This window comes from Squalius cephalus (genome assembly GCF_949319135.1).
Source record: "Squalius cephalus genome assembly, chromosome: 1".
Classification (NCBI taxonomy): domain Eukaryota; kingdom Metazoa; phylum Chordata; class Actinopteri; order Cypriniformes; family Leuciscidae; genus Squalius; species Squalius cephalus.
The window spans coordinates 68,680,181-68,752,269 of record NC_137122.1 but is presented as its reverse complement, the minus strand read 5'-3'; the positions used below and the strand labels follow the sequence as shown (position 1 = coordinate 68,752,269).

The window sequence follows — 72,089 nt, the reverse complement described above, 5'->3', positions numbered from 1 at the left end:
GAGGCGGCAATCCCCGAACCCGGTGGTGGACACCGGAAGTAAGGGATGCCGTCAAGCTGAAGAAGGAGTCCTATCGGGCCTGGTTGGCTTGCGGGACTCCTGAGGCAGCTGACGGGTACCGGCAGGCCAAGCGAACTGCAGCCCGGGTGGTTGTGGAGGCAAAAACTCAGGCCTGGGAGGAGTTCGGTGAGGCCATGGAGAAAGACTATCGGCTGGCCTCGAAGAGATTCTGGCAAACCGTCCGGCGCCTCAGGAGAGGGAAGCAGTGCCCTACCAACGCTGTTTACAGTAGAGGTGGGGAGCTGTTGACCTCAACTGGGGATGTCGTTGGACGGTGGAAGGAATACTTCGAGGATCTCCTCAATCCCGCCGTCACGTCTTCCATTGAGGAAGCAGAGGCTGAGGGCTCAGAGGTGGACTCGTCCATCACCTGGACTGAAGTCACCGAGGTAGTCAAGAAACTCCTCGGTGGCAAGGCACCGGGGGTGGATGAGATCCGCCCTGAGTACCTCAAGTCTCTGGATGTTGTGGGGCTGTCTTGGCTGACACGTCTCTGCAGCATCGCGTGGCGGTCGGGGACAGTGCCCCTGGGATGGCAGACCGGGGTGGTGGTCCCTCTTTTTAACCCTCTGGGGTCTGAGGGGTTTTTGGGGTCCTTGAGATGTTCTGACATGCCCTGACATTTGTGCTTTTTTCAGTTGCTTATAAACATATTAATGGCAAAAGTGTAAATTCACTCTATTTAGCACAAACAGGGCTACCATAATATGTGAACAACTTGCATGTACATGTTTGTATTTTTGATAGAATAATGTTTATGCATGTTTTTTTTCAAAAACAGAAAACTAAAGTTTCTGAAATAAGGCCATAAAACACATTCTAAATATATGTAAATAAGACTTTTGACTAATGGATGACGTTGCCTAGAATTTTTTCTTCAAAATTATGTGAAAATCATCCTGCCTAATCATTCACATAACACAATACATTGATTTAAATCTTGTAAAACACTTTTTGTTTGGAAAGGCCATATGCGGGTGGGCGTGATTCACACCTGCAGAGACAATGGGGCCCGCATAATGAGGCTGCATACGTAATGAGCCTTTCATTCAGGTGTGTGACTGAGCCACAAGAATGCAAGGACAATATATAACTGGTTTGTTGTTTTTTCCCACAAATTTTGCTTGCAAATTGTACAATATCCAAGGTAAACATTTCTAGTAATTGTGCAGTTAATTGTTCTCATACTGTATTTTCAGATTTGGAATATATTCTCTTCCCAAATGTGTCACTAATAAAGCATAATAAAATTATTTAAAGAGAAGGCTTATAATGACCTTTTAAGATTTTGTTTACATCTATCCTTATATATATATATTTTAAGGTTATACAATTACAACAACATTTAAAATTGTAACAATATTTCCAGTGTAATCTTTCTTTGTATTCGCGATTCATATTAAAACAGTATTTTTGCCAGCTGTAGTAGCTCCACAACAGCGCGCATCTGTGCGTTCATTCATTCATAGAAACGCGATTCATATTTAAACAGTATTTTTGCCAGCTGTAGTAGCTCCACAACAGCACGCATCTGTGCGTTCGTTCGTTCATTCATTCATACACAGAAATGCAATTCATATTTAAACAGTATTTTTGCCAGCTGTAGTAGCTCCACAACAGCGCGCATCTGTGCGTTCATTCATACACAGAAACGTGATTCATATTTAAACAGTATTTTTGCCAGCTGTAGTAGCTCCACAACAGCACGCATCTTTGCGTTCATTCATTCCGATTAGAACAAAGCAAACAGAACTGACCTAATTCCTCAGCGGGATCCGTTTGCTCCTCGAAATGATACTTCCAGAACTTCTGAGGTAAATTTTTGCAGGATTATTATCAAGATAGTATTATTCCTCACAGCATCGTAAAGTACATAAGTCTGAAAGTGAACTCGCGGTGTGTGTTATCCAGCTGATGTGGGCGTTTCACAGGTTTGTTTGGATCGCCTCACATTTGAATAGCGCGCGCTCTCCGTGGGCGGAGCACATTAAAACTTAATTAGCTGAGATGAGAATGACTGACATCTCTCTCTTTGCATACATATTACATAAACTATGAATATTTGTTTTTTATAAAAATTACTTCATTTAAAAGAAGAGAATTCAAGCTTCATGCCTGTGTGACTGTATGCCTGTTTGACTGAGTATTCGCTGAGTTACAGTTCATTTTCGGACGCGTTTCAGAATTTACTTCACTGACGGAGAGTAGGCAGAACTCGCATCATGTTTATTTTTCTTTATTTGGCGAAAAGCACAACACTTTGTTTTTATTATGAGCTTACACAAAAAAAATACACACTAAACAGGATCGATTGATGTATAACACAAGCATATAAGATAAAAATTTATATATATATATTTTTTTTTTGCACTCATACGGAAAAAAACGAGCCTATCGCGCCGGCGCGATAGCCGACCTCAGGGGGTTAAGAAGGGGGACTGGAGGGTGTGTTCCAACTATAGGGGGATCACACTTTTCAGCCTCCCTGGGAAAGTCTATGCCAGGGTACTGGAGAGGAGAATACGGCCGATAGTAGAACCTCGGATTCAGGAGGAACAGTGTGGTTTTCGTCCGGGCCGTGGAACACTGGACCAGCTTTATACCCTCTACAGGGTGCTGGAGGGTTCATGGGAGTTTGCCCAACCAGTCCACATGTGTTTTGTGGATTTGGAGAAGGCATTCGACTGTGTCCCTCGCGGCGGCCTGTGGAGGGTGCTCCGGGAGTATGGGGTCCGGGGTCCTTTGCTAAGGGCTGTCCGGTCCCTGTACGACCGAAGCAGGAGCTTGGTTCGCATTGCCGGCAGTAAGTCAGACTTCTTCCCGGTGCATGTTGGACTCCGGCAGGGCTGCCCTTTGTCGCCGGTTCTGTTCATAATTTTTATGGACAGAATTTCTAGGCGCAGCCAGGGGCCGGAGGGTGTCAGGTTTGGTGACAACACGATTTCATCTCTGCTTTTTGCGGATGATGTTGTCGTGTTGGCCTCATCAAATCAGGACCTTCAGAATGCACTGGGACGGCTTGCAGCTGAGTGTGAAGCGGCTGGGATGAGAATCAGCACCTCCAAATCCGAGACCATGGTCCTCAGTCGGAAAAGGGTGGCTTGCTCACTTCAGGTTGGTGGAGAGTTCCTGCCTCAAGTGGAGGAGTTTAAGTATCTTGGGGTTTTGTTCACGAGTGAGGGAAGGATGGAACGGGAGATTGACAGACGGATCGGTGCAGCTTCTGCAGTAATGCGGTCGATGTACCGGTCTGTCGTGGTGAAGAAAGAGCTGAGCCGCAAGGCGAAGCTCTCGATTTACCGGTCAATCTACGTTCCTACTCTCACCTATGGTCATGAGCTTTGGGTCATGACCGAAAGGACAAGATCCCGGATACAGGCGGCCGAAATTAGCTTTCTCCGCAGGGTGGCTGGGCGATCCCTTAGAGATAGGGTGAGAAGCTCGGTCACTCGGGAGGAGCTCAGAGTAGAGCCGCTGCTCCTCCACATCGAGAGGGGTCAGCTGAGGTGGCTCGGGCATCTGTTTCGGATGCCTCCTGGACGCCTTCCCGGGAAGGTGTTCCGGGCGCGTCCCACTGAGAGGAGACCCCGGGGAAGACCTAGGTCACGCTGGAGAGACTATGTCTCCCGGCTGGCCTGGGAACGCCTCGGTGTCCCCCCGGAAGAGCTGGAGGAAGTGTCCGGGGAGAGGGAAGTCTGGGCATCTCTGCTTAGACTGCTGCCCCCGCGACCCGGCCCCGGATAAGCGGAGGAAGATGGATGGATGGAGTTTGGAAGAAGCCCCAACAGCATTTGAGAGGATAAAAAGCAGGAGAGAGAGGCGGTTGTGGTTGGTCTTTTCTCCCCCGTGAGAAGTTGTTTTATTGGGCGGTTGCAGTTATTTGAGTACTGGTGAATGAAGAGGAGAGTGTTGGCTTGATGAGAGACTTGAGGACAACAGAGGGAGAGTAAAATACCCCGTTTGCATTGGAGAAGAGCTAAGTAACTGAGAACTGAGTCTCGTAATTGCATGTATTTGACACTGAATTGGATGTGGCTGGGAGTGTTTGGATCACGTTTATAAATATCACTGAGTGGATTGTATTGATTCATTACCGATCTCTTATCTCTCCCTCCATTAAAAATGGTGATGCGAACTCTGCCTGTGTATGTGAAGAAAAACATCCCAAAACATCCTCAGCAGTATTGATGATCATGGCCCCCTCGCACAGAGACCCAAGGGTGAGTGTTGGCTTTAAATTGCACTTCGTGAAGTGAGTTTACAGTGCCTAGGATTGACGTTTCCCCCACATTATATGCTTGAAGTGGAATTGCCGTGTGTGTGGAAGATACATTCCCTTTTGCCGTGCACTCTCCATGTGCTATGCTGGTCGACTGCCAATAGTGAGAGTTCTGTGACATTGATCTGTTCTAACTGTCTGGATGTTGAGGAATTATCATCTGGGATTTGAATTAACCCCTCTGTTTGCGCTAATAGGAGAGGAGATGCCCTGTTGCAATGTTCACTGTCTGTCTCAGTAAAAGCCTCGTGCAGCCTGTCAACTTCGAGTCTGCTGCATCCTTGTAGCCCACCTGTGCTGGGAGAAGTGACTGTCCCTCTGCCCCGAATGTGAGGTTGGCACGCTCTGTCTGAAATATTCATTTTTTTCTGTGTTAGAAGAAGCTCTGTTTGGCCTGTCGACTTCGAGTCTGCTGTATCCCTGCAACTTAACTATACTGTGGGAAGTGTTCGCTCCTTTCAACGCATGTGAAACTGTATACTTTGTCTGAAGCATCCATTCTGTCTGTCTCAGTAGAAGCCCTGTGCAGCCTGTCGACTTCGAGTCTGCTGTATCCTTGTGGCCCACCTGTGCTGGGAGAAGTGACTGTCCCTCTGTCACGAACGTGAGGCTGGCACGCTCTGTCTGAAATATCCACTCTGTCTATGTCAGAAGAAGCCCCGTTCAGCCCGTCGACTTCGAGTCTGCTGTATTCCTGCAACTCATCTGTATTGTGAGAAGTGTTCGCTGCTTTCAACGCATGTGAACTGCTTTGTCTGAAGTAGCCATTCTGTCTGTCTCAGTAGAAGCCCTGTGCAGCCTGTCGACTTCGAGTCTGCTGTATCCTTGTGGCCCACCTGTGCTGGGAGAAGTGACTGTCCCTCTGTCACGAACGAAAGGCTGGCACGCTCTGTCTGAAATATCCACTCTGTCGATGTCAGAAGAAGCCCTGTTCGGCCCGTCGACTTTGAGTCTGCTGTATTCCTGCAACTCATCTGTATTGTGAGAAGTGTTCGCTCCTTTCAACGCATGTGAACTGTATACTTTGTCTGAAACATCCATTTTGTCTGTCTCAGTAGAAGCCCTGTGCAGCCTGTCGACTTCGAGTCTGCTGTATCCTTGTGGCCCACCTGTGCTGGGAGAAGTGACTGTCCCTCTGTCACGAACGTAAGGCTGGCACGCTCTGTCTGAAATATCCACTCTGTCTTTGTCAGAAGAAGCCCCGTTCAGCCCGTCGACTTCGAGTCTGCTGTATTCCTGCAACTCATCTGTATTGTGAGAAGTGTTCGTTCCTTTCAACGCATGTGAACTGTATACTTGTCTGAAGCATCCATTCTGTCTGTCTCAGTAGGAGCCCCGTGCAGCCTGTCGACTTCGAGTCTGCTGCATCCTTATAGTCACCTGTGCTGGGAGAAGTGGCTGTCCCTCTGTCACGAATGTGAGGCTGGCACGCTCTGTCTGAAATATCCACTCTGTCTGTGTCAGGAGAAGCCTCGTTCAGCCCGTCGACTTCGAGTCTGCTGTATCCCTGCAACTCATCTGCATTGTGAGAAGTGTTCGTTCCTTTTAGCGCATGTGAACTGTATACTTGTCTGCAGCATCCATTCTGTCTGTCTCAGTAGGAGCCCCGTGCAGCCTGTCGACTTCGAGTCTGCTGCATCCTTATAGTCACCTGTGCTGGGAGAAGTGGCTGTCCCTCTGTCACGAACGTGAGGCTGGCACGCTCTGTCTGAAATATCCACTCTGTCGGTGTCAGAAGAAGCCCCGTTCAGCAGTCGACGTGGAGTTCGTTACCACTTTGTAACCCCCTTGCACTGGAGAAGTGCCCGCTCCCGCTGCGAGCAAGCGTGGGAACAGTGTGCCCCCTACCTAGTTACTCACCGGCTTGCCGTGTACCTGCTGAAGGCCCTGCTCTGGTGCTGCAAAGAAACTAGAAGAGCCCGATCACACCTTACCCAAGGAAGACTCCCCTAGCCACCCCACCATAAGACCGTGTACCTGCCGTATACATATCTGACTGATAGTCATCTGCCCCAAATTCCGTACCTGTGAAAGGAGGAAGGAAGGTTGGAATTATCTAATTACCCAAGGAAGACTCCCCTAGCCACCCCATCATAAGACCGTGTACCTGCCGTATACGTACCTGACTGATATCCATCTGCCCCAAATTCCGTACCTGTGAAAGAAGGAAGGTTGGAATTATCTACTTACCCAAGGAAGACTCCCCTAGCCACCCCACCATAAGACCGTGTACCTGCCGTATACGTACCTGACTGATATCCATCTGCCCCAAATTCCGCACCTGTGAAAGAAGGAAGGAAGGTTGGAATTACCTACGTACCAGAGGAGACTTATCGGACCGCTCACTTGCCAACCGCATCCCCACCTGTGAAAGACCTACTTGACCATCCACCTGTTCGCTGGCCATCTGCTGCAGGGTCTGCACTGAGGAAGAGGGCGGGAGAGTCCCCAGTCGCTGCACCGTTCACCCTCGATCTCTGAGGGCAACAAGGAAGAAGATTTTAGATTAGGATTTCCAATTTGCTTTTACTTCGAAATAAAACTTGTTAAATTTATTCTCTGTCTCTGACTCTTCCCTCTGACACGCTCCTCGAGGTGGTCCTGGTTCAGGGGTGGGTGCAGTCTAGCTTGGCCCACCCGACCTGTGACAATACATTGCACTGTATTCTTAAGAAACTGATGTAGGAAAGTAAATGCTTGTCAAGTCATGCCACATGCTCAAAAAGAAAATTGTTCAACTGTGCAAATTAACAAAAGAAAGGCAAGCATATTTAAAATGTAATAAAAAAAAAAACTTACGCATTTACTCTGTCAGTTATTTTTTGCCAAGCCAAATGTCTTTCCCTTGCATATGCAGCTGTCTTGCTTTTTTTCATTATAATGGGCTTGAACTCCTCATAAGCCAACATTAAAACTTCTAACTCCGCTTCGGAGAAGTACGCAGTACGTAACTTTTCACCCTTAGTTTCCATGGTGACTCCTGAATTCGGCGTTCCATTGAAAATGCCTTTATATGTTCGCCATGTTCATAAAAAAGTTCATAAAAAATATAGCAGTAATGACTTTATGAACTTTTTACTTACAAGATTGATAATATAAGACAGAGAATTATAACTATGCAACCGTCTACAACAGCATCACATCAAACAGTGCATTGTAGTCCTGAGAAAAAAAATCTATTTATTTATTGCAATAGGAGAGGAAGAATGGTCTAAACTCGTTAAATCATCTAAATCAACAACATGTATGTTAGACTCTATACCGACTAAGCTACTGAAAGAGATGCTTCCAGAGGTCATAGATCCTCTCCTTAATATCATTAATTCTTCTTTGTCACCAGGATATGTACTGAAAACTTTTAAGATGGCTATTAAAGGTGGGATTAGTAGTTTTTGAAAATGCTGTTGGTCAATGTTGATGTTTGAAATCAACCCAAACAGACAAGTCAAGTCAAGTCAAGTCATCTTCATTTATATAGCGCTTTTAACAATGTAGATTGGTTCAAAGCAGCTTTACAGAGATAAATGTATAATTTAACGTAAGATTGTTTTGGCTTTATAGCGGTTATTTAATAAAGTTATTTTCCAGCTAAAGTTAGTTTTGATTGATTCGCTTCCGTCGCAACGATCATTTGTTTTTAAATTAGGGCCGCCAAAACGACACCATTCTCTCTACACAGACTTTAAACGCGATCCTGTGAGAAACGCTGATGGCGTTTCAGATGCGCATTAAGAATTGGTTATATAGTTATGTGCGTTTGAATATATGTGTGCAGGTTTGGAATTCCCTAAAAACCAAGCCTAAACAAATTACTGGTGTTTCCTTATAGTTTTGATTCAGAATTTTATTTTATTTTATCAATTCGGGGTAGATACGCAAATTGAGTTTTCCCGACGACGCTTTATCTGTAGAGTGGTAAAGGGATCCTCCATAGGGAGAGACTAGTTGGCACTTCAGCACTGCGTTGACATCGGGTCCAGGCGAAGGTCCTTCATCAGATCTGGAAACGGCCTGGATCCGGCAGGCTGCGGGTAGACCTCGGGATAAACAAAGACACTAAAATTAGCGTAGATGCCATTCTTCTCATGATGTAACAAGTACATCAGGATTTATGGGAAGTGTTTCCGGCTCCAGCTGACCTAATCTATGCAGCCTAATATTGAATTATAGAAGTCTATAATGTATTATGTGAACGCTATGTCAAAGAGATGTGTCTTTAATCTAGATTTAAACTGACAGAGTGTATCTGCTTCCCGGACAATGGTAGGAAGGCTGTTCCAAAGTTTTGGCGCTAAATAGGAAAAGGATCTACCGCCAGCAGTCGATTTTGATATTCTAGGTATTATCAACTGGCCGGAATTTTGAGATCGCAATAGACGTGAAGGAGTATAATGCGTTAAGAGCTCGCTCAAGTACTGCGGAGCTAAACCATTTAGTGCTTTGTAAGTAATCAGCAATTTTTTTTAAATTGATGCGATGTTTAATAGGGAGCCAGTGCAGTGTTGACAGAACCGGGCTAATATGGTCATACTTCCTGGTTCTGGTAAGAACTCGAGCTGCTGCGTTTTGAACCAGCTGTAGTTTGTTTATTAAGCGTGCATGGCAACCACCCAGTAGAGCATTACAATAATCTAGCCTTGATGTCATGAACACATTAACTAATTGTTCCGCATTTGTCAATGAGAGCATATGACATAATTTAGATATATTTTTAAGATGGAAAAATGCGGTTTTACAGATACTAGACATGTGACTTTCAAATGAAAGATTGGTATCAAAGAGCACACCCAGGTTCCTAACCGACGACGAAGACTTAACAGAGCAGCCATCAAGTGTTAGACAGTATTCTAGGTTATTACGTGAGGAAGTTTTTTGTCCAATAATTAGAATCTCTGTTTTTTCAGAATTTAGAAGTAGGAAATTACGAGTCATCCAATTTTTTATATCAGCTATGCATTCTGTTAATTTAGTGAATTGGTAAGTTTCATTAGGTTTTGAAGAAATATAGAGTTGAGTATCGTCGGCATAACATTGGAAGCTAATTCCATGTTTCCTAATGATATCTCCTAATGGTAGCATGTACAGAGTGAACAGCAGCGGTCCTAGTACTGAGCCTTGTGGTACGCCAAACTGAACTTGTGATTGATAAGACATCTCTTCATTTACTGCTACAAACTGATAACGGTCAGATAAGTATGATTTAAACAATGCTAGTGCAATTCCACTAATTCCAACATAGTTTTCTAGTCTATTTAAAAGAATGTTGTGGTCAATGGTGTCAAACGCAGCACTAAGATCGAGTAACACTAATAGAGAGACACAACCACGATCGGATGATAAGAGCAAATCATTTGTTACTCTAACGAGAGCAGTCTCAGTACTATGGTATGGTCTAAATCCGGACTGAAAATCCTCACAGATATCATTTCTTTCTAGAAAGGAACATAGTTGTGAAGATACTGCCTTTTCTAGTATCTTTGACAGAAAAGGTAGATTCGAGATCGGCCTGTAATTGACTAATTCTGAAGGATCAAGTTGCATTTTTTTAACAAGCGGTTTAATCATAGCCAGCTTAAAGTTTTTTGGTACGTATCCTAGAGACAAAGACGAATTAATGATATTAAGAAGAGAATCTATGACCTCTGGAAGCATCTCTTTCAGTAGTTTAGTCGGTATAGGGTCTAACATACATGTTGTAGATTTAGATGATTTAACGAGTTTAGTAAATTCTTCCTCTCCTATAGCAACGAATGAATCAAATTTTTCCTCAGGGAGACTACAATGCACTGCCTGATGCAATAATGTAGTAGACGGTTGCATAGTTATAATTTTATCCCTGATATTATCAATCTTATAAGTGAAGAAGTTCATAAAGTCATTACTGCTGTGTTGCTTGGAAACTTCTGGGCTTGAAGCTTTCTTTTTCGTTAGTTTAGCCACTGTTTCAAATAAATACCTAGGATTATGTTTATTTTCTTCTAATAGGTTTGAAAAATAAGCAGATCTAGCAGCTTTTAAAGCCTCTCTGTAAGCAATCAAGCTCTCTTTCCATGAAATGCGAAATACCTCTAGTTTTGTTTTCTACCAGTTGCGCTCCATTTTTCTGGCTGCTCTCTTAAGGGCCTGAGTGTGCTCGTTGTACCACGGCGTTGGACTATTTTCTTTAATCTTCTTTAAGCGCAACGGAACAACTGTGTCTAAAGTGCTGGAAAAGAGAGAGTTAAAAGTTTCTGTTGCAATATCAAGTTTTTCTAAGCTATCCGGGATGCTAAAATGATGAAACTGATCAGGAAGATTCAAGGCCGTAACCAGGGTTTGAAAATTAGTGAGGTCCGGTCCGGGGTGAGGTGCAGGGCCGGATTAAGAATTCAGAGGCCCCTGGGCACAATCAATGTCTTGTAGGCCCCCCTTAGGCAGGCCAAATGTATAGTTTGTCCAAGGACATTTTAATTTTGCATTAAGAGTTTTAGTTTACTGACTTTGTTGTACTATGCTGGAGTAAAGTTCATAAATGATCGATCTTTCCCATAGGATTTTGTTAAACTATGGGTAAACCTCTGTCCCTCTAGGGGGGTTCGGGGGCATGCTCCCGCGCAAGAAAATTTTGTACATTTTAAGGTTAAATGCATAAATCTGGTGCTCTTTGAGAGCTCAAATTTAAGAGCTTCAATGGGCTTCAACCCATGAACTGTGCACAAAGAAAAAACATTGACTTGTACCTGGACATTAAAGAGGGCTCAAACATATTTTTTAGTTATGATATGGAGTTTCAGTCTACATTACATTATAACTGGTGTTTTAGTATGCCAAACAATTAGTATAATAATAATATAATAATGATTTATATAATTATTCCTATGACATAAAATCCATATAGCCTAACAAATGAAAATGAATATTTCAAAAGTATATTTTACATTACACTATAGGAAAATTACAATACTTTTGTCCTAATGTCTTCACTTGCAAGAAATAAACCCTTTGATCGCATAAGCAAAGTGCGCACTTTTCTTTAAATCACGCAGCACAAACATAATGCCTATATAGGATACTTAAAGTCTTGTGCTGTTTTATAAAGCACAAAACCATATCACGGTTTCGATATTAGTTCGTTGGCAAAATATAACGCTAGAGACCTTTATGTTAGGCTATACATTTTACATCTCATGTGTATTGGGAAAAGGGAGAAGAGCGAGTTCGGCAAAAGGCGGATTCGAACTCGAGTCGAACGCGTCAAAAGCTACTTAGTTTCAAACACCTCACGCATGCCCAACGACCTATGCCACTGTAGCTATTTAGTCGTGTGTGTCTTTTCTTGCTAAAAAGACAGGCACTTAGTGCAAATTATACGCTCCATTATCGGAAATGTAAAAGAAAAAAAAGTTTATTGGCACTTTTTGGTCATTTCATGACGTACAAATTGACATCAACTACGATGTTGTTGCATCATGCTTGTAGTTTCTTTTGCGCTTTATTTATAAATTATAATAAAGTGACATAAAGCGCTCTGCCGCATTTTTTACAGTCTATGCTCACAACACACTCTCAAGCCCCGTTCACTGATCTACCTTCTCGCAGCGACATAAATTGCAAACACACATATGACGCGGTTTAAACGGCTAATTAATCATTCAGAGAGCTTGAAATTTTATTTTTGAATATAAAAAAATGACCGAGGTCCGGACCTCGGTGACCTCATAGCTGGCTACGGCCATGGGAAGATTATTAATAAAGCAATCTTTAGTGGCAGAAGTGATAGGTCTAACATATTTGTAACACGGAGTCGGCTTTGCAGCCTTGGCTAAATGTAATTTACACACCCCTTCTTCATTGTTCCGCCTCCAAAATTCACTCCTAATTATGTTGGCATATATGACCGTTATCAGGTTGTAGCAGTAAATGAAGAGATGTCTTATTGATCACAAGTTCAGTATGGTGTACCACAAGGCTCAGTACTTGGACCGCTGCTGTTCACTCTGTAAATGCTACCCTCACACACACACACACACACACACACACACACACACTCTGTGCATGCTACCCTTGGGAGATATTATTAGGAAGCATGACATTAGTTTTCACTGTTATGCCGATGATACTCAGCTCTATATCTATTTGCGCCCAGACAAAACTTAAATTCACAATTCACAAAATTAACAGTGTAGCGTGGCCACGTAAAGGGGATATTTATAAGACAGCTTATTAAACTAATTAAAGAGGTATATATTTCAAATGTTCTTATATTAAAGAATCCCTGGGTTTTTGTTGCCCCTGTCGAGTGTTGGTCTTACTGTTTTTTCTGAGCGAGAGTCTTGATCGTAACACTTGGGAATCCCTGTGACGTCATACTTCAGCTGATCAACTTCACTTCCGTTAAAGGGAGCCGGCTTACCGGCATTCGGGAGCAACTTTACTATTGCTCTTGTGGATTAACGATCGATCGCACGACACGGCTTGGCTGTCATTGTCTATTTTCCGTAATCTCTCTGTGAAAGGGACTTTAGAATCTCAAAGTTCTGGCCAGTTGATTATCAAAACTGACTGCTGATGGTAGATCCTTTTTTTATTTAGCACCTAAACTCTGGAACAGTCTTCCTAATATTGTCCTGGAAGCTGAAACACTCTCTCAGTTTAAATCTAGACTAAAAACACATCTCTTTAACCTGGCATACACATATAGCATTATACATAACTATTATTCAAATCAGTTAAATGATTGTTAGGCTGCATATATAATGGCCGGAACTGGGAGCACTTCTTATAACACCTGATGTACTTGTTACATCATATGAAGAATGGCATCTACACTTATGTTAGTCTTTTTGTTTATTCCGAGGTTTACTGTAATCAGCTGGTTCTGGGCCTTATCCAGATCAGATGGAGGACCTGCGCATAGACACGACCACAACGCATGATGAAGTCAGCCGGATCTGGGCCATATCCAGATCAGATGGAGGACCTGCGCATAGACACGACCACAACGCATCCCTGAAGTGTCAGCAGAGATTGTGTCAACTAGACTCTCCCCTGTGAAGGCCTCATTGACACGACAGCCATCGGCACTGATCATCAACAAACCCGTCTCCATACGTGCGTGATGACTCCAGATGGAACTGGATAATATTCTGAATGTCCAGATCCAATCTGACCTCTGACCTGTAATGCTCCTGGATCATAATCATACACTGTTCGCTTGTTGGCCAGAGGAGAACTGAGCGACTGAGTCTGGGTTCTCCCAAGGTTTTTTTCTCCATTCTGTCACCTGATGGAGTTTGGGTTCTTTGCCACTGTTGCCTTTGTCGTCATTGGCTTTTGGCTTACTTAGTTGGCAACATTTTATTTAATATTCAACAATATAATTGCTCTGCCTGCATTGACACTATTTTATGAGAACCTAACTGAGCTGGATGATCACTGTTTTCTCCAGAGCGGCTATACAGTGAGGAAAATAAGTATTTGAACACCCTGCTATTTTGCAAGTTCTCCCACTTGGAAATCATGGAGGGGTCTGAAATTGTCATCGTAGGTGCATGTCCACTGTGAGAGACATAATCTAAAAAAAATAAAAATCCAGAAATCACAATATATGATTTTTTAACTATTTATTTGTATGATACAGCTGCAAATAAGTATTTGAACACCTGTGTATCAGCTAGAATTCTGACCCTCAAAGATCTGTTAGACTGCCTTTAAAATGTCCACCTCCACTCCATTTATTATCCTAAATTAGATGCTTTGAGGTCGTTAGCTGCATAAAGACACCTGTCCACCCCATACAATCAGTAAGAATCCAACTACTAACATGGCCAAGACCAAAGAGCTGTCCAAAGACACTAGAGACAAAATTGTACACCTCCACAAGGCTGGAAAGGGCTACAGGGAAATTGCCAAGCAGCTTGGTGAAAAAAGGTCCACTGTTGGAGCAATCATTAGAAAATGGAAGAAGCTAAACATGACTGTCAATCTCCCTCGGACTGGGGATCCATGCAAGATCTCACCTCGTGGGCTCTCAATGATCCTAAGAAAGGTGAGAAATCAGCCCAGAACTACACGGGAGGAGCTGGTCAATGACCTGAAAAGAGCTGGGACCACCGTTTCCAAGGTTACTGTTGGTAATACACTAAGACGTCATGGTTTGAAATCATACATGGCACGGAAGGTTCCCCTGCTTAAACCAGCACATGTCAAGGCCCGTCTTAAGTTTGCCAATGACCATTTGGATGATCCAGAGGAGTCATGGGAGAAAGTCATGTGGTCAGATGAGACCAAAATAGAACTTTTTGGTCATAATTCCACTAAACGTGTTTGGAGGAAGAAGAATGATGAGTACCATCCCAAGAACACCATCCCTACTGTGAAGCATGGGGGTGGTAGCATCATGCTTTGGGGGTGTTTTTCTGCACATGGGACAGGGCGACTGCACTGTATTAAGGAAAGGATGACCGGGGCCATGTATTGCGAGATTTTGGGGAACAACCTCCTTCCCTCAGTTAGAGCATTGAAGATGGGTCGAGGCTGGGTCTTCCAACATGACAATGACCCGAAGCACACAGCCACGATAACCAAGGAGTGGCTCTGTAAGAAGCATATCAAGGTTCTGGCGTGGCCTAGCCAGTCTCCAGACCTCAACCCAATAGAGAATCTTTGGAGGGAGCTCAAACTCCGTGTTTCTCAGCGACAGCCCAGAAACCTGACTGATCTAGAGAAGATCTGTGTGGAGGAGTGGGCCAAAATCCCTCCTGCAGTGTGTGTAAACCTGGTGAAAAACTACAGGAAACGTTTGACCTCTGTAATTGCAAACAAAGGCTACTGTACCAAATATTAACATTGGTTTTCTCAGGTGTTCAAATACTTATTTGCAGCTGTATCATACAAATAAATAGTTAAAAATTCATGCATTGTGATTTCTGGATTTTTTTTTTTGGTATCACTTTATTTTGATAGTCCGTTTGTTGAGATTAGTAGCCATTCAGTAGCTTGTCAACAGTGCATCAATTGACCATCAACAACACTGTCTCAACTGACAAGTAACATACGTTCAACTGACTGCCTATAGACTATAAGGTACAATTCAAGTGTTAATCTACAGATTTTACAAAAAAGTGCCTGTTGACTGTCAATATTATTTTGCAACAGGTTATTAACCAATTGGCGACTAACTTTCAATTGTCAACTAACTTTCTGTAGATTGAGTACCAACAACTCAAGATCAGTCTGTCAGTTAAAAGTCAACAGTTATGTCAGCATATGAAGTATATGATACTGTATATCCTACTCAAGGGGTCTCATGTGCATCAAATTAATGATTATTTTAGCTGATTTAAAACTGTTTTTAAAAAATTGTTAACCATTTGTAGATAATCTGTTGATAGTCAACTAAAGATTACATGTAGTTGCTTATTTGTTGCTTGTCAACAAATAAATTGTTTATGTTCAGTAGACTATTAATAGACATTATCCACTAAGCGTAAGTAGATATATTTTAGGACTATCTAATTAAAGTGAAAGACAGTTTATATCAGTAGAAAGTCTATAACCTATCAACAGATTGTATACCTAACCTGACTGAAGTAGAACAAACACTATGGCCAGCACATCAGAGAAAAGAAAATCACTTTTATTAAATAAAAAAATAATAATACAATCCATTATTTACTAGGATATCACGATCACATCTGAACCATCTGATTATGTGAAAAAAATTATATTAAGCATTCCAAATGAGAAAACTCTCAATAGTCTACATCATTTCAAATGCCCGAGGCCAAGACCAAAAGTTACAACAAATAACAATAATTATTAATTAATACATTTAGCCTATCATGACAGTAAGTTTTACAGAAAATCGCATTTATTAAATGCAGTTTAACGTTATAACAGTTACTCATTTAAGAAATAATCTCTGTTCCTGCTGCAAACTCGCTTCGGAGGATTAACAGACAGTTTAAACCCTTAACAATACCTTCTTTAATCGTTTAACCATTTTGTAACATTTAGTTTATTTAACGTTACGGTGAGACGCAAAAGGCGTTTTCTCCTATAGAACCATAATACACACAAACACAATATAAATTAACAAAATAAATATTTTTTATTAGCTAACGTAACGTTAGATGTAATCCAAATCTTTATAATCCATACGCAAGCAAGAAACAGATCCAAATTCAGCCCTTCATCCACATCCAGCGATCTCCATCTCCATTCTCAGCAGCGACCGTAAATGTCAAATCCCGCGCTCGTGATGAATTTAAATTCAAAAATTGCGCCCTCAAGAAGCGTTACGACATGTTTTACGGCAGTGATATCAAACGCTCATTGGCTCTCGCCTGCTTCGTCACAGATTGCAGCATGCCGTGTTTCAGTTGAAACAACATTGAAATGCAGAAGCGCGCGCGCCGTCTTCATGCAGAGGGAAGCTGGGTTAACATTTTCATGGATTAATAACTTAAATTCTGCTCTGTCCCTTATACAAAACTATTATATACTGCCAGAGAGGACTGCAACACATCGTCATTTGAGCGACTTTTGGTACCGATTTACATTTTCGCAATAAATTATTATGATTACACATCTGTTGTTTTTCTTCATAATTTTAGCCTGCATAGTTTTAAGAAATGGTTATGGGTAGGTTTAGGGGCAGGAGTAGGATTAATGTCAGTGGCTCAAAATATATTTTAATGCTATTAATAAAACTGGCAGTTCCCTACACATCTCTGTCCATAAAGTGTTTTATTCTTTTTATATTCTGTATAAAATGAGTAATTTATATTTAGGTTTGGGAGTAAGGTTTAAGGGAACTTACATTTATCTATAAAACAGTATAAGAGAAATGATACAGATATCTTTATGATTCGTAAACGTTTTGTAGCTGTGGATTCGTAATAATTCTACGTTGCAGACATGACTGTATCATACGTTTCAGCATCTATCCAAACGTACAAAAAAAGTATGTTTTCAATCTGTTGATAGGTTATAGACTTTCTACTGATATAAACTGTTTTTCACTTTAATTAGATAGTCCTAAAATGTATCTACTAACACTTAGTGGATAATGTCTATTAATAGTCTACTGATCATAAACAATTTATTTGTTGACAAGCAACAGATCTAATCTTTAGTTGACTATCAACAGATTATCTACAAATGGTTAACAATTTTTTAAAAGCAGTTTTAAATCAGCTAAAATAATCATTAATTTGATGCACATGAGACCCCTTGCGTAGGATATACAGTATCATATACTTCATATGCTGACATGACTGTTGACTTTTAACTGACAGATTGATCTTGAGTTGTTGGTACTCAATCTACAGAAAGTTAGTTGACAATTGAAAGTTAGTCGCCAATTGGTTAATAACCTGTTGCAAAATTACATTGACAGTCAACAGACACTTTTTTGTAAAATCTGTAGATTAACACTTGAATTGTACCTTATAGTCTATAGGCAGTCAGTTGAACGTATGTTACTTGTCAGCTGAAACAGTGTTGTTGATGGTCAATTGATGCACTGTTGACAAGCTACTGAATGGCTACTAATAACTAGTAAAGCCTCAACAAACGGACTATCAAAATAAAGTGTTACCTTTTTTTTTAGATTATGTCTCTCACAGTGGACATGCACCTACGATGACAATTTCAGACCCCTCCATGATTTCTAAGTGGGAGAACTTGCAAAATAGCAGGGTGTTCAAATACTTATTTTCCTCACTGTATATACAAATTAACTAAATAAACTTTTTTACAACAAAAATAAAACTGAATCACTGAACTTACTGTGACACTATTTTCTTCAGGAAACAAACTTTGTTGCATTATTTTAAAGCTGCTTTAAAACTATCTGTTGTCAGGGTTTGGGTAGGTGGAAGTAGCGAAGACTCAAGTGCAAGACAATGGGTTTTTATTAAGTAAAACAATTAAACAAAACAAACCAAAACTAAGGATGGCTTTGCGAGATCCCAAAGCGCAGATGTGTCGAAACACTGATCCGAAGCGTGATTCGAAACACCCATGTCACGTGACTATGGCCAAACGAAGCCTCGAAGTGTTTCACTAAGTGTTTCATCAGGTGTGGTCCGCCGAATTAGCGTCTGATTGACACGGCCGGGAACAGACCCCACAATCCCACATCTGTATAAAAGTGAAATCAACGCATATTGACCTCGTGGGTTTTTGTGAGAGGAGTTTGACTTTGAGATAGCGGATTTTTGGTGATATAGTGACATAGTGCGATTTGATTAGTTATAGGCAATTTAGACTTACATTTAAATTTACACAACACATTGACTGATAGGCTAGAGACTGACAGAGTATACATATAGTGACGCATTAATATATACATATATATAAATATATATAGACAGCTAGATTAATAGATAGATACATATATAGATAGATTATAGATACATATATAAATACATATATTATAGATAGATACATATCTAGATACATAGATAGATTCATATAGATAGATAGATAGATTTGGAAAGATAGATAGATAAAATGGAGGCTCCCCAGAAGAGATGCCGTACATCTGTGGTGTGGGAGCATTTCCATTTAGAAACCCCAAATAAAGTGAGATGTGTGTATTGTGATCGGTATATAGCCCACTGCAACAATACATCATCCATGATGCGCCATTTGAGGAGCACTCATCCTGCCATTTTGCAGGTGCAGAGGATGGCATTCCCCCTGTACCTAGGCCTGCTACTGACACTGCTGGGCCATCTATGCAAGGTATGCATTGTTTGAAATATAATTATAAATGAAATATAATTACAACCTTTTGGGACACTGTTTATAAAGTCCATAGCCCAATGCCCTACAACCTAATGTCCCAATCACAACTGCCAATCATGTTAAAAATAGCTTCAATGTGAATATAATATAATATAATATAATATAATATAATATAATATAATATAATATTGTGTGAATACATTTTATAGGTCTACATATGAGTACCCAATATACTGCAGCTGATGCCACAGTGGAAGTGAAAAAATACATCAACGATGCGTATTTGCCCAGAACTCATGATCCACTAACTTACTGCAAAGAGAGAGCAGTAATCTTTCCTCATTTGTATGTCCTTGCTAAAAAATATCTTTGTATGTCAGCAACAAGTGTCCCTTGTGAGAGGATTTTTTCAAAGGCTGGAGAAATTATCTGTAAAAAAAAGAAGTAGACTAAGTCCTTCCACAGCAGAGAAATTAATATTTTTGAATACAAATCTCTAAAAAAGTGAGACATTGTGGCTTGATTTATTTTATTAATATACATTTTTCATGACCAAAATAACATTATGCACAGTGAGGAGCCTATAGGTTACAAGCTTCACATATTAGAAAATTATGATAATAAAAAGACAACACATTTTTTTAATGGCTCGTCAAGGTTGTTTCAGATCAACACCTGCAAGTGACCACTAGGTGTCACCGTTGAGACGGGTGTCGGATTGATTCGAAGCCTCGAAACAATATGGCACATTTGGTTCAACTGTTTCATTGCTTCACGAGGCCTCGATCTGGCCATCACTAACCAAAAATTACCCTGTAGGGGAAAACAAGGCAGGTAGCAAAACTTTACAGACTGGACTTGGCAGGAAACAAGAAACATGAGGGTACCTTAGACAACAAACCAGCCCAATCGACAGGAGAGCACATGGCACAAGGAAACAAACATGACAAGCCATGTGCTCACACCAAACATGACAAAAACTCAGGCACATGGCAAATAAAACAAATCACAAGCCATGTGCTAACACAAAACGAGACATGAACATGCAGCCAATGATAAACACAAGCAGCATGAAACAAGGCCCACAGTCAAGACAAAACAGGAGTCTCAGGGCCTCTATCACAAAGCCAAGAAATAGACTAGACAGAAGTGACAGAATCCTGACATCTGTATTGTAAAAAGACCCTCGCACTCATATCTTACCAAACCGGTAAGAGATATTTTGTAGAATGTGGGTAACCAGACAGTTTCGCTTCCCACTGACTTTTATTGTATTTTTTTGTCCATATAATGGATGTCATTGGGAACTGAAACCTTTTTATTACACATATGTTCAATTCAATAGCTTTTTCACTCTACAGTATAAAGATTATTTCACCATTTTTGATAATGTGTTCTGTATAGGGGACAGTTATTGCCCACCTATTACATTGCAATAGTTATTTCACAGGGTAAACTGGGAGGGTAATGGACAGCTCAAGCATTCTTGAGTTCCAATGGATGACATAACCCCTTTATTTCTGGACCCCATTCCTAATTCACAGAAATCACCTTAACCTCACCAAGGGACCCCTCAGATGAGTTCCAGGAGCCGCTCAAAGGAAGGGTGATCTAGAGTGACTGATTACTGATTACAGCAAAAACCACCACACCTGTGTTCAGTTCAGTTCCACCTGTGCTTTGCTTTCATGTGGAAATACTAAACTATACCAAGACAGCGAAGAAATGAAGCAAAAAACAAAAAATGACCACTGTAAGAGAATTCTAATCTGGACTGAAGAAATTAATTGCATTTCAAAGCTAATGTTAAAAAAAAAAAAAAGATAAAAAAAAAAAACATTTGAATGTTACATCATCAGTGGGCAGTAGATGGGTGGGCCGTCTGATCCAGACACTGTATAAATTATAGACAAGAAAGAGAGCAGAACAAACTCCTAACATGAGGAGACTTACTCATGGCCTATGAGACAGAGGATCATGAGACTCTTTACTGCTTTCCTGACATCAACTCATCATGTATCAAGGGAAAACGCTCTAGACATGAATACAATATCATGTATGTGTTTGTATCATTGCTGTCAGCATGGACTGTGCTTCTGAACCTGCTGGTGATCATCTCCATCTCTCACTTCAAGAAGCTTCACACTCCAACAAACCTGATTATTCTCTCTCTGGCTGTGGCCGACATGCTTATGGGACTTCTTTTAACCATAGATGGCTCTAGGCAGATTGAGACGTGTTGGTACTTTGGAGACACTTTCTGTAAACTGTTTATCATAATAGTTGGATTGGTTTTCTCAGGATCTCTCTGTAATTTAATTTTAATTGCTGTTGATCGTTATGTGGCTGTGTGTCACCCTTTACAGTACCCACAGAAAATAACCATAACTAAAACTGTAATAAGCATCTGTCTGGGCTGGCTTTGTTCTTTAACTTATACCATTATCTTTGCATTTAATAATGGATATTCTGATTTGTGTTATGGAGAGTGTTTTCTTACGATAAGATTTGCCTGGTTTGTCACTGATACGGTTATGTCTTTTGGTTTTCCATGTACCCTTATCATATCTTTATATTTGAGGATTTTCTATGTAGTACATCAGCAAGTGAAAGTTATAAACTCTCTGATGAAGGGTGGTAAATGTGTAACGGAAGGTTCATTGAGGAGGAAATCTGAGAGTAAAGCTGCTCTGACATTAGGAATCATTGTGATAGTTTATATGCTTTGCTTTATACCATACTATATCTGTTCTGTATCAGTAAACTTTTCTATATCCATAAATATTTTGACATGGTTCTTGTACACAAACTCAGGTCTGAATCCACTGATCTATGCTTTATTTTATCCCTGGTTTAAAAAGTCAGTTAAACACATCTTAACTCTGAAAATATTTCAGCCAGCATCCTCTCTGGTTGATATTTTTACAGAGCATTAATAGTAATTAAACTGGTAAAGCTGTCAGTCATACAGGATATGATTATCTTTGTAGGATTTATATTTGTAATTTACACTACATGTATCTTATGTAGCTTATTTCAGAGAGGATGTTTTCTGCATTTGATGTGCAATTTACCTTCTTTCCTCACACATTGATATAAATCGACACAATGTTCATAAATTGTAATAAATTAGCTCATTTAATAAACTGAGCAAGCAGCATAAATCCTCAATGTACTGGAATAAATGGTAAATGTAGATATTATGTGCTTTATGCTTAATCACTTTCATCAGTCATGTTGCATCTGTGTTATCAAAAACATAATGACAAAAAAAAGGGACAGTCATACAGAACTAAACTCGGTCAAACTTTCAACTGCTTTTTTTCCCAGAAAATGTCTTAATGTATAAATATTGGTATGAACATAAAAAGATTCAACAACATAAACATAAACTAAACAAGTTCCACAGACATTTGATGAAAAGAAATGGAACAATGAGTCCCTGAACAATATGAAAATAATGGACCAGCGAGCATCATACAAGAGGCACGGCAAGAGCGCGCAAGTGTGTTTTTCTAGAATACTCTGTTCTCCTGTTATTTCAGTGCTACATTTTAGTCAAGGTAAGCCCATCTTCGATTCTCTGCTTACTTTGTATTTTTAACTTCACATAATTCTGTATCTTAGTTAGACGCGCTGCTAGATGTAACAACAGCCGCGAGTGAAAATTATTAAATTATTATTGCAGTCTAATTTGCACTTAAACCTTTGCTCCTAGCAGTTTCGATTTGGCACATTTTCGCGTTATTCACTTAATAACCCGACCGAAACAGCATCTGTAAGAATAAATATAAATAGAGGAGATTCAGATCATTCAGTCAGGACCAGCGAGCATAATACAAGAGGCACGGCAAGAGCGCGCAAGTGTGTTTTTCTAGAATACTCTGTTCTCCTGTTATTTCAGTGCTACATTTTAGTCAAGGTAAGCCCATCTTCGATTCTCTGCTTACTTTGTATTTTTAACTTCACATAATTCTGTATCTTATTAAGACGCGCTGCTAGATGTAACAACAGCCGCGAGTGAAAATTATTAAATTATTATTGCAGTCTAATTTGCACTTAAACCTTTGCTCCTAGCAGTTTCGATTTGGCACATTTTCGCGTTATTCACTTAATTACCCGACCGAAACAGCTTCTGTAAGAATAAATATAAATAGAGGAGATTCAGATCATTCAGTCGGGTTAGCACATTTTATTTTTCAGATTAGAATTCTCTTACATTGGTCAAAAGTTAAGGCTTTTTTTGTTTTGTTTTTTTGTTTGTTTTTTTGCATCATTTCTTCACTGTCTTGGTATTGTTTAGGATTTCCACATGAAAGCAAAGCACAGGAGGAACTGAACTGAACACAGGTGTGGTGGTTTTTGCTTTAATCAGTAATCAGCCACTGTAGATCACTCTTCCTTTGAGCGGCTCCTGGAACTCATCTGAGGGGTCTCTTGGTGTGGTTAAGATGATTTCTGTGAATTAGGAATGGGGTCCAGAAATAGAGGGGTTATGTCATCCATTGGAACTCAAGAATGCTTGAGCTGTCCATAACCCTCCCAGTTTACCCTGTAAAATAACTATTGCAATTGTAATAGGTGGGCAATAACTGTCCAGTATACAGAACACATTATCAAAAATGGTGAAATAATCTTTATACTGTACAATAAAAAAGCTATTGAATTGAACATATGTGTAATAAAAAGGTTTCAGTTTAGTTTAGTTTAGTTTAGTTAGTTTAGTTTAATTTAACGCGATTCATATTTAAACAGTATTTTTGCCAGCTGTAGTAGCTCCACAACAGCACACATCTTTGCGTTCATTCATTCCGATTAGAACAAAGCAAACTGAACTGACCTAATTCCTCAGCGGGATCCGTTTGCTCCTCGAAATGATACTTCCAGAACTTCTGAGGTAAATTTTTGCAGGATTATTATCAAGATAGTATTATTCCTCACAGCATCGTAAAGTACATAAGTCTGAAAGTGAACTCGCGGTGTGTGTTATCCAGCTGATGTGGGCGTTTCACAGGTTTGTTTGGATCGCCTCACATTTGCGTTTGAATAGCGCGCGCTCTCCGTGGGCGGAGCACATTAAAACTTAATTAGCTGAGATGAGAACGACTGACATCTCTCTCTTTGCATACATATTACATAAACTGTGAATATTTGTTTTTTATAAAAATTACTTCATTTAAAAGAAGAGAATTCAAGCTTCATGCCTGTGTGACTGTATGCCTGTTTGACTGAGTATTCGCTGAGTTACAGTTAATTTTCGGACGCGTTTCAGAATTGACTTCACTGACGGAGAGTAGGCAGAACTCGCATCATGTTTATTTTTCTTTATTTGGCGAAAAGCACAACACTTTGTTTTTATTATGAGCATACACAAAAAAAATACACACTAAACAGGATCGATTGATGTATAACACAAGCATATAAGATAAAAATTAAATTTTTTATTTTTTATTTTTTTTTGCACTCATACGGAAAAAAACGAGCCTATCGCGCCGGCGCGATAGCCGACCTCAGGGGGTTAAATCAGTTTAGCCAATCACATTATAGACACATTTACAAAAATGTTTATTGCCAGGTCATACAGAAGTTATAACGACAATTAACACAAGGACAACTTCAGCCGAAGCTGTAAAAAGGCCGGTTCATGAAAAACATGTCTAACGTTACCACAAAACTGAGTAGCCTAACAGACGCGGCTATATCTGCCACGCAATTTCGTCTAGCTTACATTTGACAATTTTGGATTCAAACACGCCATGCACACCACACATACTGAACAACAGTGTTAAATTTGAAAACTACTGTTCGATAGAACTGCTTGGTTACCACAGTTATCTGTGCTTCCTCGGCGATGAAGTTCCACATTTGCGGCTATCCAACACAAAAATGCAGCAAAGCCTTTCACAATATTGTTTTCTTCTGATAACTCCAAATTTCTCCCACACACTGGACTTGACTTTTGATGACGTATTGTCGACAACTTTACAATCTCCTCTAGCTATTCTTTTCTTCAACTCCTCAGCATCCATCTCAATGACTGCAAGCAGATCGCACGCGCAGTTATGAGGGATTTTTAAATGTGAAAGTAGCCTAGGTAACGCGAGGAGACTGAATCCTCCTCGTCCTCCCCTCGTACCCTCTTGGGACCTCTCAGTGGTTTTAACTGCCCTGCAGAGTGCTCCCTTTGAGCCTCTGCAATCAGTGGAGCTTAAGTTCCTGTCAATGAAGACAGCGCTCCTGGTTGCATTGGCCTCCATCAAGAGGGTAGGGGACCTGCAGGCAATTTCGGTTGACGAAGCGTGCCTGGAATTCGGACCGGCTAACTCTCCGGATATGTGCCCAAGGTTCCCACCACACCCTTTCGAGATCTGGTGGTGAACTTGCAAGCGCTGCCCTTGGAGGAGGCAGACCCAGCCTTGGCACTGCTCTGTCCAGTACGCGCCCTTCGTGCTTACGTTGACAGAACGCAGTGTTTCAGGACCTCAGACCAGCTCTTTGTCTGTTATGGTAAGAAGCTGAAGGGAAAGGCTCTCTCCAAGCAAAGGTTGTCTCACTGGATAGTGGACGCCATTGCTTTGGCTTACCAGCAGCAAGGTCGACAGTGCCCCCTTGGTGTGACGGCCCACTCCACCCAGAGTGTGGCATCCTCTTGGGCTCTAGCGCATGGCGCCTCGCTAACAGACATCTGCAGAGCTGCAGGCTGGGCGACACCTAACACATTCGCGAGATTCTACAATCTCCGAGTAGAGCCAGTTTCTTCTCATGTACTCGCCTCGTCATGTACTAGATTCTGCTCAGGTGTCTTCGCTTGCTCGCCATTCCTCTCCACGGACAGGATACATGCGATATTCTCCTCAGGTGAGCCTCATAAGCCCTGAGTCTCCTCCAGCACTGTTGACGTCAACGCCAGAGTTATGCCTCTGGCAGCTTTCGCGCTTGGCTAGGTGCCTCCATGTGCATGGTTCCCCTCCGGGCGACCCCCAAATGTGTATTTCCACTGTAAGCCTCTCTGAGCATGTGTCTTTCCCTTGGCAAGCCACCTTGCCACCCTGGGATGAAATATTCCACCTGCGGCTGGACACCCCAGTGTTACTCCGTATGCAGCCCTTTCGGGGTCATATGTGTATTCCAAGTCCCCCCCTTCGGGCTGGGCATGATTGCATATTTCCAATGAGATATGCTTCCCAGTGTACCTTGGTATTCCTGTGTTAAGTAGGAGTCCTTCGTCCGTGCCAGTCTCACGACAGGGAGCTCAGATTTACGCAGGGCACTGGAAGACAGTCGAGAGGTAAGTAAGTAAGTAAGTAAAGTTTATTTCTAAAGCACATTTAAAACAGCTTGCGCTGACCAAAGTGCTGTACATAATTGAATTGGCCACAGGGTAATAAAAACACATGTAATAGAAATACATTTACAAATAAATTTAGTTTAGGCTAAAACAACATTTACAGAGAAACGGCAGGTTGAAACACACTAAGCAGGAAAAACATTTAAGATGCCTAAAAGGCCAATGTAAAAAGGTGGGTTTTAAGTCTAACTTTAAAAATATCAATATGAGGGGCATTTCTGATGTCAGGTGGTAATCGGTTCCACAGCTGAGGGCCAGCAACAGAGAAGGCTCTGTCACCTTTTCGCTTAAGCCGGGACCGTGGGACATACAGCAGGCCCTGACTGGAAGATCTGAGGGCTCTGGGAGCTGCTTGGGGCTGAATGGTATTTGCTAAGTAGCTTGGGGCCAGTGCGTGTAGAGATTTAAAAACCATTAGCAGTATTTTAAATTGTATCCTAGACTGGACAGGAAGCCAGTGCAAGGAAGCTAGGATGGGTGTAATATGTTCACGTTTTTTTGTGTTTGTGAGCAGTCTGGCCGCTGCGTTTTGAACCATCTGAAGCCGTGCCACTAGAGTCAGAGGAAGACCAAAGTATAGAGAATTACAATAGTCTAAACGGGAGGTTATAAAGGCATGGATGACTTTTTCCAAATCTTTGAATGACAGGACAGGCTTGAGTTTGGAAATTATTCTCAACTGATAAAAACTGGATTTCACTACAGATGATACTTGTTTTTCCAAATTGAGTTCTGAGTCAAAAATAACGCCTAAGTTACGTGCGTGAGTTTTAACGTACGGTGCAAGGGGACCAAGGTCAACGGTGGTGGCAGTTTTGGATCTTGAGGGGCCAAAGATGATAACTTCAATTTTGTTCTCGTTCAACTATAGAAAATTATTACTCATCATGATTTTGATTTCTTTTAAGCAGTCTAAAAGAGGTTGCATTGAGTTGCTTGATTTTAGTGGGATGTACAGTTGGGAATCATCTGCATAACAATGGAAAGCAATATTACATTTTCTAATAATTTTTCCTAGGGGGAGCATGTAGAGGCAGAAGAGTACTGGACCCAAAATGGATCCCTGGGGGACACCACGAAGCACAGGTGCAGGGGATGAATAATATTGGCCTATGTTAACTGAGTAAGTTCTTTAATGGAGATAAGAATGAAACCAGTTTAGAGCAGTGCCCTTGATGCCAACCCACTGTTCAAGACGCTCTAGTAGTGTACCATGGTCTACAGTGTCAAATGCCGCACTAAGATCCAACTAGACTAGGATGGCATTATTACCTGAGTCAAGGGTGAGCAAGAGGTCATTTGTCACCTTTAGCAGGGCTGTCTCTGTGCTATGGCGAGTTCTGAACCCGGACTGAAATGGCTCAAGTGTCTCTGTGGAATTCAGATATGAGAGCAGCTGCGTTAACACCACCTTCTCCAAGATTTTTGAAATAAATGGCAGTTTGGATATGGGCCGGAAATTATTGTGACATTTTGCATCTAGATTATGTTTCTTTAGCATGGGCTGGACAACTGCGTGCTTAAGATATGTGGGAACAGTGTCGGAGGCAAGGCTAGAATTAAGGATAACTAGAATAGAGGGACCAACAACATCAAAGGCATCCTTGATGATCTGTGGTGGAATGGGATCATGTGGGGTTGTTGATATTTTCATGTGTTTAACAATGTCACATAGCTCATTGTAGGACACTCCTTGAAATTGATCAAGTGTAGCTGTAGTTATAGGGTGGAGTGGTATGGTGTCAGAAACAACATGAGCAAACTGTGCTCTGATGTGATCAATTTTCAGAGTAAAAAACTTCACAAACTCTTCACAATTATTAATGGATGCCTCAATTTCTGGATAGACTTGTGGGTTAAGTAAGGGATAATCCACGGCTAGCCATGCATTAAAGGATTTTAATGCACGACGTAGAGGCGAAGAACCACCCGACGCGAAGCGGAGGGTGGTTGCCTCTACGAAGTGCATTAAAATTCTTTAATGCATGGCTAGCCGTGGATTATCCCGCTTATACCTTGGTTATTTGCCAAGTTAAAAATAAGTTAAAGCTGTAACTGATGTTTACAGTGTAATTTTTTAACAGACGTGTAAAAATGACGGTTATTTCTTAAGTTAAGGCTCGTCAGTTCTTGCACTCCGTCCGCTTTAAATAAAGTAGAGCCATCGGATTGCTTTTATTTGAATGAATTCACATTTATTTAAATTCATTATTAAAAGAGAGAGACAGAGAACTGAAGGAGAAGGAACAGAGAGAGAGAGAGATGCGTGCGCGAGTTACCTGTGTGCGTCGATCTCTTCTTTAAAGTCTAGCAGCTACAGTCCCCTCGTTGCTTAAGCATATAGCTAACTTAATGATTCTTTAATGGATTTATTACAATTATTTATGAATGACAGGCAACACTGATACAAATTAAACGATATTCAAAAATCATCCATTTAGCCTACCTAAACGTTTTCATATGCGTCTCTCACTCTGCTTGCAAGTGTATCTGTGTTACTATGGTTACCAATGTAGCGGATTAATTTCGAACTGTAATCAAACTGACTGGAACTACCTGTGCATTAAACGGTTTTACTGCACACCTTCCAGCCAATCAGAATCGAGTATTTAAACAGCCCATGGTATAACTATTGAGTTAATAGTATTAAATAAAATTCTAGGGCGATGAGAATGTCTAGAGCAGTGATCTCAAACTCAATTCCTGGAGGGCCACAGCTCTGCACAGTTTAGCTCCAACCAGCTCCAACTCACACCTGCAAGGAAGTTTCTAGTAATCCTGAAGACCTTGATTAGCTGGATCAGGTGTGTTTGATTAGGGTTGGAGCAAAACTGTGCAGAGCTGTGGCCCTCCAGGAATTGAGTTTGAGATCACTGGTCTAGTGATACTATCCGAAAAATGCTTAGCCCTGGCTTTTTTTGCTGGACTTTGGTAATTGGCCAGAGAATTTTTAAATATTTCTAAAGAGACTTGGAGGTGGTCTTTTTTCCATTTACGCTCCGCTCTTCGAGAAGTCTGCCTGAGATGGCGAATGGAATCAGCCATCCACGGTTGGGATTTAAAATTAGGGCGTTTAAGTTTCAGAGGGGCCACAATATCAAGGATAGCTGAGCAAGAAGCATTGAAAGAGGATATTAGCTCATCAGGGCTCAAGAGGTGTTCATGTGCAGTGATAGAGGCATTGCCCGCATCTCTCAAATAACATTCAGAAAACTCAATAACAGTAGAGGAGTTAAAGCAAAAACCACCACACCTGTTTCAGTTCAGTTTTACCTGTGCTTTGCTTTCATGTGGAAATCCTAAACAATAGACAGTGAAGAAATGATGCAAAAAACAAAAACAAAAAAAAAAGCGCCTTAACTTTTGACCAGTGTTAAGAGAATTCTAATCTGGACTGAAGAAATTAATTGCATTTCAAAGCTAATGTAAAAAAAACAAAAAAACATTTGAATGTTACATCATCAGTGGGCAGTAGATGGGTGGGCCGTCTGATCCAGACACTGTATAAATTATATGACAAGAAAGAGAGCAGAACCAACTCCTAACAGGAGGAGACTCACTCATGGCCTATGAGACAGAGGATCATGAGACTCAATACTGGGCAATTCCAGCGTTATGGAGTGACATTTGCAGTCAAAACTTGAAATATAAATTCTCAGAAAATGCATTTAATACCAATATATTGTAAACGTCTGTTTATATATCCATACTCCCTTAATAAAGGAGTCCAGACATTAAAAAAATATCAGTCTACGCATGCGTTTTATATTTAATATGAGGGAAATACACATGCGTTACGGACGTGACAAAAAAAATCTCTAACATTTTGTTGCCAAAATATTTTTTAGTAATTCTGTGAATTACACTGCGCAAACCAAAAGTAATAGTACCCACCGAATGAAGAAGGGTTGGCTCTCCACAGAACATAAAATATTCATTTTATGTTATTTTTCGTTTTCACATTTATGAGGAAAAAACAATGTTACGGACGTGACAGTTCTCCGTTATGGACGTGACCGCTCTGAAAGCGGCACTAAAATACTGCTTTAAAACGTTCACAGAGACCTCAAACAGGCATTTAAAACACCAAATATTAAGGATTGGTATTATAAGCAAAAATAATATTCGATGTTTGTTCGAAAATCGTACCTCTCCCCCAACATGCTCACCGGTAAGACGGCGTTCACTCAAATCCCGCTCCAACATTACATTTGAGTAGGCATTTAGTCTCATATTAATGTTTAAATAAAATAATTGTATTTTTTATTTCATATGTTGATTATATGAAAGGATAACAGCATGAGTAAGATCATTAGATGCGCAATATATCGGATACAGTATATCAGTGGGCAGACATGATTTTGACCAATTCTTTAGTTTTTTTTTTGTAGAAAGCTTTTCTTTAATGTGAATTTCGTTTTGTATAAATTGTATCTTAATTTTAATCAATGTTTCATCAACAAATTGCCTGGATTTTTTTAAATAAGAAGCAAATAGGCTATAGCAGACAATTTAATCAGGACACAGAGGCGCCGCCGCGTGAAGTGGAGCGCGCCTCATAAATGAACCGAAACTCTGCGTATAATGTAGGCTACTTGCCTCACATACCTGAGAAATATATCTATAGGACATCTGAAATGTCTACTTTTAAACTACTTTTAAGTCGTGAGTCAAAATGATTGCAATATCACTATTATTTTGTCAGCTTGATCGCGGGATTATGATGAATATTCATGTTTTAACCAAGAGGGAAAAACGCGACATCCCGAAGGAAGGATCCCATATTTCTATGGCTATAAGACACATGCTCTTCTTTAAGTTGTACTGTATCATATAATACCTTCTGATATTCATATTTCGTCCTGTAACTGGCAGAGGAAGAGAAGATCCGTTCATGTGTGCTTTATCCGCCGCGCACTGAGGCGCTATATATAGAAATATACCACGCCGTATTAAAGAGCGGCCTCTATTGTTTACATTTTGTTATAAAATAGACTGAATTTGAAAGTTGAGACATTTTTTCATATTAAAACTAACAAAGCACAAATATTATTGCGATTATTGGATATGCACTGAATATATGATAAGCCTGAAACCGATCACAAGTGCATATGTTTTGATGTGAAGCGTCCGTAACGGTCACGTCTGTAACGCATTATTATGGTTGTTCAGAGCAAAGTAGTGGAATGAAATGTCGATCCAAGTAAGCATAAACATAGTTTAGCTTTGCATATAAAGTTTCAAGTTATTTGCATTTATAATTGTTATATTATATAAACTTAATCTTTAAAACGTTACGGACGTGACAGAGCACTGAAGCGTTGAGACCTCTTTATTAAAGCCCTTATAAATTCAACAGGCAGTGCTGTTATGACCAAATTAGTATATTTATTTCTCAGGCATGCCTCCATCTTTCAGCAAAATGCTTTATGTTCAAATTAAGTTTTTAAAAGGGGGGTCTTTGATACCTCTTTTGAAAGTATGAAATATGGCTGGTTGAAATGAAAATTTTAGCATTGTTGCTCACCTCATATGTGGTGAAAAAAAAGGCAATTTTCTTAAAATTTCTGATACAGCACATTAATACAGTATATTACAGACCTAAATGGACAACTTAAAAGGGGTTTTGATCTTTAGGTAAAAACTTTATTTTTTCATGGTAAGGATGACTTTTGCGTGGAATTGCCCTACTGCTTTCCTGCCATCAACTCATCATGTATCAAGGGCTTTGAATTCTCTAGACATGAATACATTATTATGTATGTGTCTGTATCATTGCTGTCAGCATGGACTGTGTTTCTGAACCTGCTGGTGATCATCTCTATCTCTCACTTCAAGAAGCTTCACACTCCAACCAACCTGATTATTCTCTCTCTGGCTGTGGCCAACATGCTTATTGGACTTATTGTGATACCCGTAGAGTCCACCACACAGATTAAGACGTGTTGGTACTTTGGAGACACTTTCTGTAAACTGTATAATATAATGTATGGATTGCTCTTCTCAGCATCTTTCACTAATTTAGTTTTAATTGCTGTTGATCGTTATGTGGCTGTGTGTCACCCTTTACTGTACCCACAGAAAATAACCACAGCTAAAACTTTAATAACCATCTGTCTGAGCTGGGTTTGTTTTTCAACTTATTATGTTGCAGTTGTATTTTTTAATGGATATTTATACAAAACATACATGTGTTATGGAGAGTGTTCTCTTACGATAGGATTTGCCTGGATAGTTACTGATCTGTTCAAGTCTTTTATTTTTCCATGTACCCTTATCATATCTTTATATTTGAGGATTTTCTATGTAGTACATCAGCAAGTGAAAGTTATAAACTCTCTAATGAAGGGTGGTAAATGTGTAACGGAAGGTTCATTGAGGAGGAAATCTGAGAATAAAGCTGCTCTGACATTAGGAATCATTGTGATAGTTTATATGCTTTGCTATGTTCCATACTTTATCTGTTCTATGACAGTACACTCTTACACAATCTTAAATGTTTTAGCATGGGTTGTGTCCACAAATTCAGGTCTGAATCCACTGATATATGCTTTATTTTATCCCTGGTTTAAAAAGACAGTAATTAAACTGGTAAAGCTGTCACTCATACAGGATATTATTATCTTTGTAGGATTTATATTTGTAATTTACACTACATGTATCTTAGTATGTAGCTTATTTCAGAGAGGATGTTTTCTGCATTTGATGTTCAATTTTAAAAATTAGTTAAACTTATTTCCACACACATTGATATAAATCGACACAAAGTTCATAAATTGTATTAAATTAGCTCAAGTTAGCTAAACTGAGCAAGCAGCATAAATCCTCAATGTACTGGAATAAATGGTAAATGTAGATATTATGTGCTTTATGCTTAATCACTTTCATCAGTCATGTTGCATCTGTGTTATCAAAAACATAATGGAAAAAAAGGGACAGTCATACAGAACTAAACTCGGTCAAACTTTCAACTGCTTTTTTTCCAAGAAAATGTCTTAATGTATAAATATTGGTAAACAGATTTAACAACTTAAACATAAACTAAACAAGTTCTGCAGACATTTGATGAAAAGAAAGGAACAATGAGTCCCTGAACAATATGAAAATAAGCAGTCATATCAGGTGTAGCCAGGAGTTGCTGTAAGTCCCACAGATCATCCTCATAGACTGTAGCAGACTGGCCTTTTCTTACTGTGAGATGTTACCCCACTCTTCCACCAAGGCTCTCAAAGTTCTCAAACATGGTTCCTGGATTTGAAATCACAGTTTGTGTGTGTGTGTGTGTGTGTGTGTGTGTGTGTGTGTGTGTGTGTGTGTCCTGGTAAACCCAAACGTCCCCACAAAGATAGTAATATCAGAAATGTCTGACCTTGTGGAAAAAAATTGTTATGGTCCCCATGAAGAAAACATGTTATAAATTATACTAAATTATGTTTTTTGAAAATGTAAAAATGGATCAAGTTTTCTGTGAGGGTTGTGTTTAGAGGTACACTGGAAAAAAGGCCACTCCAAAAATAAGCAAAACAAAAAATAATACAAGATATTTTGGCTTATAATAAGAATTATATTTGGCTTGAAATAAGACATTATATTTAAGCCTTGCAAGATATGAGTGATCTTGAAATTAGCTGGGAAAACGTACTCGGTTACCAATGTAACCTCGGTTCTCTCTAGAAGAGGGAACGAGTATTGCGTAAGTTGCTTACATTCATTGTCAACGCAGTGCGGCAGCCGGCAGACCTAGGCAGGCTGTATAAGCGTGCTCATTGGCTGCTCGGCGGCAACTGCTTAAGCCTATCAGTGAGCGCTCTGATACGCGGCCTCCAATGAGGGGCTTCGCGCCCTCCACACCCTTCTAACCATCAGAATGGGTGTGGCCAGCGTGTATATAACCAGCGCTCACAGGCTAAATATCTGGTTTTCGCAGTCTGAAGCGCAAAAGCTCGTGGCGCGACACGGCTGGTTACGCAATACTCGTTCCCTCTTCTAGAGAGAACCGAGGTTACATTGGTAACCGAGTACGTTCTCTTACGAGAGGTTCTCTCGTATTGCGTAAGTTGCTTATGCATCGGGAACCCTTTGTCAACGCCGTGTGCGCCGAGCATCCAGCCCATGAATCCCAGGGAGACCGGGGAAAACATACTGCTGGAATATGTGGCCGGTCGGAGAGACGGGCCAGCACAGCACAAAGCACTTCACTCAGTCTATAAAATAGAGCGGCGCGGCCGGTCTATAAGCATATAATAGTGCAAAACAGTAAGGCCGGCAGAGCGAGGCCACACAGTACATAAGCACTCATTAGGGTAAGAAAAGAGCGACATAGTCGGTCTTTCATGAAGAGAATAAACCCCCGCGCTACATAGTGGAATACGGGCGGTCAGCAGCGCGGGCCAGCACCATTAAAACAGCGCGTAGAGGGGAATGAGAAACAGAGCAGCCCAGCCGGTCTGAGTATAAAAACACTTTACCCTAAGTATATACCAGAAGTATCGTTAGCATGTGAACGTAGTCTGCACATGAGAGACTGGGCAGAGCATACATGTCACTTATACTGACATTAATTTTGCCTGTAAGGCGGAAACTTCCAGGTTATAAAACCTCACGAATGTTGATGGGGAGGCCCAGCCCGCTGCCATACAAATACCGTGATTAGAAATTCCGCTGGACCAGGCCCACGACGAGGCCATGCCTCTAGTGGAGTGGGCTCTGATGCCCAGAGGGCACTGCAGGTGTTTGGAGGCATAAGCTGCTGCTATCGCGTCCACTATCCACCTGGACAAGCTCTGCTTCGAGGCGGCGAGACCCTTGGTGCGTCCGCCGAAGGAAACAAAGAGCTGCTCTGAACGCCTGAAAGCGGCGGAGCGCGTGATGTAAACTCTCAGCGCCCGGACAGGGCATAGGAGGTTATCACTGTCCCCATTGTCGGATGCTGGCAGAGCCGAAAGGGAAATGACTTGTGCCCTAAAAGGGGTTCCAATCGCTTTGGGGATGTAACCGTGTCTCGGTCTGAGAATGACTTTCGAGTCGTTCGGTCTGAACTCAAGACATACAGGGCTAACAGCTAGCGCGTGCAAATCCCCCACACGTTTAACTGAAGACAGAGCTATCAGAAAAACGTTTTTAAGCGACAGGTACTTTAAATACACGGATTCGAGCGGTTCAAAGGACAGATCCCAAAAAGGAACCGAGGGGGGCCGCGGGGGGTTCATCCGTCTAGCTCCTCTGAGGAAGCGGATAATGAGCTCATTCCTTCCTATTGCCCGGCCGTGCGTCGTCTCCACGAACGCTGCAATAGCCTCCACATATACTTTGAGCGTGGAAGGGGACCTGCCCTTTTCCAACAGCTCCCGCGGGACCCCGCATGCGCGTGGATCCAAGTTTTTAGTAGCGCACCATTTGGAAAACACCGACCATTTAGACGCGTAGAGCCGTCTCGTAGAGGGGGCTCTAGACTGTGTGATCGTGTTCACGACCCCTTCTGACAGGTCAACGGGTATCCGTTGATCACCCATGCATGCAGAGACGAACGCTCTGGATGGGGATGCCAGATCGGTCCACCGGCTTGGGAGAGGAGATCCTTTCTCACCGGGATCGGCCATGGGGATGAGTGCGACAGCCTCACTAGCTCTGGGTACCAAGTTTGGTTCTCCCAGCGCGGGGCTATCAGAAGCACTGAGTGGTGCGTTTCTCTGATCCTCAAAATGACCTGTGGCAACAGGGAGATCGGAGGAAAAGCATACAGCGGGAGGCTGGGCCATGTCTGGGACAGCGCGTCCTCGCTTTTCGAGTAATATTTCGGGCAGTGAGCATTGTCTTTCGACGCAAAGAGGTCGATCTCCGCTCTGCCGAATAGGCGCCAGAGAAACTGGACTGTCTGGGGGTGCAGGGACCATTCTCCCGGGGGAATGCTCCCGGAGAAACGCGTTCTCGACTGCTATCATCTCCAAACACTTTATGTGGAGGCATTTTTCCTGGTCTGACCACAGGCCAAAACCTGTTTGCCCTCGAAAAGAGCGCCCCAACCTGAGGTGGAAGCGCCCGTCGAGATAACTTTGCGGTGTGAGATAGCTCCCATTGTCACTCCCCGCTGGTACCAGTCGGCCGCTAACCAGGGCTTCAGTGCTGAAACGCAGCTCTGAGTCACTCTGATTCGGATGCCGCCGGAAGCCCATGCTCTGTGAGGCACTCGGGCATTCAGCCAGCTTGTGGCGGGCGCATTCGTAAGAGACCCAGCTGAAGCACTGCTGCAGCTGAGGCCATACAACCCAGCAACCTCTGAAATGTTTTGAGAGGTGCGGTGCTGCCCGGCCGGAAGGATGCGGCCAGGCGTGGAATGCAACGCGCGCACTGTGTCGACAGGCGGGCCGTCATCGCTACAGTGTCCAGATCCAAACCCAGAAAAGAGGTTGATTGACTGGGCACTAGAGAGCTCTTGGTCCAGTTGACCGTAAGCCCCAGGCTTTCTAGGTGGCTGAGAAGCACTGTTCTGTGGCGGATGAGTTCGGCCTCTGACTGTGCTAAAATCAGCCAATCGTCCAGATAGTTTAGAATTCGCACTCCCTGCCCTCTCAGGGGAGCGAGAGCCGTGTCTATGCACTTCGTGAATGTACGGGGTGCTAAAGACAGGCCAAACGGCAGGACGGTGTATTGATATACCTGACCGTCGAAGGCGAATCTCAAGAATGGCCTGTGATGGGGTATTATCTGGATCTGAATGTACGCGTCTTTCAGATCGAGAGAGATGAACCAGTCCCTCGGGCGAATCTGCGAGAGGATCTGCCTGGTTGTGAGCATTTCTGTAAAAAGCCTGACTCACTCATAGAAGGGTGAACCGGTTCTATTGCCCCTTTGCACAGAAGTGTGCTATTTCTGCTCGAAGTAGATGTGCTACTTCTCCATTCACTCTCGTCTCGGTACGCGCCTGAAAGCGCGGAGGGCGGCGAGCGAACTGCAGAGTATAGCCCATTTTTACTGTGCTTAACACCCATTCTGATGCGCCTGGAATTGCTTCCCACGCTTTTGGCCTCCGGGCTCCGATCGCCGCGCATCGTGGGCTCGAGAGCTCGAAATGGAGGGGCGGGCACGGCACGCTCGCTCTTGGTGCTTAGATACGGCGGATCGCACGCAGCGATAGCTGGCCGTTTTACACACAGTGTCCCGGTGGCTTTGGACGGGGAACATATAGTGTGAGGCGCGACGTGCGATGGCGGCGTCGGGGGCGAAAATGTTCGTGAGTATGTGTGAGCGCTCGAGGGCGGGCACAGGACTTACATTCAAAACATGACCGGTCGTGCGAGGCCGTGTGACAGAGCGGGCAGTAAGTAGGTGTGGGCACGGAGAAGTGGACACGTGACCTACTTTTAACACTAAAGCGGCTTTTGCCTGCTTTATGAGAGTGGGCTCTGTGAGAGACACGGGATGTATAGTGCTTGTGTACAGGGGTGAGCACAGAAACGTGGGCACATTCACTGCACTTGAAACACATACGGCGTCAGCCGTGCAACCAGACATTATGCTCTTTTGAAATTTGTCTGGGTTGCCGTGAGAACGGCGGTTGCGCGCAGGCAAGCGGGTATATATACCGGCTCGTTGACTGCGAGGTAAACAGCTGCAGTAGCCGTGGCAATGGGGACTGACAGAGCGTGAAGCTTCGACGGTGGTCCTGCCGCAGCGCTGCGGGACTTAACCGTCTTTTCTTCTCTCGTGTTTAGACGCTCATAAATACTCGAGCACCATGAGTAGGTGTGGTGCGAGAGGCGGGTTCGCTTTCTGTAAGTAAGAAAAACTGGCCGCGAGCTCGGAGAAGCAAGCAGCATAAATTTTTATCTGCCCCGAGAGCTGGGATCAAACACGGATCTCCCGCGCGAAAGTGTATGATTTTGCCACTGAGCCACAGGGGAAAACACATTAGCTTTTGGTTAGCGCGAGCATATAAAAAGCGACCTCATGTGTCGCGTCGGCGTTTGTTTGCAGGCGTGCGTGTATTTAAAACAGGCTCGTTTACTGCAATAGTAATATTTCCAGCCGCCTGAACTTAAGAGGGGACTGAGAAATGTGTGAGAATTGGCGGTTGTCCGGCTGCAGCGGGACTAACACACTCTCTTCTCTTTTCGCCGGTGAGTGAGGCGCGCGCGCTGAACGTTGCTCGTGACCGTCCGCTTTGTCATCCCTTGTGAACGGCGCAATCTGCGCGGCCCAACAAGGGAGAGAGCGGGCTTGCTTTCTGTATGTAAGAAAAACTGGCCGCGAGCTCGGAGAAGCGAACAGCATAAATTTTATCTGCCGCGAGAGCCGGGATCGAACCCGGGTCTCTAGCGTGAAAGTCTAAGATTCCACCACTGAGCCACAGGGGAGAATACATTAGCTTTCGGTTAGCGTCATCATGTCTTGTGACGCCGTTTGCTTGCAGGCGTGCGTGTATTTATAACAGGCTCGTATACTGCGATAGTAACAATTCCAGTCGCCTGAACTTAAGAGGGGACTGAGAAATGTGTGATAAATGGAGGTTATAGTCCGGCCACGGCGGGACGAAAACACTCTGTTCCCCTTTCACTGGTGAGTGACGCGCGAGGACGGAGTAGCTTTCTTGTAACGTAAAGAGAGCTCCAAGACCGTCCGCTCCTGCCATCCCTTGTGAGCGGCGCAGTTTGCGTGGCTCGAACAGAGGAAGAGGAAACTCGCTCTGAGACCGTCCGCTTCTGCCATCCCTTGAGAGCGGCGTAGTTGCACGGCTCGAACAGAGGGAGAGTACGGGTATCTATCACATTCTCCTCATCTCCTGACGCGGCGCGGGCGAGAACCGGCGGTTGAGCGGCCGGGAGGGAGAGGGCGAGAGAGAGCTCGAGGGAGAGGTTCCGGCGAGCTCCTCAGTCACAACAGTCTCCGGTGGTCTCTGCGAGCGGCGCTTCTTATTGCGCGGCCCGGCAGGGACAGGCAGAGCGACAGCTTGGTCGAAAGCTTCAAGTCGAGCCCGCAGGGTCGACATTGAAAGCTCTTCGCACTCGGGGCAGCCGCCCGTAGAGAGTGTGGTGGCGGCGTGCCCGCGGCCCAGGCAGAGAGCGCAGAAGAGGTGGCGGTCTCCATTGCTGAGCCGTGTTTTACAAAAACGCCTCGTGCTCTTTTAGAATACAGTAATAATGTAAAGGATATGTCGCCGGATAGCGTAGCAGGCACGGATGGCTGAAGGCGGCGAAGATGGCCGGCTTTCTCAGGCGCTGTCCTAAGCTTGCTGGTCGCTGGTTTCAACGGCGGCGGCTCTCAAGATCCAGCGATGAGAAGAGCTTCGCTGAAGACAAGAAAATCAGATATTTAGCCTGTGAGCGCTGGTTATATACACGCTGGCCACACCCATTCTGACGGTTAGAAGGGTGTGGAGGGCGCGAAGCGCCCTCATTGGAGGCAGCGTATCAGAGCACTCACTGATAGGCTTAAGCAGTTGCCGCCGAGCAGTCAATGAGCACGCTTATACAGCCTGCCTAGGTCTGCCGGCTGCCGCACTGCGTTGACAATAAATACAAAATTAAGGATAATTTTTGGCTTCAGATCTCGAAGAAAGAAGACTTTCCCGATGCGTAAGCAACTTACGCAATACGAGAGAACCTCTCGTAAGAGAACTCATTTTTAGCTATATTTTACTAGTATTGTGATGTTTTGTGTCTCATAATAAGCTTGTCATGCTCAAAAATAGTATTTTCCCCTAAAAAGTAGCATTTTTTTATAGTCATTTATAGTCAGTTTGTTTCAAGTGTATTTAACTAATTTTTAGTTCTATAATTGTTACACTGTTCTAGATTTAAGTCACCACCAACTTGAAATAAGATTGGAAACTGGCATTTTGAGACAAAATGTCTTGAAGTTATCATTCCTGACTCGTATTAGGCAGTGCTCTTTTGCCATAATAAGCCATCATTTTCCATCCTGTCATCATCTCAAGTGTATTTACCTTATTGTAAGCTCAAGAAAAGTAGCCTAATACTGTTCTAGATTTTACCTTCTAGAGTCAAGACTATAACTACTGTTTACTAGACAGAAAAAGTGAAAAATAGTTTGCATTTAACCTTTTTTTATTATTATTTAAACAGCAAAAAGTCCCAGAGTACTGCATAAAAGGGAAACAGCTTTATTTTTCTCAACATTTTGACTCAGAGTATTTATGGAACTGCAATATGAAAACACAGTAGCATTTTATAGATTATAAGAACATTTTATAGATTATAAATGTAAGGTCCATTAACCCTACTCCCACACCTAAACATACCCATGGATAAAAAGTAATGGACGTGTGTAGGGAAATGGCAGTTTTATTAACAATATAACGTTAGCATTAAAAGATAGTTTGAGCCACTAATCCTACCCCTAAACCTAACCATTTCTTAAAACTACGTAACTACAATTATAAAGAAAAACAACAGACATACACGTTTAATCACAATAATTTATTTAGTGAGAACATGTCAAAACCGGTACCAAAAGTCATTCACATGACGATGTGTCACAGTCCTCTCTGGCAGTATATAATAGTTGTGTATGAGGTAACGTTACAGAGCAGAATTTAAATTATTAATCCATGAAAATGTTAATCTGGTTTCGGTTCGCTGTTCGCTCTGTGAAGGCGCGCGCGCTTCTCCATTTCAAATGTAGTACACCAACTTAAACACGGCATGTCGCAATCTGTGACGAAGCATGCGATAGCCAATGAGCGTTTGATATCACTGCCGTAAAACATGTCATAACGCTTCGGGCACAATTTTTGAATTTGAATTCACCACGAGCGCGGGATGCCGGGATTTGATGTTTACAGTCGCTGCTGAGAGAAATGATAAAGATCACTGGATAAAGGGCTGAATTTGGATCTGTTTCTTGCAAACAACGCATGGTTTCTAAAGATTTGGATTACACCAAGCTAATAAAATTAAAAGTATTACTAAAAGTATTTTGTGAATTTATGTTGTGTTTTAGTGTATGGGTCTATAGGAGAAAACGCCTTTTGTGTCTCACGGTAAATAAACCAAATATTACAAAATGGTTAAACGATTAAAGAAGGTATTTTTAAGGTTTTAAAGTGTATTCTTGTTTAACCCTCTGGGGTCTGAGGGGTTTTTGGGGTCCTTGAGATGTTCTGACATGCCCTGACATTTGTGCTTTTTTCAGTTGCTTATAAACATATTAATGGCAAAGGTGTAAATTCACTCTATTTAGCACAAACAGGGCTACCATAATATGTGAACAACTTGCATGTACATGTTTGTATTTTTGATAGAATAATGTTTATGCATGGTTTTTTCAAAAACAAAAAACTAAAGTTTCTGAAATAAGGCCATAAAACACATTCTAAATATATGTAAATACGACTTTTGACTAATGGATGACGTTGCCTAGAATTTTTTCTTCAAAATTATGTGAAAATCATCCTGCCTAATCATTCACATAACACAATACATTGATTTAAATCTTGTAAAACACTTTTTGTTTGGAAAGGCTATATGCGGGTGGGCGTGATTCACACCTGCGGAGTCAATGGGGCCCGCATAATGAGGCTGCATACGTAATGAGCCTTTCATTCAGGTGTGTGACTGAGCCACAAGAATGCAAGGACAATATATAACTGGTTTGTTGTTTTTTTCCACAAATTTTGCTTGCAAATTGTACAATATCCAAGGTAAACATTTCTAGTAATTGTGCAGTTAATTGTTCTCATACTGTATTTTCAGATTTGGAATATATTCTCTTCCCAAATGTGTCACTAATAAAGCATAATAAAATTATTTAAAGAGAAGGCTTATAATGACCTTTTAAGATTTTGTTTACATCTATCCTTATATAAATAAATATATATATATATATATATATATATATATATATATATATATATATATATATGTTTTTTATTTTTTTTATTTTTTAAGGTTATACAATTACAACAACATTTAAAATTGTAACAATATTTCCAGTGTAATCTTTCTTTGTATTCGCGATTCATATTAAAACAGTATTTTTGCCAGCTGTAGTAGCTCCACAACAGCGCGCATCTGTGCGTTCATTCATACACAGAAACGTGATTCATATTTAAACAGTATTTTTGCCAGCTGTAGTAGCTCCACAACAGCGCGTATCTGTGCGTTCATTCATTCATAGAAACGCGATTCATATTTAAACAGTATTTTTGCCAGCTGTAGTAGCTCCACAACAGCACGCATCTTTGCGTTCATTCATTCCGATTAGAACAAAGCAAACAGAACTGACCTAATTCCTCAGCGGGATCCGTTTGCTCCTCGAAATGATACTTCCAGAACTTCTGAGGTAAATTTTTCCAGGATTATTATCAAGATAGTATTATTCCTCACAGCATCGTAAAGTACATATGTCTGAAAGTGAACTCGCGGTGTGTGTTATCCAGCTGATGTGGGCGTTTCACAGGTTTGTTTGGATCGCCTCACATTTGCGTTTGAATAGCGCGCGCTCTCCGTGGGCGGAGCACATTAAAACTTAATTAGCTGAGATGAGAACGACTGACCTCTCTCTTTGCATACATATTACATAAACTGTGAATATTTGTTTTTTATACAAATTACTTCATTTAAAAGAAGAGAATTCAAGCTTCATGCCTGTGTGACTGTATGCCTGTTTGACTGAGTATTCGCTGAGTTACAGTTCATTTTCGGACGCGTTTCAGAATTGACTTCACTGACGGAGAGTAGGCAGAACTCGCATCATGTTTATTTTTCTTTATTTGGCGAAAAGCACAACACTTTGTTTTTATTATGAGCATACACAAAAAAAATACACACTAAACAGGATCGATTGATGTATAACACAAGCATATAAGATAAAAATAATTTTTTTTTTTTTTTTTTTTTTTTGCACTCATACGGAAAAAACGAGCCTATCGCGCCGGCGCGATAGCCGACCTCAGGGGGTTAACACCATGTAGGCTAATCCTCCAAAACGAGTTTGCAGCAGAGGGCACGAACAGAGCGAAATGTTATTATTTATGAGTAACATTAAACTATTAATAAATGCGGCTGAAAATTTAATTCATAAGACAATTGAATGCAATAGAGTCAAAACATTAATGCCACAATATTAATATGCATAAGTTAAATAGGAATATGTACAAATGTGTACATCGGTAAAGTTGTTTATACGTTAATAAATAACGTGATTTTGTCTTATATTAAGTGTGATGAGATATTTTGACTAGAAATTAGAAAAATATACTTGGCAAGATTTTGAGTTTTTGCAGTGTAAGGTTAGGTTCAAGGGATATAGTTTGTACAATCATAGCCCTTCCCTGCGACCCCCCCTTTTTTCTTTTCCAATTACCCATTGGAAATAAAAGAACAAGGGGTGAATGGGCTGGCAGGCCATGCACATTCATTTCACCCAGCAAGCACTTACATTCTTTCCTGGGTGTGTATAGTAAAAAACATAGGGTTATTTGTTTAACCCAACCGATGGGCTGCACATATTGGGTCAATGTGTTGGGTTATTTTCCAAAAATATTGGGTCATTTATAAAACTGTTGGGAAATTTCTAGAAATAACCTGACTGTTGGGTTAAATAGCCTTCGGTTTCCGCAGCGACGGTTCAAATTTTAACGGTCCAGTGACAGACAGTCAACACAGAAGCTGCTGCTGCATCCTGATTATGAAAGGTAAGTCATATCGTTTTTATGTATATATATAACATTAAGTATTGTGTACTGAGACGTTGAATATAATTATAAAATTAGTCAGCAGCCATATCACCCTGTAGCACAAAACTGGTTGCCCACTGAAGCTAAGCAGGGCTGAGCCTGGTTAGTACCTGGATGGGAGACCTCCTGAGAAAACCAGGTTGCTGCTGGAAGAGGTGTTAGTGAGGCCAGCAGGGGGTGCTCACCCTGTGGTCTGTGTGGGTCCTAACGCCCCAGTGTAGTGACAGGGACACTATACTGTCAAAGAGCACCGTCCTTCGGATGAGACGTAAAACCGAGGTCCTGACTCTCTGTGGTCATTAAAAATCCCATGGCATTTCTCGTAAAGAGTAGGGGTGTAACCCCGGTGTCCTGGCCACATTCCACCCGTTGGCCCTTACCAATCATGGCCTCCTAATAATCCCCTTACATTGAATTGGCCCTATCACTCTCTCTCCTCTCTCCACCTATATCTGGTGTGTGGTGAGCGCACTGGCGCCGTTGTACTGTGGCTGCCGTCGCATCATCCAAGTGGATGCTGCACACTGGTGGTGGTTGAGGAGAGATCCCCTGATATGATTGTAAAGCGCTTTGGGTGTACAGTAGTACATATGAAAGCGCTATATAAATGCCCGATTCTATTCTATTCTATTCTATTCTATAAAATATTTTTTTTTTAAACGAAGTTCCCTTTAGTCCGTTTTAATGATCTCCGGGAAGTGAGATCGATTGGAAATTAATCCTAGCTATCCCCTTTAGCTCGCTAGCAGTAATAAAGTAATTAATTAAAACATTATACTAGCGAAACCGTTTAGAGATGTACTACCAGTAAGTTACCTATTACAATAAACTAAGTAACGTTAGGCCTAGTCTGAAATCACTATCTAGCATTATGACTGTTTTACGGTATTTGTTATAGCAAATGTATTAAGTAAGGGTTAATGCCCGACGAGGTGTCCGTTGTCAGGTTTTAATGGATGACAGTTGCCTCCGCCGAAGTCCATTAAAACCTGATAATGGACACCTCGAAGGGCATTAACCCGCTTATACCATGGGTACTTACGAAAGAAAGAAATATTTAATCAATTAATAATACTTTAATGTGTTTTAGAGTAAAAATCGTGAGGGTTTTTATTTATTAAGTCGAGCGCACTATTTAATATCTCCCGTATACAGGCGTTGCCAAGCAACGTGGCCACAGCGACCCGACCGCATCAGTTGATCAGTGAGTTTGAGCCAGCGCAATCATTTAGAACTGTCATCAGGCAAATTGACGGGACGCCTTTCACCATTATCACTTTATAACGGACACCATGCAGCCAATCAGAATCGAGTATTCACCCAGACCATGGTATAAAGGGACTTAAGTGATGGTCAGTCAAAGCTGAAGAAGTGCTCCATACTGGTAACATACTTTTTTTGTACAGGTGCGACTACAATTGTCACTAAATACGGAACAATAGAGCTCTACTCATTTGAACCGTAGTGCACGGACCATTTATCAGCTCGGCCCAGCGGCGCGCTGAAATCTCCGAGATGAAAGAAAGATGAAAAAGTGCAGATATTCCCAACAACATTGAAGCGGAAAACATGAGAAACATTGTGCAACAAATAAACGATTAGTTCACGATTAGTTAAAGAAAGTTTGTTATGTTTTCCAATACAAAGATTACCTTGATTTATTGTAGTAACACAAACTGCAACTATGGTATTTTGGCAGAAATGTGGTAGGCTATATTCATAATGAATGTTGTTATATGAAGTCATGCATATGCATGCAACTGTATTAATACAGTAGTAGCTGAAGCATCCAATTATAGTATTTTTTTTCTTATTACGTTTTTGCCTTTTATTTAAATGTGTTGTACTAAATGTGTTATACTTTTGTTTTAGACAAATGGGTTAATATGTGAAGCAGACTACAACAGTTTATCTTCTGCCATTTAATTGAAACCTTTCAAGGTGAGTAAACTATTGAAATAAGTGATATATAAAAGGGTTTTAGGGCTAGTTTACTTTTCTGAAAATATATATTTTTTTCTGCTTCATTCTAACACAGGAAGAAGTAAATGAAAGATTTACGCTACTGAATGACAATGGTTCTCAGCTCTGGTCCTGGACAGTGTACAATAGTGTCAGGTCACGAAATCACAGGATCCAGTTGCGAATAATAAATGGGGTTTATTGTAAACAGCAATATGAATAAACAGGACAGCTGGTGAAAACTATGGTCGGCAGTAGGTTCTTGGCAGCGCAGGACTGCAGTGAGCTGAACCTCAATTCCTGGACAGACTAGGGTGACTGAAGCGAAGAACGAATCCTCAACAGGTAGAACAATGGCTGACAGAGAGACGCAGGATATCCGTGAGAAACTGGACAAGGAACTGCACAGAACATGAAGCAGACAGAGTACCAGCAAACAACGATCTGACACTGAACCTGACAAACACAGCACTACATAAACGTAGACACATAAACGAGACTCATAAACGAGACACACCTGCGACTGATCTGATCGCTCGTCAGCGCAGCTGACGCTGATAGGCAATCAGATCAGAGCAGTACACACAGAATGAACAAGCAAACCCGCGAACCGTGACATTACCCCACCCCCTAGGAGTGTCTTTCGATGCTCCCAGAGGGTCCTACCTGGCGATTGTAAGCATTGATAAGGAAATGATCCAATATGTCCCGGGCAGGAACCCAACTCCTCTCCTCCGGACCGTAACCCTCCTAGTCCACAAAGTACTGGAATCCACATCCCCTCCGCCTTGAGTCCAGAATACGACTAACTGAATAAGCTGGTTCCCCATCTACGATTCGCGGCGGTGGGGGAACCGGGGCAGGCGGATTAATAGTAGAACGAAAAAAGGGCTTGATCATTGACACATGGAAAGCGGGGTGAATTCTCCGGTACGCCGGAGGAAGTTTGAGGCTGACCGTCACCGGACTAAGGATCTTGGTGACGGTAAACTGGCCAATGAATTTAGGAGCAAGCTTTCTACAAACGGAGTGGAGAGGAATATCAGCAGATGAAAGCCACACTTTTTGACCAGCGACATAGACGGGAGGTCTCGACCAGTGGCGATCGGCCTGGACCTTAGTGTGCAAACCCACCTGGAGAAGAGTCTCCCTGGCCGTTCTCCAGATGTCTCTGCACCTCTGGACGAATTTGTGAGCAGAGGGGACCGCGACTTCGGATTCCAGACTAGGAAAAGTTGGTGGCTGGTACCCTAAACTACACTCAAATGGAGACAGGCCCGTGGACGACACTGGTAATGAGTTATGCGCATACTCAACCCATGAGATATGGTGACTCCAAGAGGAAGGATTCTGTGATGCTAAACAGCGCAACCCTCGTTCTAAATCTTGGTTGGCCCTCTCCGTCTGACCGTTGCTCTGGGGATGGAATTCAGAGGAAAGACTGACATTCGCCCCCAGAAACCGACAAAACTCTCTCCAAAATTTGGATATGAACTGGGGACCCCTGTCAGAGACCACGTCTGTCGGGAGGCCATGAATACGAAAAACGTGGTCTATGACAGCAACCGCTGTCTCTTTACCACTGCCTGAATCTTGTCGGGATCCATGCCCACCCCCTCAGACGACACGATGTATCCTAAAAAGGGGACAGACTGAGCATGAAAAACGCATTTCTCCGCCTTGACATAAAGCCCATTCCCCAACAGCCTCTGAAGCACTCGTCTAACGTGCTGAACATGTTCCTGGAGAGACGGAGAAAAAATCAATATGCCATCCAGGTAAACATATATGAACTGATCGACCATGTCTCTCAGCACGTCGTTGACGAGTGCCTGGAAAACCGCGGGGGAGTTGGAAAGACCGAAAGGCATGACCAAGTATTAAAAGTGCCCCCTGGGGGTATTAAACGCGGTTTTCCACTTATCCCCCTTCCTGATGCGGACCAAATGATAGGCGTTACGTAGATCTAACTTTGTGAATAAGGAAGCGCCCTGCAGTCTCTCGAAGGCTGAAGACATCAGCGGCAAAGGATAAGTATTCTTTACCGTGATGCTGTTCAGTCCTCGATAATCAATACAAGGACGCAGGGAACCATCCTTCTTACCCACAAAGAAGAATCCTGCCCCTGCAGGAGAAGAGGAAGGGCGGATGAGTTTGGCTGCAAGGTAATCAGAAATATATTTCTCCATGGCCTCCCTCTCCGGAGTGGAAAGCGAGTATAATCTGCCCTTAGGCGGAGACGTACCTGGCAATAAGTCTATAGCACAGTCATAAGGACGATGCAAAGGAAGAGAAGCGGCCCGAGACTTACTGAACACTTCCTTCAGGTCGAGGTAGTCCCCGGGCACGTTAGACAGATCTGCCTGCTCATCCTGCAACACAGAACAAGACACAGAAGAACAAGCAGACACCAAACAAGACGCATTACAATTCTCACTCCAAGACATGACAGTTCTGACGCCAGTTTATGTGGGGGTTGTGAAGAGTGAGCCAGGGGTGTCCCAAAGCCACAAGGGGCAAAGGCAGAGTCAATGAGGAGGAACAGAATCTCCTCGATGTGATTACCTGATGTGATGAGACTCACCGGTCCAGTGGAGTGAGTGATAGACAATAGGAGTTGACCACCCAGTGCGCTGACATAGATGGGATGAGTGATAGAAATTATGGGTACCCCAAGACGATGCGCCAGGTCGCGGTCCATAAAACTCCCCTCAGCTCCAGAGTCCATGAGAGCCTCACACAGGTGATGCGAGGTAGCCCACTGCAGCCTTACCGGGAGAAGCGTTGCCTCTCGGGAGGATTTGTCTAAGGAAATGCCACCCGTCAGTAACCTCCTCTCTACTGACGGGCGTTGGCTTTTACCGGGCACTTAAGAGCAAAGTGTCCCCCGGCTCCGCAGTACAGACATAGTCCCTGCGCTCTCCTCCGCTCCTTCTCCTCCCGGGAGAGGCGAGCTCTGCCCACCTGCATGGGTTCTGGATCGAATGAGGGGCCGACCGTATCACAGGAAGGGAGGACAGGATGGACCTCTATGTTGGGGCCCGACTTCTCTGCATCAGAAAGTCTCGACGTTGAAGCCTTGCGTCCACTCGAATAGCTAGATCAATTAACCCATCCAACGATGCAGGTAGACTCCAAACAGTCATGTCCTTGCTCCCATACAGCGATTCCCCACAGTGCCGCTCGTCCGGATAGTAGTGTAATTACAAAGGCTACTTTGGACTTCTCAGTGGGAAATGATGAGTGCTGTAGAGCAAAAAAAATGAACATTTAGTCAGGAAAACATGACATAGGTGTGGCTCACCAGAATAGGCAGCAGGCGGAGGCAGACGTGGTTCCGGGTTGTAGGCTGGTCGATCCGTGGGTGGAACAGCGGGTGGTGGATTAGGCGCAGTGGGCGCGTGGGCAGGCTCGGCTCTAAGAAGTTGCATCTGCTTTGTCAGTTCTGATACCTGCGCCACCAAGGCCTGGACTGCTCGACCAGTCGCCGTAATCTGGTCGTCCTGTCAATCAAACCGAGCGTTGTTGTTATGAAGAGCGTCTCTCAGTTCGGTCATATTCGCTGGATCCATGTTTGGTCAGATCGTTATGTCAGGTCACAAAATCACAGGATCCAGTTGCGAATAATAAATGGGGTTTATTGTAAACAGCAATATGAATAAACAGGACAGCTGGTGAAAACTCTGGTCGGCAGTAGGTCCTTGGCAGCGCAGGACTGCAGTGGGCAGAACCTCAATTTCTGGACAGACGAGGGTGACTGAAGCGAAGAACGAATCCTCAACAGGCAGAACAATGGCTGACAGAGAGACGCAGGATATCCGTGAGAAACTGGACAAGGAACTGCACAGAACATGAAGCAGACAGAGTACCAGCAAACAACGATCTGACACTGAACCTGACAAACACAGCACTACATATAGGACTCATAAACGAGACACACCTGCGACTGATCTGATCAAAAATTTAGGCTGTTCTTGGACAGTGGAATTTCTGGGTTCTGAAGGCTGCAAATCGCTCAGGGGGGCCCAAAGATTAACATAAAATTGATATTTAACCCTCTGGGGACCAAGCTGTTTTTGGGGTCCTTGAGATGTTCTGACATGCCTTGACATTTGTGCTTTTTTCAGTAATTTATAAACATGTTAATGGCAAAGGTGTAAATATATAGCACAAACAGGGCTACCATAATATGCGAGCAACGTGTATGTAGATGTTTGTATTTTTAAGAGAATAATGTTTATGCGTGGTTATTGGAAAAAATTAAAATGAAAGTTGCTGAATTAAGACCACAAAACACATATTAAATATGTGTCCACAAAACTTTTGACTAATGGATGTTGTCCCTTTGAGTTCTAGCTTCAAAATGATGTAAAAATAGTCTTGCTATATCGTTCACAAAAAAAAAAAAAAAAAATACATTGATTTAAATGGTGTAAAACAGGTTTTGCTTGGAAAGCCAATATGCGAGGGGGAGGAGTAGTTTACACCTTAGATTACAATGTCCCACCCACTCTGCATAATGATGAGCCATTCACTCAGGTGTGAAACTGACTGAGCCACAATGCAAGGACAAAAGATGTATTTAGAAGAAGACTTATATTGACCATTTAAGATTTCGCTTACATCTCTCTTGTAAATATGTTTTGCTATTTTATTAAAAATGTTACAATTACAACAATAATTACAATTTCAACAATATTTCAAGTGTACTCTTTCTTTGTAAAAAAAAAAAAAAAAAAAAAGATTATAGGCCTACATTTTATCATATGTATTCATTAGTTTGAATATAGCCAACATTGGAACATCTAACATCTTAGTCTATGAATTTATTTTTGACAAAAATAGTATTTTTTTGCAGTTTTAATACGTTGCTTATACAAATACATTTTATTTCAACGGTGGTCTGTAGGCTATAGCAAAGCAGTTTATTCTTTCACACACAGATGCGCGATTCATATTTAGGCTAAACAGTCTTTACAAATATGTCCCCTTCATTCATCTCACAGAAAGGCGAGTCATATTATAGAAATGCGATTCATCTTTTTGCGGTTTACATAGGCCTACACTAACGTTATTCCATAACGTTATTCCACACATGAGAAAAGAAAACAGCATACCTCAATCCTCAGCGGGATCTGCTCCTCATATCAGGAGATATTGCTCCTCATCAGCACTGTTCTGAGGAATCTTTTCTCCATAAGGTAGGCTATAATGTCTCACTCGCGAGGAGTCGCGACGCGCTTTGTTTACAGCTGATGTGGACGTTTCACAGCTCTGAAATAGTTCTCAGAATTTGCGTTTGAATAGCACGCGCTCTCCAGGGAGTGGTCACATTACTGTGAATTAGCTCGTAATGAGCTCGACAGGAGTCGCTCTCTTTTTATACAGATTACAGAAGCTGAGAATATTTGTTTTTTTATATAAATGACTTCATTTAAAAGACGCGACCTCAAGCTTTATGCCCGTGGGTCTGTTTGCCTGTTTGACTGAATTTTCGCGGAGTTATAGATCATTTTCAAACGCGTTTCAAATGGGAGTTTACTGACAGAGAGAAGGCAGAAATCTCATCATGTTAATTTTTCTTTATTTGTCAAAAAGCAAAACACTTTATTTTTATTGTGAGTATACAGAAAAAAAATAGAAACTGAACAGGATCGACTGATGTATTGCACGAAAATGAAAGATCAAAATTAACAGAGCATTTAGTGTTTATTTTCATTGCTAAAAAAAAAAAAACGAGCAAAACGCGCGGGCGCGTTTGTGGTCCCCAGAGGGTTAATTATTTTTATGCAATCTTTTCAATAATGACATCAAAATATAAAAAAGATCCCACCTGTAACCTATTTGACAGGGTCCCTGTAAGCTGTCTGTGGACATGTCCATTTAAGGCTAATTATGCATAATTATGAACTGTAAAATACCCCAACATGTTAGATTGTCTTTCCTGTGCACTGTACTGCATATTTTAAGTATTAAAACATTAATAATCATAAATTATGACCTATTAATGCATTGACCACGGACAACCTAAAGAGGTCCCATCAAATAAGTTACAGGTGGGCAATTCCTATGATTTTACAGGAAGTGCCCACCTGTAACTTATTCAACAGGGTTCCTGTAAGCTGTCCGTGGACATGTCATTTTAAAGGTGCCCTAGAATGTGAAATTGAATTTATCTTGGCATAGTTAAATAACAAGAGTTCAGTACATGGACATGACATACAGTGAGTCTCAAACACCATAGTTTTCTCTTTCTTATTTAAATCTCGTTTTTGAAAAACACCCCTGAAAAACAGGCGAATCTCCACATAACACCAACTGTGACGCAACAGTTGGGATCATTAATATGTACGCCTCTAAAAATTTGCATATGCCAGCCCATGCTCAGTGCCAGGCGGAACTGCACAGCCGAATCATCAGAAGTTCTGCAGGTGAAGAAACAAGCGAGGATCATAGGGAAAATGGCATATCTATCTATAATCGGATACCGCTACAGTTTAATTCAAAGTTGTTAGTTGCTCTGCCCATTTCACCACGGACTGTTTTTCTAACCTGGAACAATATCAAGCAGCCAGGCATCTCTCGGCGTCTCAAACAGACGAAGGGAGCAATTTCAACTAACGTTATATTCCCGCAAGCGGTAAGTAGTGATTTTATTAACGATAATTTACACTGTGTTATCTAGATCCAGCGCGATATTGTTTTTTCCTCGAGAGACATCGTGGCTTGCAAACGAGCGAACGAAGAAGCATGGCAGTTGCTCAGTGTTTGGATGTACAAATGAACACAAAAGTATTTTTTTAGTTCCTTCATCCGAGCCTCTGAAGAACCAGTGGGTTATGTGAATTTCTGATGTGTAATTGTTCGACAGATAATCTTTCTCTCAAAGTCGTTCAACACTGTTTATGCATCAGTAAATCGCGTTGCAGTGATAAGATCTTCATTCACGCTATCAACAGGCTGTCATCTGCTCAATGCTGGAATAAATCTAAATACTTAAAAAACTTCTCATGATTCGTTAATCCCGATAGCTGTAATAGTAAAAACGTATAAAAGCTGTAATAGTAAAAGTTTTCCAGATAGTTCTACATGTAATGCCAGATATTTCATATGCAAGCATGTCAGCCAATCACAGCAGTGGGCAACAACACTGAAGTCTCTCAGCAGACACGCCCCTTCAAACAGAGTGTTCAAATCAATGGATGAAATTAGGCTAGGAAATATGCCTTTTATTTCTAAATTATAACAAATTTTGATCTAAAAAACATACTAACATTATAAGGGCACCCCAGGAAACATTATAAAATAATAAAATAATCCATTCTACGGCACCTTTAAGGCTAATTATGCATAATTATGAACTGTAAAGAGCCCCAACATGTTTGATTGTCTTTCCTGTGCACTGTACTGCATGTTTTAAGCAATAAAACATTAATAATCATAAATTATGACCTATTAATGCATTGACCACGGACAGCCTAAAGAGGTCCCATCAAATAAGTTACAGGTGGGCAATTCCTATGATTTTACAGGAAGTGCCCACCTGTAACTTATTCGACAGGGTTCCTGTAAGCTGTCCGTGGACATGTCATTTTATGGCAAACTATGCATAATTATGGGCTGTAAAGTACACCAACATGTTGGATTTTCTTCCCTGTGCACTGTACTCTATGATTTAAGCAATAATCCATATCTTTCCAAAAACTCACCCGTATCTTTCCAAAAACTCACCCGTATCTTTCCAAAAACTCACCTGTATCTTTCCAAACACTCACCCGTCCATATCTCGGCACCTGGTTGCTATGATTTATGCAATAAATCTTTTAGAATTATGAAATATGACCTTTTAATGCATTAACCACAGACAGCCTAAAGAGGTCCCATCAAATAATTTACGGGTGGACCCTTCCTGTGCCCAACTGCAACTTAATCGACAGGGTCCCTGTAAGCTCTCCATGGACATGTCGTGTCCACATACAGCATGCAGGGACCCTGTCATAGAAGTTACAGTTGGGCACAGGAAGGGCCCACTTGTAACTTATATGACAGGGTCCCTGTAAGCTATCAGTGGACATGTCCATGGAGAGCTTACAGGCACCCTGTCAAATAAGTTGCAGATAGGCACAGGAAGGGACCACCTATAACTTATTTGATATGTCCACGGACAGCTTACAGGGACCCAGGGTTAACCTGTTAACCGTTGCCAGTGCGCCCGCGCACTGAAGCGTTTTTTTATTTATTTAATTCAAAATTACTAGTCAAGTCAAGTCAAGTCATCTTCATTTATATAGCGCTTTTAACAACGTAGATTGTTTCAAAGCAGCTTCACAGAGATAAGCGTATAATTTAAGGTAACAGATATTGTTTTGGCTTTATAGCAGAGTTAGGTTATTTTCCATCTAAAGGTAGTTTTGATTGATTTGCTTCCTTTAATAATTTGTTATTAAATTAGGGGCCGCTAAGACGACACCATTTCCTCTACACAGACTTTAAACGCGAACCTGTGAGAAACGCTGATGGCGTTCACATGCGCATTTAGAATGGGTTCTATAGTTATGTGCATTTGAAAAACGCAGGTTTGGAAATCCCTACAAGGCAAGCCTTAAACAAGTACTTGTCTTTCCTTATAAATTTTGATAAAGAATTTTATTTTATTTTGTTGCTTTAGGGTAGGAACGCGAAACGAAATTTTCCCGACAACGCCTTATCTGTATAGTGGTAGAGGGATCCTCCATAGGGAGAGACTAGTTAGCACTTCAGCACTGCGTTGTCATCGGTCCAGGAGAAGGTCCTTCGTCAGATCTGGATACGGCCTGGATCCGGCAGGCTGCAGGAAAACCTCGGGATAAACACAGACACTAAAATTAGCGTAGATGCCATTCTTCTCATGATGTAACGAGTACATCAGGATTTATGGGAAGTGTTCCCGGTTCCGGCTGACCTAATCTATGCAGCCTAACATTAAATTATAGAAGTCTATAATGTATTATGTGAATGCTAGGTCAAAGAGATGTGTCTTTAATCTGGCTTTGAACTGACAGAGTGTGTCTGCTTCCCGGACAATGGTAGGAAGACTGTTCCAGAGTTTTGGTGCTAAATAGGAGAAGGATCTACCGCCAGCAGTCGATTTTGATATTCTAGGTATTAGTAACTGGCCGGAATTTTGAGATCGCAATAGACATGACGGACTATAATGCGTTAAGAGCTCGCTCAAGTACTGCGGAGCTAAACCATTTAGTGCTTTGTACGTGATCAGCAATATTTTAAAATTTATGCGATGTTTAATAGGGAGCCAATGCAGTTTTGACAGAACTGGGCTAATATGGTCATACTTCCTGGTTCTGGTAAGAACTCGAGCTGCTGCGTTTTGGACCAGCTGTAGTTTGTTTATTAAGCGTGCAGGGCAACCACCCAGCAGAGCATTACAATAATCTAGCCTTGAGGTCATGAAGGCATGAACTAATTGTTCCGCATTTGTCAATGAGAGCATATAGCGTAATTTAGATATATTTTTAAGATGGAAAAATGCAGTTTTACAGATACTAGACACGTGACTTTCAAATGAAAGATTGGTATCAAAGAGCAAACCCATGGTTCCTAACCGACGACGAAGACTTAACAGAGCAGCCATCAAGTGTTAGACAGTATTCTAGGTTATTACGTGAGGAAGTTTTTTGTCCAATAATTAGAAACTCTGTTTTTTCAGAATTTAGAAGTAGGAAATTACGAGTCATCCAATTTTTAATATCCGCTATGCATTCCGTTAATTTAGTGAATTGATGAGTGTCGTCGGCATAACAGTTGAAGCTAATTCCATGTTTCCTAATGATATCTCCTAATGGTAGCATGTACAGAGTGAACAGCAGCGGTCCTAGTACTGAGCCTTGTGGTACGCCATACTGAACTTGTGATCGATGAGACATCTCATCATTTACTGCTACAAACTGATAACAGTCAGATAAGTATGATTTAAACCATGCTAGTGCATTTCCCGTAATGCCAACATAATGTTCTAATCTATTTAAAAGAACGTTGTGGTCAATGGTGTCAAATGCAGCACTAAGATCGAGTAACACTAATAGCGAGATACAACCACGATCGGATGATAAGAGCAAATCATTTGTTACTCTAACGAGAGCAGTCTCAGTACTATGGAACGGTCTAAATCCGGACTGGAAATCCTCGCAGATATCATTTCTCTCAAGAAAGGAACATAGTTGTGAAGATACTGCCTTTTCTAATATCTTTGACAGAAAAGGTAGATTCGAGATCGGCCTGTAATTGACTAATTCTGTAGGATCAAGTTGCGTTTTTTTAACAAGCGGTTTAATCATAGCCAGCTTAAAGTTTTTTTGGTACGTATCCTAGAGACAAAGACGAATTAATGATATTAAGAAGAGGAACTATGACCTCTGGAAGCATCTCTTTCAGTAGCTTAGTTGGTATAGGGTCTAACATACATGTTGTAGATTTAGATGATTTAACGAGTTCAGTAAATTCTTCCTCTCCTATAGCAACGAATGAATCAAATTTTTCCTCAGGGAGACTACAATGCACTGCCTGATGTGATACTGTAGTAGACGGTTGCATAGTTATAATTTTGTCCCTGATATTATCAATCTTATAAGTGAAGAAGTTCATAAAATCATTACTGCTGTGTTGCTTGGAAACTTCTGGGCTTGAAGCTTTATTTTTCGTTAGTTTAGCCACTGTTTCAAATAAATACCTAGGATTATGTTTATTTTCTTCTAATAGGGTTGAAAAATAAGCAGATCTAGCAGCTTTTAAAGCCTCTCTGTAAGCAATCGAGCTCTCTTTCCATGAAATGTGAAATACCTCTAGTTTTGTTTTCTTCCAGTTGCGCTCCATTTTTCTGGCTGCTCTCTTAAGGGCCCGAGTGTGCTCGTTGTACCACGGCGTTGGACTATTTTCTTTAATCTTCTTTAAGCGCAACGGAGCAACTGTGTCTAAGGTGCTGGAAAAGAGAGAGTTAAATGTTTCTGTTGTAATATCGAGTTCTTCTAAGCTATCTGGGATGATGAGATGATGAAACTGATCAGGAAGATTATTATTAATTAACTTTAGGACCAGTGTTGGTCAAGTTACTTGGAAAAAGTAATTAGTTACTGATTACTGATTACTTCTCCAAGAAAGTAATCCAGTTACTTTACTGATTACTTATTTTCAAAAGTAATTAGTTACTTTACTAGTTACTTTACTAGTTACTTTTCAAAAACATGATGCACGAAATGAATACGCTATAAAGCAATAGACCTTTCTGCTTAATTCTATTCTTTCTGCATATTCCATCATCTAAAATTGAATCAAATGAAACATTCTTTTTTAAAACTTGTTTTATTAGTTTCAGTATTTTAACTTTATGCACTTTGCATCAATGACTCACTCATTAAGATGGTCGCCTGCCGCCACCTACTGGCGGTTTATAAATATTATTTCTATGCACAAATAATATTTCTTATTTGTATATTCAAAAAATATTTTAAATAATCTCATTACATTATTTAATGCAGTTTATTTGATTGGTAACAGCCCTTTAGCATCTTATTATTCTATTGTAATTTATTGATCAAATTTAAGAATTTTAAATGAAAGATGAAGCAAACGATTAGGGAAAAATGCCCTTTAAAGGTCAAGGTTAAAATATCATAAATATGCCGATTTATATATGCTAAAGCTGACTGAACTGATGAGAATACTGATTCGGAATAAATTATATTTACAACACACACAAAAAAAAATAAAAAAAAATTCCTGTTCTAACAAATGTTTTTACTCGGACAAGGTAAATATTTTTTTTATTATTATTCATTTATTTACCCATAAACCTGTCTTTAGGAAGCCATAAGTTACAGTGGCAAGAATAACTTTGTGAAACCTTTGGGGATGGTGGACAGGGTTTACATAAAGACAGGAGTTTGCCTTAATCTAGTTGATCATGCATTTCTTTTCTTTTATTCCACAGCTGATGTGTGCAGTTTGTTATTGCTTGCATTAATTTTTCTCTTGTTTTGTTTTTTAATTGCAGTCTTTTTCTTCTGCCATTCATGCTTATCAGCTCCATGCAATCTTAAGCTTTTCTTGGTTCAGCTGCACACAGTCTGAAAAGATTTTTTGGCAGTTTGCTAAAATAAAAGACCCATTCTAAGAGCTGTTGACTTTTCTACCTTGGCAAAGAACGTTAAACGAACAACTTAAAAAGGCATGACAAATCATGACATAAGACTGACATCAATCACAACGTACCAATGCATTATCCCTCATGAACAAATATAACGTCTGATGTTTGCATGTGCATACAGTTTACTATTACGACATCGTTCATGAATAAACATGACGTCTGAACACGGACAAACGGTTTGTGTTGACGCGTCAAAATTCACGCGTTTCGTTTAAAGACTTTTGAACGCGATCGCTTGCCATAGTGTTTACCACTGACTTCGCGGCGCTCATGACAGTCACTCACGAGTCACGGCTCACGTCGCGAGACAGTCTCGCAGTATAACGCAGTAACGCAGCCTGCTTACGGGGAAGTAACAGTAATCTAATTACTGTTTTTGCAATTGTAACCCCTTACTTTACTCGTTACTTGAAAAAAGTAATCGGATTACAGTAACGCGTTACTTCTAACGCGTTACTGCCCATCAGTGATTATTAATAAAGCAATCTTTAGTAGCAGAAGTGATAGGTCTCACATATTTGTAACACGGAGTCGGCTTTGCAGCCTTGGCTAAATGCAAATTACACGAGACTAGATAATGATCTGAGATGTCATCGCTCTGCTGCAGAATTTCAATGGCATCAACATCTATTCCGTGTGATAATATTAGATCTAGAGTATGATTACGACGATGAGTAGGTCCTGACACGTGTTGTCTAACTCCAATTGAGTTTACAATGTCTTTAAATGCCAATCCCAATGCATCTTTTTCATTATCGATGTGTATATTAAAATCACCAACAATTAGTACTTTATCTGCAGTCAATATTAATTCTGATAGAAAGTCCGCAAATTCTTTGATAAAGTCTGTATGGTGCCCTGGTGGCCTGTATACAGTAGCCAGCACAAATCTCAAACGTGATTTATCGTTTACACTATATTTTACATTAAGCACCAATGCTTCAAAAGAATTATATTTATAACTTGATTTCTTAGTGGTTTTGAAACTATTACTATAAATTACAGCAACACCACCCCCTTTGCGTTTCAGACGAGGCTCATGTTTATAACAGTAATCTTGCGGGGTTGATTCATTTAAAGTAATGTCAGATACTATCAGATTTAATGTTATACCTTGACAAACTATACATAATTAAAAAGATATAATACTCAATTTTCAGTATTTGACCACTATTGTATTCTGAGAAACTCATAGTGACAGTTATGTCTTAATTTGTGTCAGGAGTTATGAAATGAAAAAATGAGTTGATACCTTTAATATGAATTATGCGCGTCAGCCTCTCCCATTCATAAAAAACTCTGTGCTGTCGTCATGACAGCGATACACAAAACAACGTCCCTCAGGGCTTTAGCTCAAAAATGTGCAGATTTGGAGAAATATTGATAGATTCTCATAGATTTACATCATATTTCTATAGACAGGAATAATATTTATTGAATTTATACCCAAATGCGTCGATGTAATCTTTATGAGCGTTTGGTACTCTGATACTGTGTTTTCAATTCATACCACTAGCCTGAGGGCGCTATATGCACAATAATAGTCCATATATGGAACATGAAGAAGAGCCATGATCATGTGACATTCCAGGACGTCACTGATACACACAAAGCTAACAAGAGATCGCGCTGTAACATGCAGATACAGACGTTTTGAAGACAATAAACATGTTTGCAATGATATTTGAGTTACCTGTGTTTTTCAAGCCATGCCAGGTATTTTCATAATAATAGATTATATTTATAATGTAATGCTAATCTATATAGACTATCATTGTGCAGAACACTATCCAATAGTATATTTTCTGTCTGATTTTTTTATCTGAAGCCAAATTAGATCACAGAAGATTATTTAAAACACTCGTCTTGCGTTATAAAGTAAGTTTGTAGCACAAACATGGTTTTAATCTCATAAATTGTCGTGTATTGATGGTGTGCTAGGCTAACATGCTAGCTAGCCCTAGGTGCACCTGCCACGTCTAGCAGTTATACTTTTATGATTTTTTGAATGCTTACTGAATTGTTTCTATATTCAAGAAATGCATTTGATACAGTTTACAATGTGAGGTGAACTTTGAGAAAAGAAATTAGGGACTGAAACCCTATGAATAGCCTGTGAATAGCCAGTCGTTAGTAGCTATAATGCAGACAAAAGAAATGCATATTTAGAGCCATAACCAGGCTGGAGAGGTGTGAATGTGTGCAGGGGGAGATTGAGACTGAATGGGGATCGTTTGCACCACAAAACAATAGAGACAATATACTGGATAGATGGTTAGAAAATGACAATAAACATCAGTAGCATTTTAGCGTCAAATCAAAATAAAGTCACATGACATGGTCTTGAAAAACATTTAACTAAATACAGAGTTTTGAACTTATTATCTTCAGATTTTAAACATAAAATGTTAAGACATGTGGCTTTAGCTGTAGTGCATTTCTAGTTGCTCCAGTGCCAACTTCAATTTTATTTTCATGAGGATGTTTCATAAAAAATAAAAAAAACTTTACAAAACTTTGAAGCTATTTATAAAAAAATGTGTCATTACGACAATAATTAATTCTACATTTGCAATAAACTGCCAGGTGTCAGCTTTCAAACGAGATCATACTTGTGCTTTTAGTACCAAGGGATAATGAACTGTATCTGTTTCAGTTTGGGTATGTCATTTCTGGGGATTTTTCAAAAGTGGGGTTGCAGCTTAACAGGTTAATCAGGGTTCTCAAGTTTTATCAAAAGCTTGGAGTGAGATCACATGTGGTTGGGGGAGGAGCCTAATGGAGCCCCGCCCCCCCATTTTACCCATTGTTCATAATTAACCAGCACAAATTGAAATTATAACAATTGGTAAATCTAATAAATGACAGAGCAATTCATCACATCAAATATACTCTTTAATGTTATATTTCAAAATTACAAATAAGTTATACAAAAATTACAAAAATATAATAAATTGCTCCAAACAGTTTGGAAAAACAAATATTTTTGCATTTTGAATGTGTCTAGTCGAAACAGTATAATAATTTATTGTGTGGTGGGACATTGTGAACAAATGACATATTAGAGTATTATTAAGGTGTGTGTGTGTGTGTGTGTGTGTGTGTGTGTGTGTGTGTACACAAGAGTACACACTCCAGCTTATGAAATGTGTTTTGTGTTGTAAGTGTTTGAAAAATACAAATGCAATGGCAATGATTAATGTATGTTCTGACGGGATATATTACCCAGAGCACTCTGCTTTAATACATGTAGCCTTATGTAACTAGAAATACTATTAATACAGTATAATATATAATTTAAAATAAAATAAATAAATTTAAATTTATTCAAAATAAAATGAAGAAATACATCTTCATTCCTTCCCATACCCACTAACATTTCCCTTAGTTTCAGATAATGTAAGCTAGCCAAACTGAGCCAAAGCTTCTAGCCTGGTTGCAAAGTAGTTGTAGACTTTTTGACTGCATCAATAATAATGTAGGCTATACGATGGGCTATATATTAAATGTTCTAGCCTAAAAATGTTCTAGCCTGGTAAACAACGTTATATATAAAGCTTGTAGGACAACTTGGTTAGCATTGCCTTTTCAGCGTGAGAAATACACAGTGTGGCGTGTGAGCGTGTGAACTGGTTGAATTACGTGTGTCTCACGGCCAATACGTGAGACTTGAGAACCCTGCTTTAATAATAGCCAGCTTAAACTTTTTCGGTACATATCCTGGTAACAAAGATGAATTAATGATATTAAGGAGAGGATCTATGACCTCTGGAAGCATCTCTTTCAGTAGCTTAGTCGGTATAGAGTCTAACAGACATGTTGTTGATTTAGATGATTTAACGAGTTTAGACCATTCTTCCTCTCCTATAGCAACGAATAAATCGATTTTTTTTTCTCAGGAGTCAGGACTACAATGCACTGTTTGATGTGATGTTGTTTTAGACGGTTGCATAGTTATAATTCTCTCTCTAATATTATCAATCTTGTAAGTAAAAAGTTCATAAAGTCATTACTGCTATACTTTTTGTAAACTTCAGAAGTAGAAGCTTTATTTCTTGTTAATTTACACATCCGGGGCACAACGCTGCTTGTGCGACTCATGACACAGGCTCCATGTTTGATGTTTGTTTTGTTTATTTTATTTTAAGTGTTTTGTAGTTTTCGTTTATTTATTATTAATATACGAGATGGCTAACTTCTGGGCAATTATGGGCCTTCTGGTGTTCATTTCTCAACCAATATTGGCTTTGTGGACAGTAGTACTTTGATGATTAATGACTTTGTCCTTTGACCTTTTGACAGGTTGAACTTCCGGTGACCTTTATGATTGATGGGTTGAACTTCCCGAATGAGGTCATGGGATTAACCTTTGCCCTATCGATCATGTGGTATGACAGTCAGTTTTGCCCTATGACCTAGCTAGCCCTAAATCATAGTTTTGACGGATAGTTTTTGACCTATTTTAACAGAACAGATGTTTTTGACATTTAAATTTGGTGTCATGTTCTAGTTATGTGTGTGTGTGTCTGGTTATATGGTGTGTCACAGACGCCTTTGGCATCGCGCCCCCACCCACCTTCACATCTGAAACATGCTGTTCGGTCACTGTGATGAAACAACGTGACACAAACACATTCTATCCTTTATATTCTATCCTTTATATAAAAGTATAAAATATAAATTATATAATCTAAAATAATTAAACTAAAGTTGAAAAACATTGTTCTTTTTAAAAGTATATAATGAAATACTTATAAAATCTACCGAACCAAGTATTTCAGTTTAAAGTTAAAAGTTTACTGAATTCATATAGTCATTCCTGAATGACCTCACACTGTCTCAAAACAGCGCATCTAATGTATGTGTGTCAAAAAGTAAAGGAGCCGCGTGTGTGTGTGTGTGTGTGTGTGTGTGCGCGCCCCCTTCGCATGTGAGCTCTGACATATGAAACAGGACCCCACTCCACATTCCTGAGCACAGTGAAAGTGAGATTAAACATCATATACAATAATATAAAATAAATATCTTACTAAAAAAATCTACTGAATCCAATTATTTTAGTTTTAGATGAATAAATAAAATTCATCTTACATGTTTAGAAACTTACAACTCTTGAACTTACTCTTAAGAGAGTTAACATAAATCACAGAGTGGTTCTCTCTCACACCAGCGTCTCTGACTCAGAGGATTGTATTCAGTGATGGGATGAGACATTGTGAATGTTGTGTTGAATTTACTTAAAAGTAAAATATTAAAAGTGTAAATGATATCTTTTAAAAATAAAAGATGTTTTAAATAAATTATTAACATCAGGTGTTCATCACTAATGCTCAATCGTCAGTTAATTAATCACTGAAATATATCAATGCTTCAGTGTTACTCCAGCACTCTGTAGTGTGGACACACAAGTGTTCATTTAAAACTGGAGATTTTGCAGTGGAGTTAAAAGTGTTAAATAAAATAAAAACCGAGTTAAGCGTAATTTAACAGTAATCAACTGTAAATTAATTTACGGCAAAAAAAAGTAGAAAAAAACAGCAATTTACTGGTAACCACAGCTGCCAGTAGATTACCGTAAAATCAAGGAAAAACAGTAATATACTGTAAAATGCAACAATCAGATTTATTAAATGAAATAAGTTATTTCAATAGCCTGGTTGACACCAGAACCTTCTCAGTAGTAACTGGGGAAGGTTCATTCACATCACACCAACGTACGTCGCTCAAATGCCTCTGGGCGCAATTGGATAGACCTAAAATCAATCAGAGCGATCGTCATCGTGTAAAGCCCGCCTCAACGTTTGTTATTGGTGCCAAGATTAGGAAAGATTGGAAATGGGCTTGAATGGGCTCTTGGCCAGACTGACTTGCAGAGCAAATCTAAATTTGCCGGAAGTTCGTCTGGGTTTTCCCAGGCTATAATTTCACTGAAATATTAGTAAAAGTTCATAGAAAAAAGTAATGCAAAGTCAATAACTGATAAGGAGAGTAAATATTAAACTGAAGTGTTTTATGTGTTTTGCACAAGGTGATATTAGAGAGATCTGTTAATTTAATTCATTAGTTTTGTGGGTCACCATTGAGCTGGAGAGTAGAGCCTGTGCTTCAGTCAAAGATGAGCAGAAGAAAGATGAGAAACACTGATGTTATGCTGCCGGCTGCTTTATTTAAAACCAGTAACTGTGTAGTTGCTGATGCAGTGACAATCTCCTTGCCAAGTACTTTAGCACATACATGTGTGCTATTGTTCATTATACTACAGGGCCGTTGAATCTTGAATCTGATTGGTTGACGAACCTTCTAAGGTGTGCATTATTTTCAGGGAAATGCACGGCTAAAGTAGTTCCAGGCAGGTCTTGACCGCATTACAGCTCCATATCACTTTGCGTAGTTAACTGTAATAACGGAAAATAGGATACAATTCATAACAAGAAAAAACATTTAGCCCCATGTGCTTCATCTACAATTTTCAATGTCTAGCTTCACAATCAAACATGCAGTTTAATTTTAATAAATAAAGTATATAGTCCTTTCTATAATCAATAGAAAATTAAACTGAATATAGGCTAAATAAATGGATAATCCTGCAGTACGGATTTTTATTGCAGATAATATAACAAATAAATAATTATTGATAGGCCCACTTGTTAAAAGGGCTTTGTGTTTCATTTATTTGGCTAGTCTACTGTCATCTGTCAATAATGAAAAAAAATAAATAAATGAATGAACGAACTAATTAATTCAAACAAACTGAATTAATAAATAAATAATAATATTGACGCCCATGCTTTTCTGTCTCATTCTTGCAACATCTTTCTCTAATAACTGCATTAATAACTGCATAAAGCCGGGGACACACTTTAAGGCCGGTTATGAATGTAATTTGATACTTATGACTGCTCATGCCCAAACGCGTGTTCAGCGCGTTCAGTCTGTGTTCAAAGTCGGTGTTTAAAATCTGCTGCGAAAACAGTCAGAGAATGTGTCAGCTAGTCGTGTGTCCCAGCATTAGTCTGCTATCAGTGGCTCAAATCTCCGTTACTAACTCTAAAAGGACGTTATGGAATTAGCAACGGAGGCATGGGATTAGATGCGTAAGAAATTAGTCCTACATACAACATTTACATTTTACATTTACATTTATTCATTTAGCTGACGCTTTTTATCCAAAGCGACTTACAATTGCTATACATGTCAGAGGTCGCACGCCTCTGGAGCAACTAGGGGTTAAGTGTCTTGCTCAGGGACACATTGGTGTCTCACAGTGGATTCGAACCCGGGTCTCTCACACCAAAGGCTTGTGTCTTATCCACTGCGCCATCACCACCCCCGTGAGCATTTTAATGACAACAACTTTAAAAACGTCTTGAAATACATAATCTGAACAATGTTTTGAGGTGTGGTAACTGTCGTGACCGCATTACCACCACGGGTGTGCATTATTTTTCTAATAATTCAACGGCCTGTCGTCAATTATTCCTTACCTAAATACGAACTGCAAACATTTTTGTTAAATTCTATTATTCCCTTGCTGTAGAATCACAACAATAAAACAGAATGAATAACATACTACCTATATAAACCTTACACATAATCAGTCAAAAGTCCTGGGCCCCATTCCAAGTAGAAGGTTTAACAAATTGTAAAACCAACCCCGATCTCTGAGCTGATTTACCCTGCAAACAAAAACCCTAGGTTGTTCTTGTGTCCACAGCCTAAAGAAAGCTATCATCAATGGAGCTCGGATACAGCGATTCACCATGACAACGAGGGAGAAAAGGACGTGTTGCAGCCATTTTTTCATCGGATGTGTCACAAATAATGCCAAACCGCTGCGGCGCAAGATAGAATGCTCGTTACTTTATTGCATTTACATTCCTACACTTGACTAGGCTATTTCAAATACAGGGAAACTGTTTCAAATGTGAGAATTCCACTGTTGTGTAGGCTAAATGCAAACCCACTGTGTTCAGGCATAATAGGTATCAGTTGAAAATGAAATATTTTAAAATATTCTGCTTGACATTCATATTTGGTGACAACTTCAGGTTTGTGAAATTTCACAAGAACGCAGATTTTAGTAGACCTGTGATTGTGAGTACTCTCACCCTTCAGTACTCTTTTGGACAGAGTGACCAGGCAGCTGGATTCAGTGCACCCTCACACCAGGATTTTATTTATGGACTTTTCCTCTGCTTTTAATACTGTACACACAGACACACTCTTGCACCGTCTGGTGGAGCTTCAGGTCCATCCAGCACTGATTTTATGGATTAAGGTTTTTTTTACAGAATAGCAGGTTTTTGTAAATGGTTTTAAATCCAGTAAGCTGTTTTTAAACTCAGGACTCCCACAAGGTTGTGTTTTATCTCCCATTCTCTTCTCTGTCCATCTCTTGCAGCAGTGAAGGAATGACTCTTTAAATATGCAGACGACATGGCCTTAGTAGCCCATCTGACAGGTGTCAATGCGCTGTCTGACTACCATCAGGCAGTTAGCAATCTGGCCAGGACTTTTAAGGCAAGTTTCCTCGAGCTCAACATTGGAAAGACCAAGGAACTGTGTTGTGGTAGAAGAGGAACACTTACCACGACACAAACACAGCTTTTCCAGCTGATCAGCATTCATGGCCAACCTGTAGAACAGGTCAAATCTTTTAGATACCTCGGAACAGAAATAGGCGGATCCCTCTCTTTCTCCGAACACACAGAATATGTGTACAAGAAGGCCCAGCAGCGCCTCCACCCGAGAAAGCTCAGGACTTTTAATGTCAGCAAGGACATTTTAACCACAGTCTACACATCACTGATAGAATCCACTCTCACATTTAACATCTCTTCTTGGTACAATGCACTCACCACTAAATACAAAACAAACCTCACACGAATAATAACACAGGCTGGCAAAATAACTGGCTCCCCCTAAACCCCCCTATCAGATATTTACACTCACTCAGTACTTAGGAAAGCCACCACCATCACACAAGACCCCACCCACCCTCTTCACCAACCCTTTCAGTTACTGCCATCAGGTCACCGTTACAAGGTCCCACTAGCCCGTAAAAATGTTTATAAGAAGTCCTTCATTCCCACAGCCATCACTAAGTTGAATATTCTGAAACCAGCACCTTAACTCCGACCTGTGTTCATTGTTGTTGTTGTCTGGTTATTTTTGTTTGTTACTGTGTACCACTGTGTGGCTATTGTAGTGATTGTATTTGTCTTCTCTTTTTTTCAAATCTATATATTGTTGAGCCTGTCGAAGACAAATTTCTGTCACTTGTGACAGACAATAAAGTTTTTCTCATCTTATCTCTCCAAGACCATGAATGTTGTTTTAAAAAGTTAACATTTTTGATTTTGACTGCCTTAGTCTTAAACTAATCTTATCGAGAGTCTATGGAGGGGCTCTTACTTCCGTTACTAAATGCCATCGGAACGTCACAATGACGTAGGTCCAAAATGGGTCTATAGGCCTACATTTTATTCGCCAGTGATTTAGGTAGGAGACCTGCACACAGTATAGGCCTACACAATGTTGCTAAAGTGTTGACGGGCCCCCCATATAATAGAAACAATTAAAGTATCACTGGACTAGTTCAGTTCACTTACACATTTTTGAATTTTTTAAACACAGTGTATTGGAGAAAAGTTGTAGTATACTTCAAAGATAAGACTAACTGTTAAAGTGTGGATTTTGCAGAGAAGAATCCTGATTCTGCGGAGAACAATTCTTGAAGTTGATTTTTCGGCCATTAAGGCAAATGAATGTAATAATTCAAGTCATAAATTTGGCATATTTTGACAAGACACGAAAATGGGCACTACACTCATGCCAGTAGAACGAAACCTACCTAATTTGAGATCGATTGGGCGAGTGGTTAGAGAGTTGCATGTGGAAAAGACCAGTGGTTATAAGGCTGAAATTGTCCTTAATGTTATGTTAAAATGTTGATAATCTCCAACTAAATTTTGTTTTGACAAACTACTGTATCATTTAACTTTGGATAAATAAAATAAAGGCCAAAGACAAGTTTCATTGAGCAATTAAAAAACTGAATTTACCATAGAAAACTTCAAAAAGACGCAGATCTTTGAAGCACAGCTTGCCCATCCGTCCGGTCACGTTGTACTGCCGTTGCAGTTCTGGCACCATCAGGAACTTCATCATCCTCCTGGTGGCATCTTCAAGTGAGGAACCCCCTATGTCGGCAACCATGGCAACCTTAAGAGTATACAGTAATAGAGCACAGTACATTTAAAGTCACAGGATCAGAAAACACCATATTAAGTCAGTAAATATCATAAAATATTCTCTGTCCCCATTACATAGCCAAACACCCCGCTTTAAACCTGGCATCCTTATTTTTGGCATGTCAATAATAATAATAATAATAATAATAATAAAGTGTTAAACCAATTATGTGCTTGATAGCATAAAATACCAGTTCCCTAAAACCTACAAGACTGGCATTGTGAATATGGCCTATAGACCGTAGTCTATAGGCCATATTCACAATGCCAGTCTTCCCTTTTCAGCATAGAGCTTCACAGCCAAACTGCCTCAAGGGGGTGATCTACTACAGAATGACCATGATTATGTCCATGGGGAAATGAAGACATTTTCCATAAAGCATAATTTTGTGTAGAAGTCCACCCTCAATATTTTTGACTGGAAGTTATTTTGGCACTTTCCAGTAGGGGTGTGCCAAAAAGTCGATAAAGATCTTGATACGACACGTGACGATTCGATTAAGATTCTTAAACTCTGGATAATCGACTATGAATAGCCTATATGACAGACACGCGGAGCAAAAATAACAGGTGGAACCAACAATCTCATTACCTCAATCACTACGTAGTTTATATTAGAGATTTTTCAGGTTCAACAGCAGACAAAAGCCAGAAGAGGGTGCTGGCCACATAAATATTTTTTTAGGTTATTGTATTTTGTTCTCATGTGTGTCAAGTTGTACAAGACTGTGTTTTGTAAGTAATGATATAATATTTCATTCATAATTTTAGTTTTATGCACTTAAAAGTATTGAATATAAAAATCGAAAATCGCATCGCAATATTTGTCAGAAAAACTGCAATTAGGTCAAAATTGTGCACCCCGCCAAACGCTATGGCGATTTCAATCAGTAGTCATGTAATGTTGAAGTCTTGTACGACTATATTGTTTGTGATCCCTACCTAGTGCCTACCACACTTCTTTTACACCAGTCAAATTGGTGGAAATCGGAGGATTACCAGTCAGCGACGACAATATTGTTGTTGGGGTTATCCGGTTATTGAGGGGGTGGGTTGCTGAGTGAAAATATCACCGTGGGTCCTCAATCCTGCGTTCGGAAAAATGCCTATTATAACACGGGAGTCAATGGGCAAATCAGCATTGTTTTCCCCAATATGGTGCACGTGGCGGGGGCGGGAGCAAGGCTGTTGGGGCGTATCCAATTTTGCCGACTGTAGCTATACAAGTATAATGGTCTTAATAACTTGTCTATTTAGCTAAGGACTGTTTTGCTGAAGACAATTACCATCAGATTTGAAATTAAGATTAGTCAATGCAGCAGTGAACTGATGTTCAAGTATACTTAAGTCTCTTCCGTATTGGGACTACATGTAGGTGAAAAATGTTAAGTTGTAGCAGACATGGTTGATTTGAAGCAACCTGGCATGGGACTTGAACTCTGCAAAGTTTAGTGATTCATTATGCATGGGAAGGATTTTGTCAGAAGAAAGAAAAAGAAAACACAGGAAAACAATAGGATCTGGCCCCCAAAAACTTACCACTGCAGACATGAATTCAGGGTCTGAGAGCTTCTCATTCATGGTCGATAACGTCCTCAACGTTGGCCAGGGGGAAAACAGCACCATCCGGTATCGCCATGACTGGCATGGAATCTTTTTTGAGCAGTGTGTTTAGCATCTGCCCATGCAGCTTCAGTGTGTCCTTCACTTCTTCTAGCAATGTCACTAGTGTGATGAACATTGCTCCATCAATTTTTTGGGGGGCTAAACTTTGGCCACGCAGTAACTGGGCTGCTCTGTGGCCAGGAGACGGGGTGGGGCTGCCGCCAAGTAGGCTCATGCTGAGGCCACTTGTGGGGGACCCACAGGGGTTTCTCGGGGTCAGACTCTGTCTTGCTTGGCTGATCCTGGTTACCTATACAATTTGGAAGCAGAAACTTTGACTTTAAGGAACATTTCAATACCTCTAAACGAAAACAAAAAAACTAATACAAATACTGAAATGGCAGATCTACAAGCTCATAATGCATTGTAACGTAAGGCGTTGTGAACTCGCTCACCCTCCCAGAAACGTTGGGGCTGCGGGATCCCTGGGACCTGCTCCGCCACCCGGAAACGTGAGGGCTGCTTAGTCCCCTCTGGGACACACAAGGGCTGCGGCTTCCCCTCTGGGACACATGAGGGATGCGACTTCTTCTCTGGGACACACGAGGGCTGTGGCTTCTTCTCTGGGACACACGAGGGCTGCGGCTTCCCCTATGAGACACATGAGGGCTGCTGAGTCCTCTCTGGGACACACGAGGGCTGCGGCTTTCCCTCTGGGACACACGAGGGCTGCGGCTTCCCCTCTGGGACACACGAGGGCTGCGGCTTCCCCTCTGGGACACACGAGGGCTGCGGCTTCCCCTCTGGGACACACGAGGGCTGCGGCTTCCCCTATGAGACACATGAGGGCTGTGGCTTCTCCTCTGGGACACACAAGGGCTGCGGCTTCCCCTCTGGGACACACAAGGGCTGCGGCTTCCCCTCTGGGACACACAAGGGCTGCGGCTTCCCCTCTGGGACACACAAGGGCTGCGGCTTCCCCTCTGGGACACACAAGGGCTGCGGCTTCCCCTATGAGACACATGAGGGCTGCGGCTTCTCCTCTGCACAATATGAAAGCAGAAGTACAGCATTAACACCATTTCAATATCCTAAGAGGAAGAAATACCGGTAACACTGCAGCAAATTAAAAACACAACACTACCATTAAATAACTAGACCAACACATCATAGGTCAAAGACCGGGGTCTTGTAGCGCAATGTCAGTGGTTAATGGTGATTTGCAGGGTTTGCGGCTAGATTGGCTTAATCGGATTGATGCTGACTTCTGTGCTGCAGGGAACATTGTTCCGTCTCAGCTTAGGATACTTAGACTAGCCTACTTTTTTACATGTCACCAAAGGCTGTTGCAGCGCTTTAGAAGTTAAGGAGCTTTATGATTCTGCAGAAATATAGGCTACATTGTCAAAATACAAATTGCAGCAATTTAGCCATCGTGTAGGTTGCTTGTAATTAAATCATACAAGTCTGCAGATTCACATTTCAATAACTATCAGCTTTCATTGGAAGATTAGGCTACTGAAATCGAGTTTGCCTTTTACCAGAGCTAAGGATCTTTATCATTGGGCGACAAAACGTAGCCTAGGCCAATGGTTCTTATCCTAGGGATTGCGACCCCTAAGGGGGTTGCAAGGCGTTTCCGATGGGTCGCGAGATGCTATGTATATTGTTGAGAAAAGAGCAAGAGAAAATGAAGATTTGAATAAGGTGTCTTAAAATATTAATGTCTTACAATATAGCCTACTGAATGAAACAGCATTTCAGAATTTTCTGTCTGACACTATAAATGCAAAGAGACAATTTATCTTATCGTAGGCGACGTTTTCAGCATGTGATATTTCCCCTCTGTGACAGAATGCTGCAGATTCACCTTAATTTGTGAATCGATAAGCTATTCTCTGACAAAAAAGTTTTAAGAACCACTGGCTAGGCGATATGCGGGCAATCACTCG

At 41.1% G+C, this 72,089-nt stretch overlaps 1 protein-coding gene across 1 annotated transcript; it reads left to right on the top strand.

Moving 5' to 3' along the window:
• Positions 1-21,030: 21,030 nt before the first annotated feature.
• Positions 21,031-46,496, top strand: LOC307171920 (trace amine-associated receptor 13c-like; the record flags this gene model as incomplete). The annotated part of the gene is made up of 3 exons (XM_079893855.1): positions 21,031-21,131; positions 32,165-33,014; positions 46,389-46,496. 3 exons carry the CDS (start codon positions 21,031-21,033, stop codon positions 46,494-46,496), a joined length of 1,059 nt encoding a protein of 352 aa, XP_079749981.1.
• Positions 46,497-72,089: the final 25,593 nt, after the last annotated feature.